At 27.7% G+C, this 56,077-nt stretch overlaps 3 protein-coding genes across 4 annotated transcripts; 1 reads left to right on the top strand and 2 right to left on the bottom strand.

Annotated features, from left to right (window-relative positions):
- Nucleotides 1-16,324: 16,324 nt before the first annotated feature.
- On the bottom strand, nt 16,325-25,044 carry LOC119678894 (multidrug resistance protein homolog 49-like). Of its 2 annotated transcripts, XM_038090975.1 has the most exons (11): nt 24,840-25,044; nt 22,449-22,509; nt 21,116-21,309; nt 20,892-21,036; nt 20,734-20,834; nt 19,143-20,665; nt 18,688-18,854; nt 18,362-18,628; nt 17,859-18,304; nt 17,641-17,803; nt 16,836-17,585 (listed from the first exon to the last, which is right to left on the bottom strand). In XM_038090975.1, exons 5-11 carry the CDS (start codon nt 20,784-20,786, stop codon nt 16,836-16,838), a joined length of 3,369 nt encoding a protein of 1,122 aa, XP_037946903.1. In that variant the 5' UTR covers nt 20,787-20,834; nt 20,892-21,036; nt 21,116-21,309; nt 22,449-22,509; nt 24,840-25,044. The 2 variants fall into 2 exon arrangements, with proteins under 2 accessions (XP_037946902.1, XP_037946903.1); XM_038090974.1 differs by lacking the exons at nt 22,449-22,509; nt 24,840-25,044 and having other exon boundaries at nt 16,325-17,585; nt 21,116-21,235.
- Nucleotides 25,045-31,249: 6,205 nt separating this feature from the next.
- LOC119678893 (THO complex subunit 4D-like) lies at nt 31,250-32,131 on the top strand. Its single transcript, XM_038090973.1, has 4 exons — nt 31,250-31,492; nt 31,585-31,720; nt 31,832-31,950; nt 32,028-32,131. The coding sequence occupies exons 1-3, from the start codon at nt 31,268-31,270 to the stop codon at nt 31,897-31,899; spliced, it is 429 nt and encodes a 142-aa protein (XP_037946901.1). The 5' UTR covers nt 31,250-31,267; the 3' UTR covers nt 31,900-31,950; nt 32,028-32,131.
- Nucleotides 32,132-32,578: 447 nt separating this feature from the next.
- On the bottom strand, nt 32,579-53,263 carry LOC119674689. Its single transcript, XM_038085844.1, has 22 exons — nt 52,965-53,263; nt 52,741-52,801; nt 51,635-51,828; nt 51,422-51,566; nt 49,505-49,605; nt 47,079-48,601; nt 46,766-46,935; nt 46,445-46,711; nt 45,940-46,385; nt 45,721-45,883; nt 44,918-45,666; nt 39,860-40,012; nt 38,345-38,405; nt 37,310-37,503; nt 37,089-37,233; nt 36,911-37,011; nt 35,324-36,846; nt 35,011-35,180; nt 34,690-34,956; nt 34,185-34,630; nt 33,965-34,127; nt 32,579-33,910 (listed from the first exon to the last, which is right to left on the bottom strand). The coding sequence occupies exons 1-22, from the start codon at nt 53,096-53,098 to the stop codon at nt 33,161-33,163; spliced, it is 7,926 nt and encodes a 2,641-aa protein (XP_037941772.1). The 5' UTR covers nt 53,099-53,263; the 3' UTR covers nt 32,579-33,160.
- Between the last annotated feature and the right edge of the window lie 2,814 nt (nt 53,264-56,077).

Genomic DNA, 56,077 nt, shown 5'->3' with positions numbered 1-56,077 from the left:
AGGTGCAGAAAAGACATACTATATATGGCTTAACATGTGGGCAGTTTTATGTTACCATATAATTTAATATGTTTATGGGATGTCATTTGGGTAAAAATTTTGATTTTTTGGGAATGAAAAATTTAGAATAGTTAGGAACAAAATTTTCTATTTTCTATTTTTTAATATTATTAATTTTATATTTTTTCTAATTTTGCTAAGCGACTAGGTTAATGGTAATAAACGTAAAAAATGAATAGTAAATAAAACATAGCTATGTTATATATTAATATATACAAATAATTTAATAATACTTACTAACTGAAAATATGAAAATTTTTTCTCTTTTGTTGATTTGTTTGAATTTGTTCCAAGTACACTAAAATATAAAAAAAAAATTAAATTAATTTGATTCTAAACTAAATTATTTACTTTTTTTATTATAACTTTAAACAATAAATATTTGTTAAGTTAAATATTTGTTAAATTAAGTATAACATAATTATATGAACACATGTTATATATAGCAAATAAATGGAACAATTCGTAATAATAATGTATTTGATAAGTATTCATAAGAGGCACACTAACATTTTAGCAGGCTTCGTTATTAGTAAAAAAATTGTTATAAATCAATAAGAGCCATCTTTCTTATTCGAAAGAAATCATTGAAAACGACTATAAAAACAATTTTCATCCACTTGTACTAGCAAATAATTCATTGTATTAAATCAATTTATACCCAAAACACTCTTGATATCACATACAGATGGCCTATCTTAGAAATTAATATAGTGGTATCTATAAATTTGGTAAAGATTAACTAGGATTTTAGAAATTGACTTAAACATAGTTTTTGATCAGGAAATATATTGCCCAATGCACGATTAAACCACATTAACTCGCTGCTGCATTTGACGACCCCCGGTCAAGTTTAATTGCATGAAATATTGTAGTTAGCGACTGTAGCTTGAGCGTACTTAAATAATCCATTCATTTAAGTTCATTTTTGACATTCATCTGCTACTGCAGCCAGCTATTGTAGGATATTGGGTATACTCTTAAAATAAAAGAATGATTTCATGAGTTTTATAGGAAGTCTGACCGTGGAAAATTATTTGCTATTAATTGGTATTCTAAATTTACTAATTGTTGTATAGAATCTGATTGCGTAGAACATTCCACTCAAGCAAATGAAACTGTTAATCTAGAACATAAGTATTTTTAAATTAAAACTTTAGCAGATAGCTGAAATAGTAATGATACCATTCGAATAAGCCTGGCATTTGCAGTTCAAACAAATTATATACGGACTATAAACTAATTAAATAAAATTCGATTATTTCCTAAGACCACTGATGAAGAGTACTTGGCAATACTCGAAACAGCATTATATGGTCAGCCAAATTTCAATAAAAATTAAAATAAATTTTTGTGTTTGTCCTTATTTCTTTCTTTGCTATTCGAAAAACTCTCTAAAAAATTCGGGATATATGTTATATGAATATTTGTCTATAAGATAGCTATCGACAAATAAAAGATTAAGATATAAGAACATTAAGAAGATTTTCTATATTTTCTATGTAATCATGGATGAAACGTGGCTTTATTATTATACTCTAAATTTCAACTGAAAGTAAACTAGAATAAATGTATACCAGAAAATGCAACCAGAAAAATTCAGTTAAAATTAAAAAAAATTTTTTTAAATGTAAAGTTCGTACAATTTAAAATCCAATCTAATCAGTATAGTTACAAGCGATGAAAAATATATTTTAAATAATTGTTATGTTATATATTACAAAATTTTTGATAAATAGTTGCCTCTTTCTCTTTGCTGTTGAAGAAATTTTATAATAGAGCACTTCATTGCGTATGAGCAACATTATATACAGGTGACATATGTATAAGTACGGCAATACTGCTTTGTTTGACAACAAAATAAATACGACAAAAGTGATAAAAAGGCGCTTAAATTTTTCCATTTCAATATAAATTTTATCTATTACGTACGATTACTATTACCTATATACAACATCATACATTACGAGTATTCCTAAAATATAATATAAATACCTTTCATTTGTATTGAGGAAATCATTTCTATCAGGCAATGTACTTGATTTCTTTCTGGAACTTCTCCAAGATATTTCTGTAGGCGTTGCTGCTATCGTAGGCGTTGTTGGTATACTAGAATTGCTGTGCGGCATGGTTTATGGTGTTAGCGATTCGTATTTGCCAAACTTGAGACTTGTTGATTTTGTCTAATTGAATTCTAAAAAGATAGTAAGTTGTTAATATACAACTTTGTATATTGAAAGTAATAATAATAATAATAAAGTTAGTAATAAAAATTAGTTTGAAATGCTTATCTTTAATGGAAACTTTTATTATAAATAATAAAGTAAAAAAAAAAAACAATTTAATAGCTTAATAATAATATATTCAATTTTTATTAAGAAGATAAAAAATAGTTTTGTTGAGATATTGTGCGTAATATTTATGTATATCGCATATAATTTTTTATTGTATTTGTAAAAAGTATTTAAGAATAAAATAAAGTATGTAGTCACATAATATACATATGGATGGCTAATTGGTTGCAGTGGCAGGTCATTAGATAACTTCCATGCACCTCAATTAGCGATTTTTTGCGGCAATTAGCGATTTTTTGCGGTTTTGCCACCACATTTCTCGCAAGAACCCCTAATATAGAAGAATAGAGACTAAATTTATCCCATCGAGTTTAGATAATTTAATAGATCTCTCATCTTCACCGATTAACAGTGTAATAAACTCTCAAAGAAGTATCTTCCTAAAGACCTGTTCTTAACGCTAAATCTGGGTATTCACAGTGAAAATGTAATACTGCTGGTTTTTTTCCACAACTTCTGCAGTGAGAATTATGAGGAATGCGCAGCTTATATGCGTGGGTTCCTATACCAGAAAGAACTGTAAAAAGTCTTGCAGTGTTCGCGCGGACTCTTTTCATAAGTTCCGAGGATCTAATTTTATATGTATACATATAATAAAAATTTAAAATAATCTGACAACAACATATGGAAAATGCTGGAAAAGTTTTGTATATAACATAGAAAAAAACATTTCTAAATTTTTCTGTTATTTATTTTTCGGTAATGCCCCAAGGTATTTCATTCTTCTAGACAGTAAATTGTTGTGTCCACAATATTTATCTTTTTCGTGTTTATTATCCCTTCATTTCCCGAAAAGTTATCATCTACCGAACAGTTTCCCCTTTAAGCTTTTAACAATATGAGCCATATGTGGCAAATAAAATGAATGGTTAATTACTCTTAGTGCTCTAATAAGTACTGATGGATTATGAGCCACTACATTGTTTTGAGGGAAAAAATTAAATTTTTTCAATAGTATTTCCCTATAGGGAGTCTGTTTTATTTAACAGTCTTTGCGTTCCTAAAAAAGAGTAGCTATAATTTTCTTGGTTGGCTGCACGATTTTTGCCGTCGTTATCTAGCATTTTGATTGTTCTTTGATCTGTTCAGTGTAGTGGTGATTCCATGTCATATTTAAGTTTCGTTGACGATTAACAGGGGTTTACATTATTGGGTAAGATCTTTGAATTTCTTTACTTCTATGACTTCATAAAATATATTTATTTCCTAAAAGCATAAGTCGGTCGATGAAAAATTTTTTAAAAATAATTTTGGTAAAAAGAACGGTATGGAAAATATATATTTGTTTATAGTGACTGTGTTATAATTATCATATGTTTAAATATTATAATAAAAATAATTTTAAGTTTAAATAACCTGTAGGTACACAACACAGGCTAAATTGGTTATTATATGGAGTACTTTGCAAAACTTAATTAAGTTTTCCACTATATCACTATTATATTATTATGCGACGATTGCATTAGGCAATCGGTAACATGTTCTTGTCTTTTCTACGCAAAAGCCATTCCACTAATGGTATGTGACACTGGGACCGTCGGGTCCATTATGTCAACGAAGCTAATATAGCTATATTTTTTTTTCAATTATTAGCCATTATTTCGGGAAAGCATTTTGAAATGATTGAGATACTAAAAGCTAAGCCAAAGATATCGAAGAACCATACAATTAACTTTAAAGAACTATTTTGAAGATTGAAAAATTCAGTATATATATATATATATATTGCTATATTTTGTTATTATAATGGTGTATAGAGAATCGAAAAATTCTCTCTTTTCAAGAGTATAGACTTGGAAATCTAAGTCTAATACTAAGTAATATTATTCTACTTTGGATATAGATTCATTGTTGCAATAGACAAAAATATTTTGAAGGAGAAAATGTACATTTTTATGAATAATATTGATTAATTACTACTTTCATTTTAGAATACATTTCAAATTATATTTGAAAATACGTTCCCATTTTATAACTTCATTTATAGATCGTAACATACAGTACAATGTCTTTTTTTTCTGAGATAATTTGTTTTCAATGAGATTAATTTTTGCGTCTACTGACGATTATGCGTAGTCAAAAAATACTATATAATATAGCACTTGTATATTTTTTTATAAGCACATCATGTTTTATGAGATTAACTTATGAGATTAAAATCATAAATTATTTAATTAAAACAAACCACGAATTTTAGAAATGAATATCTTTATTTTTAGGTATATTAATCTTCGTTAAAGATTCTCTTGTCGGATTTCTTCATATTTTAAAGCAAAAGAGTAATAAACGGTAGAAAAGATACATATGGCTTTAAAGATATATTTAGATAATCAATTAATTTGAAATCTTTATGGTATTAACATATTATTTAAATTTATTTAAAACAAATATCATTAACATTAGTAAAAAATTATAAAAATTAGTTTTATAGGCGCTTATTATTTTTACATGTCATTACTTTATTCTTTAATTTTTAGGTTTCTTATTATTGTTGTCAATATATCTATAATCATAATTTTCATTATTAGCGTCATAATCATTAAGAGATTCATTCCTGAAATGGAATGGAAAGTTTAAACAATAAAAAATTTTAAGCACAAACAATTAACAATTATATTTCATTTATAAGTTTACGGGGGCTATTTGGAAAGTCAGAGATAAATACATTTTCAAAACATCAAAAAATTATTTTATTTTACTATATTAAAAGTTAAGATGTGTATTATCTGTATCTAATCTGGGCCTTTTTTTATTACAGCAATTGTTGAATAAACAAAGGAACTTTGCAAAAAAATGAAAAAGATTAATTTTATGTATAAATTAAATATGTTTCTTTATTAGGCAAAAATTACTAAAATTTAAATAAATTTGTATAAACAAAATAGTAGCATTCTATATTCATATGGAATGATACTGTAATAATTTAAAAAATTGTGGTGTCTAGTAAAGATGCTAGGTATTGAGGAGGTCTGAATGAGGTAAAACTTGTTAACAAAATGTAAAAAAATTATAACTTATATTGAAAAATCACTGGAAAAATGTGATCTAGTTTATTGATTTAGTAAACTTTAAAATGAGCTTATAAAAAAATATTTTAAAATATTATTCACAAATCGAGCATTAGTAATATGGGTGTTAAGAGCCATTTTCCGTAAAATGGAACTGTGTAAAAACTGTCGTTACGATTAGGTGCTTTGGGGCCACTTCTTTAATACACTCAGCGATATCTCTAGTATTAGCATAGGCCAGACTCGCGTCTTTATAAATGCTTCTAGCTGATCTAGTTCGACCTTATTCTGCCCACTATTACGATGAATTGTAAATTCATAACGGCTTTTTTAGCTTATTGAGAATTATTCATTCCTCCCTCCACTTCAACTAACTAATTAATAACAGTCATTAGGTAGATTTGTTGTGGACATCACAAATGACATCAAAATTTCTAACGAATTTATGAAGCGCTTATAGCTACATTACTGAGACGTTTTCCAATTTCCAAAATTATGGAGATTCCGAGCATGGAGTCTGATTTCTGTCAGTTCAGCTACATTTTCTAGATACACCTTTTCTACATTACATTATTTGTGCGCAGCGAGAAAACTTAAGCGTTCTCATATCTTCGTCAATTTTATTCTGTAGATATTGAAGAGAATTTTTTTTATCATTTTCTTTCTTAAGTGTCAGCTGAATACCGTCATTGACAATAGCTTTTTTACTTTCCATTACTTTATGGTTACGTTATAAAGTATCATCATCATCATCAATTCCTATATCTTCCATTGGAGCATAGGACCTGAATAATGCACTTCAATGTAGTTCTATTTTTCGTCAAAATTTTCAGTTCGTTACATATTTTTCCGAACTTCTGAATTTCTTTTTGCAATGTTATTCTTCATGCGTTTTTAGGACGTCCCATCTTACGGTTGTCTCGACAAATTTCCGAGCCCTTGTTTCGCAGTATGTGGCCGCCGCGGCCAACCTTCCTATGGTTTTTTTGATGTTTAAAGTAGTTTTAAAGTTAAATGCTCATCAATCACAAGGCTTGGGCAATTGCTTTTTGCACTGCATTCCATTAGTTGTTTGAAATTTTTAAAATTTTTTTAATTGATGAAAATTTATATGAAATAATTTGTCTACTATATTTTTAAAAGAAATCGAGGAGTCCAGAAAGAGTTGAAGATTTTAGCGAAGCACAGAACCATATATATATACATATATATATATATATATATACATATATCTTAAATTAATTTTAAAACATTTTTAATAAACAATAATTTTATACATTATTATATATATAATAATAATAATAGATATAAAATAATTAAAATATACAGAATTTTAAGTTTTATTATTCAGATTATTTAAAAAAGGGAAAAATAATTACTGAGTTCTAAAAGTTAAAAAAAAAACAACAGTTATTATTAGCTTATACAGCAATTATTTATACTATATATAGTGCTAATATTATATATTATAGTAATATATATATATATAATGCTTTAACCATATTATTATTAACTCAAATATTACTAATTGAAATGTAAATTTATTAAGCAGTTGCATTTGAATAATCGCTTTCAATTAATACTATTTCTGTATTATATCCATATTACTATAATATTGTTTATTAAAAATATATTTTAAAATTCATTTAAGGCATATTATGTTCGCTTATAATACCAGCTGTAATTAATCAATGTATTTGCAAGTGAACTTAAACTAATTAAAATTAATGAGCGGTACTTATAAATTAAAGAAGGTGAAAATAAACAAATGAAAATGTGAATTAAACTTGTACGTGTTCTAAGTTAATAAATTAACTAATTGAATATAAACTAAACTGAGTAATCAAAACAATTAATAACAAATTTAATCCAATTTATTTGTATTTTTTTTGCATATTTACAACACTTTTGTTAAATTAATATACAAAATCACTTCTAACCTTATTATTAACATAATAATATCGTAATATCATAATAACAATAAGTTGTAAAAAGCATTGTTTAAAAAAGTTTGAATAAGTATAAATTTTCCAAACTTTTTTCAATCAAATAATAATATATTAATTAGGTAATAGATATTTAAATATATAGTTAATATATATTTGCTGGTTAATCATTAACTCTAAAGCGCTGATACACAGAAAAAATTACAATAATATATCGAAATACATTGACCCAATTGAAGAAATTATATATATTTTGCAATAGTTCATTCTCACAAAAAAACTAATGAAAAACTATTGAAGTCTTGAAAACTGGAATAAAAAAGTCACAGTTTCTGAAATACATTTAATATGAACAAAATTTATGAATAATATTTTGAATAAGTAATAGGATTCCTAACTAAAGAATTACCGCAAATATGTTAGTTACAATGAAGTATTCAGAAAATATCAATAGATATAAACATGATATATGTTCGTTTTCAAAGTGTCGAAAGTTTGAGAATTGTCGGCATAAGCCCATCCTCTTTGAAAAAAGTACTGGTGACGTACAGAAAAAACTGTTTAGTCTTATTTAGACCATATATCTTAAATTACAAAATGGAAAAAAATTACATTAATATGGATTTCATGACCAGAATTTATAGTTTGTATAACACTTTTGTGATTTTTAAATGAGTGTAGACCTATCCATTCTACAGAGCAAATATAATACCATACAGTGACTATTTGTGGAGGCAATGTACTAAATTTTTACACTGTTCAAACTTTCAGTGGTTGTAAGACGATCAATATCGTAAAATGGTTAAACATATGAGGCCATAGGTGACAGTTCCATTTGCCATATGAAACTGAATGGTATAAAATCAGGACCACCGAAGTGAAACAAATTTAATAGTTGATTGTTATGAAAATAAAAAAAATTATAAAGGTAAAATTTATTATTGATTTTTAAGAAAAATATACTGTACGTAAAGTATGAACCGTTTTGCATAAATGATATATGTTTTCATCTATTTCCATTGTGTGATTTATTGGAAATGACAAATTCTACGAAAAAAAACGCTTTTTTAAATAGAATAAGAGACAGTTCCAATTTTATATAAAGATATACAAAAGCAGTATATTATTAGATTTAGATAAGATTTAAAAAAACGGGTTGGGAACTTGTCACCATGTCACTGCATTCTTTGAGGATTATTGTGACTTATCATATATACTACATATAAATTTTTATATTCGATCTGTATATCAATTTCAATATATTTTTATTTCTATTAAGCATAAAAGACAAAAAAGCGTAACATAAAATTTTTGTATACCATCTCGTGTAATTCAACGATCCCAGATTTCTACTTAAAATTCTATCAAATAATTTGAGAGGACGATTTTCAATAAGTTAAGCTATCCATAACATATTGCAAGTCATCTAAATGTGAAATTAATTTTTTAATATAGGCTATATGTATATTGTATATTGCCCTCAAGTTTTATATTGCTGTATATTTAAGTGCATAATATATATGAGTATAAATTTATCAGTTTGTTTATTTGAAAATTCAGACATCAATTAAAATGCTCTTATACACAAGCATATAAAATTTTTTAATTGAAAGATAAGAAATTAATTATTCCACTTTGTAAATAATAAATTTAAACTGACAATAAACGCGAATTCTGTATTATGTGAAAAATTTAAATTCTTGTATAAATTTACAAACTAATATTATTTAATATATTTATACCTGTAGTCGTATATTGATTATTAGGAATTCAGTGTTGAAGTATTAGATGGAACGAAACTTGTCGCAAAACTAAAGTTAAAAAATATTGATTGATTACTAGAATAAGTAGTTCAGGCAACTCTCTATATTCAAGCCTTTAATATAATTGCATATAATAAATCAATAACAAAACTCAGTCATACAAACAACGGTATTCTGATACTGAAAAATTTTTCTGTCAGTAGGATATAATAGTCTTCTTTTTTCTAGAAAGTCTCTATATTTTTAAAATCCACTTTATATATTTTTTAAAGAGTAGGTGTTATAGTGTGAAAGTAAATCTGTCTGCGTTTTTGGTTCAAGACAAGCAAACAAGGTATATGCATATATAAAATTGATCATATATATATTCTGTCGTATACTATATTCACTGAGTCTATGAAGTTAGTGCTATTGGTGGTTACGGCGATCTCAAAAAGTAGATAGGATCTCCTTAAATTGAAACATCTTTTATAAAAGTAATGAATGCTGTAAAAGTGTATTTGGTATGGATTAAGAAACCATTTAAAGCTTTTAACAAAACCAAATAGTTTATTTGTAGTGCACTTGTATGTTTGCCTAGGGACGTAAAAAATTATACTATATAGTGAAGCTTTTAATTGAGATCAAAGATAGAAAATGTAATTTAAATATTAATTGCTTTTTTAAATACTCATTACTTTAAATGATCACAGTCATATGATTAAATTTGTTAAATTTGTTATTCATTATTATTTGTTTATAACTTTAAATTCAACTATGAAAAAGAGAACTTATTAAATTTTAGAACTTTTTTAATATGAATTTTTATTTATAAATATTATTATTAATTATGATATATGTAGTATTTTAAATTGAATATAATTGTAATATATTAAAATTAATTGTCTTTAAAAATTAATAGCTTATCATGTATTTTGTGCAAAATATTGTATGTATATATTTATGTGTTTATATATTTATATGTTCATATATTATATATATTTATATACGTATGTAATATTTTAAATTTAATATAATAATATACTAAAATAATAATGTAATAATGTAATACACCCAACTCTTTTTTTACACGGTTTCTTTTTACACGGATTTGAAGTTACACGGTTGAAAAAAAAAATTTTTTTGTAAAAAATTTTTAATCTAGTACGGTCTCAAAATCACTGTCTTGTTTGACACTTGGCATTTTTTTTACACGGGTTTTTTTTTACACGGATTTCTAAGGAACGTATCTACCGTGTAAAAAAAGAGTTGGGTGTATATTAAAACAAATAATATTTAAAAATAAATAATTTATCACGTACTTTGTGTAAACTATTGTATATATTATAGTATATATTATATATATATACTGTATACTATTGTATATATTAATATATATGTATATGATTTACATAATTTAATCATTTATAATTTATTTAAATTTTCTACCTAAATTTTAGGGTTTTTAGAACATCAATATACTATAACACATAGATTGAATTGGTTTGTAATCTAGTTAATTAATGGGAATGCATGGTATCAGAACATTATCTTCTTACGAATCTTCACTATTCAGTTTAAGTGGATTAATATTGCGTAAAAGAACATTGGCTATCCTACTTTAAGTGACATTTTATACTACGAAACCCCATATATATTTAAAGAATTTTTTAAAATCAATAAAATAATTTAAAATGTTATCAGGATTTATAAAACCGTTATTTGGTTAAACAGACCTGTCACTGTTTGAACATAATTTTATATTGGATCTTTTGTAGTAAGAATTTGAATTTTGTACCACTTAAAATCTATCGGACGTATCAAGTTTAAAAAAAATTTTATTTATATTTTTTTGATGCTAACCATACAAAATATTGATGCTAAATAAAATAATATATAAAAATGTTGAACTGTATTTTTTGCCTTTTCATATGGTGGTTATATAGTAAAAGTGTCACGCAGATCAATTTAGCAGTTAGGAAGAAAATTGAATTAGAACATTTTTTAGTATTATGACCACACTATGTTAAATATTGTCTGTAAATAAAAACACATATAGAGTATAGACTAATATTTCGTCACTATATATAGAGATTATGCAGTATAAATAATATGCAGATCAATTCAATGGTGTAAGACAAAATGGAATTTTAATATTTTTTTTTATTGTTGACTACCCTAAATATGACTCTAAGCCTTTATAAAGACATTGTGTAACAAAAATATAATGCGAACCCATTCAGCGCTTAAGTAGTCTATTGGGCACGAACAAAAAATAATGAAATTTTCATATCTATAATATATATATTTTTCTTTAAAAAATTGTAGGACTGACATATGCATTAATATTTGAATAAATTTATTTAAAAAAAATATAAAATTTAAATTTATATTTATGATGAAATTATTTCTTTGATTTCCATATTACTGGATAATTCTTAATTATTAATTCTCTATTAATAATGTAGACCATAAATATTTATTTCGTAATTAATAAATTTAACATACAACTTTATAAGTTTTTGTTCAATTTTATAACTATAATATAATTATTCTTTGTCGGGTATCGAATTGTTTATAAAATTATACTTAAATTAAAAATTTATAGCATTAATTATTTTGAATTTTGTTTTTTTTTTAAGTTTTTTTTATATTTTTTATTAATTTTTTTAAATTATAGACAAATACTGTAAGTCTTGAATTGAGAATAAAACTGGGGTAGAAATACATATACGATTTTATACTTCACATAATATTGAGTTAAATAAATATATTGTGTGACAAATATATATTTTTTGTTTAAATTTACGTTTTATTAATAAATATTTTACAAATAAATTATTTACTTAATAAGCTAATATTTAATAATATATGCTTCTTATTTGAAGTGAGAAATATCTGCTCTTAAATGAAATATAAAGTCCATATACATGAACCTATCAATCTTGTCATTTTTGCATTATTTTATTAAATTAGTCGATTTATTCATTGTAATCTAGAGATTTACTGTGCCCCCTATTTAAGTATATAACATAGTTAGTCTTTTTTTTCATCCGATATAAGATATCCATCTAGACATTTCTTTCGATTATGTTCATTGGTTTAAAGAATTCCATTGTTTTTAATATATTTATAGTACATTGGAATACATTGTTATAATTATTAAATAAATATATACAAATTTGGTACAGCACGAGTTCGATTCCTAGTACTTGCAGTCTCAAAAAATTATTTACGAATAATTAAATACAAAGATTATACTGGTGATGGGTATTTGGCAATACTCGAAACAGCCAAAAAATTTAATTAATTAAAATAATATAAAATAAATTTTTGTTGTGGTAATTCACTACTGTTTGAAAAACCTCTTTATAAATAAATAAAAAAATTTGTTTTTTAGCATTACTATATTATAATGTTAGGTACTTACATTTTTATAATTTTTAACTTATATATTTAAAACTTATAAAAAACAAAATTACTTTCAAACAATAGTTTTGTGTTAAATATTATGACATAATTAATATTTACCTTTTTTATATTGACACTAATTAATATTTTGTGTAAATGAATTATTTATTTTATTAAAGAGTCAGTTTATTAAAAAATAAATTGAATACTGAGTATAAATTGCTTTATTTTGTATATATATATATATAAATGCTATTAATACTATAATATCATATTTTAATATCACTTTACAGCAAAACATATACTTATATGTTATTGTTTTTTTATATTAAATGGTTCCGTCATATTAAACAATATTTAAAACAATGAATTTTTTATTTACATATACACTTACATTTGTGTATTATTGAAAATTTTATAAATTTTTTTTTTTTAAGTATCAGTTATCAAAAATCACTTTTTTGATTTGAGATTAGACAAAAATAATTTTTTTTATATTATTTTTAGTTAATTTGTTTTGCCACTTTTAAATTGTCTACAGTTTTAAATTTAAATAGAAAACTTTATATTATAAACCAAACTTAAGTCCTGTCTTATACATTTAAAAAGGAATGTGTAACATTTTTTAAATAAAATTTATTTCAATTAAAATTTTTTTCACCGTCTAAAAAATTTCCATCTAAATTTCGAAAACGTTCAACCAACACTGAAATGTCGATAAGAAATCGCACCGAAGATTGTGTGCCTCGAGCAAAATTGCAAATCTTTTTATACATTTCCTCCCCTGAAAAATTGTTGCTAATTGTTATTAAAATATGTAACACGACCGATCTCATTAAGTCGGCTACTAAATTACTTACCACATGTGTTATAGGAAAACTGTTATACTCTGTTCGAATTGACATCCGTTTATCTATGAAATCGATTTTTTTTATCGTCAGCAGTAATTTTACTTTATAATTCGACGCGAATCAACGCTTTTTTTTTATTAGCTGAACTCGAAGATTTGTTATCGGTTCTTATCATGTAATTTGCAACAGTATCTTTATTAAAATATTACATATGTATGTGTACATATAAAAACATAAACATATATATTAGATGTGTTATTTCTAATTTTTTAAATTGTGAAATTCTTAATCATATTATGAATGAAATAAGATAAAGAGTTTTATACAAAACAAAACAACATTTAAAAGAGAAAGTTATCGTATTAAATATACAATATATATATAAATTTTTTTAATTAATTAATATTTTTTTTTATATAAATATTAAAATTAAAATATTAAAAAAAAATACAAAAGCATATAATTTCTAGTCTATGGTATTGCAAGATTATGTTCAATTCTGATTATGCGGATATCCGATTTTAGGATGGATTTCCATGAAATGAGCTATTTTGTGCAATTTTTTTTAATACATTATATAGCGCACATTTTGAGATACCTAGGTTTATGTTTGTTAACTTTTTACTTAGATTACACTAACAAAAATTACAGACGCCATCTAGTGTTAACTAATATCTACAATATATAAAAATTTCTATCTACGAAAATTAAACTGAACTATACTGGTATATACCGTAATTAACGATGTTAAAAATTCTGTATCTTTTTATCTGATTAATACCATATTTTAATATATATTATTGATACACTCTATATAAGTTTTCCTGTTTTAAATTTGTATTTTTGCAAACATATCGAAAAATATTTAAGCATTTATATTAAACTAAGAAATATCTCGGACTATTAATTACGTATAACCTTTCCTACATCAAACATTTGACTTCTAAACTCTCCTTAGGTAAAAGTGCAATTAACTCGACATGGGCAAAGTATTTGTCTAATCCTAAACTAACTTTTAAAAATAAATTGAATATTTTCTACTCGGCACCACGTTTGATTGTACTTTACGGTGCCCAAGTTTGGGGATACAAACACTATGATCAAGTGGAAAAACTTTTTAGATTTTTTATAAAAAAGATACTATTTCTATCCACTAACACCTCCAACTATATGCTCCACTTAGAAACGGGTTTACCGACGCAGTTCTTAGACACAATACAAACACATTTCGCATATGTAAGAAAAATTCTTAATCTCCCCCCCACAAGGCTTCCTCGAATATTAGCGGAACTTATAATTAGTAAAGGTATATATTGGGCCAAAGATTGGGAAAATATGTGTTTAGAACTGGGTGTTTTAATAACCAGTTTTAGGAGAATGGACCTTAAACTATTGCACAAAAATATTATAACTTTATATGAACGGAGGGAACACGATTCTTTTGTAACTAATGCTACGTCGGGATCTCATGACATATACCCACAGCTACAATATGACATTATGCATAATTTTTATTTTGAAAACACTCAGCACATATCGAGCCTACTTTTTAAATGTAGAGGCGGTCTTTTTAATCTGAACGGTAGAGAGTTTAATACATCTGACCGTAATTGTTCTCTGTGTAATCGTCATGAAATAGAAAATATATGTCATATTATTGGTGTATGTCCAATTTTCAGAGAACATAGGCGTATTTTTTTTTGATAAAGCATTTCTGTCTGAAGAAGAAGTGAAAATCTTATTAAACGGTAGCAATATTTATAAACTGTATAAATTTATGAAAAGTGTTTTGAGTTACAGAAAATTAATTATTGAAGAATATATATAAACAATAATGTTAATATTATGCACCTTCTTTGGTATGTCAATCGGACACACAACAAATATGTTATTGTCAATTTAGATTTTAAGTAAAATCCTATAATTTTTGTAAGTGAGGTATAAATTTTTTTTTTTTTAGAATCAATAAATAATAATAATATTAAACTAAGAAATATTTAGTTATTTTTAGTTTATATTATAGATTTCAGGATTTTTATAATAATTTTTATAATGTATTTTTTCTAAACCGATGTCGTACTATGTCTCAACAAGGCGCCTTTGTAGTATTTTAGCGTCTAAACTAAATCAAGGTAACTCAAGTTATTTATTTGTATATGTATTTAATAAATTGATAAATAGTAAACAAGACCATTATTTTTAATTGCGTTATATCGCAGGATTTATATATTGCAGTTTTTCTTAGTCCCTTTTGTACTATGCCTCACATGGGCGCATAATATTTTATTTTAAATATTCACGATGTGACACTACCGACATAACAAAAACGTTTTCAGCGCTCGTATTTACTTAGAGAATGGTAACAAAGGTGGAAGCAAAGCACGCTGGACCAATCTACTTATTCTTAATAATAAAGAATGGGTAATATGGACTTCTATTTGTCCTAGATATTGAGCGGCCACAGACGTTGTAGAAAGCTCTAGACTGTCACAAAATAGATTTTCTGTAAACTATAAATCAAAAATAAGTAAGAATATTCATTTATTGCACAGAAATATATTGTATTTAAACTGCAGTAAATTTTAAATTTATTATATTCATTCGTACATAATGTATTTTTTTACAAGATTTGCTTAGTATTCTCTATTGCGAACTAAGAGACATTATTCTTTATTTCTTATTAAAGAATAATTATTTATTTATTTATCTTTTATATCTTTATCATTTGGAGGTTAAGAGTTAAGAGATGTTGTGGACTTTATTCCTGGTCTCTTTATAGGGGTTCGAGTTAGAAAGTAATCTGTATATAGTTATGAGATCCTTTTTATTTTGATTACAAGTATAATGAATACTTACAATAAATAAATATTGTGGAACTATAATTCTAAAAAATTATTAAATAAAAGTAATAGTGAAATAATAATTCGATAGGAAAGTTTGCATGGTATATTATGAACATAATTGAATTTCTTTTTGTAAGTTCTTTATAAAAATCTTTTATAAATATGAAATCTTGATTCAATTGGTATATACGAGACCTTACTAAGTAATGCCATGTAAAATAAACAAGTTCTAATACATATGACTTATAGATCTAACAGATGAGTGGTTTATAATCCAGGCATTAGTCCATAAATAGACTATCGATAAATCTATGTAACATGTTAACAATACTACAACAGTAGTAAGATAGTTAGAAAAGCATATCTCAAGCTTTAGAAGAACTGAGTTTATCGTTATAATACTCAGTTCATACTTTAAAGTGGATGTTTTAATAACTTATAATTAGTTATATTTTTTAATTTTTGAAAAAATAGTTTTTAACCTTAAATTAAAGAATAACGTATAATTTCTCAATCACATAAATTATCTATACAAACAATAACAGTCTGGGTAATTATACATAAAATTATATAAAAACTTGTAAGTCTGATTGGTACATCTGATAAATTAAAAACAATCACTATGAGACTTGTTGCATTATATAAAGTTTAGCATACATTCCATTGAGCATCATCAGTTCCTTATGTGTTCCTTTTTCTACTATTAAACCTTTTCTTAAAACATATATCATGTTTGCATCTCGTACTGTTGTAAGGCGGTGGGCTATTGTTATACAAGTTCTACCGCTTCGAGCAGCATCCAAAGCTTCCTGAACCACTTTTTCACTTTCCAAATCTAACGCAGATGTGGCTTCATCCAAAATAAGTGTCTTTGGATTTCTTAACAAAGCTCTTGCGATGGCAATGCGTTGCTTTTGACCACCGGATAATTGTGCGCCTTTACTGCCTAAGGAAGTACTATAACCTTGAGGTAAGGAAACAATGAAATTATGAATATTCGCTTTCTTCGCAGCTTCCATTATCTCAGCCATAGGCATGTCATCACGAAAGTTATTTCCATAAGCAATATTTTCTGCAATTGTTCGATCGAATAATACAGGTTCTTGAGATACTAGACCTAAGCTTGAACGCAAACTATCTATTGAATATTCTGTAGTTGGTATACCATTTATATTGATTGAACCACTATTTGGATCATAATAACGAAGTAAAAGTTGTACGCATGTCGATTTACCAGATCCAGAAGGTCCCACTAATGCTACAGTGGTTCCACTTTTAATATCCAAGTTAAGATTTTGTAATATTTGTAAACCTTTTTTTGTTGGATATTGAAAGTTAATATTTTCGTATGTAATATCACCATCTATTTTCTGTAAATTATATTTTAAAACATATTTTACAATTTTAATAATGAATATATCTTACCTCAGTTGCTTTAAGACTTTTGTTTGTTTCCATTTGCATTGCCGGAGGTCTCTTTAATAAAGTCAATAGTCTTCCAGCAGATAACATAGCGGCCCCTACATTTGGTGAGTATGCTAAAGCATGTCCCAACATCCACGAACTGAATACTAAAGCTTCTGTTACTCTAAATAGTATTACTGTCTAATTAATGTGTTATGTTTAGTAAACTGCTAACTTACTTTATAACGTCTTCATATGCCAAAACTTCATTAGCAACTAACAATCCTCCGTAATAAAGTGACACACCATATGCAAAGAAAGGTGATGCTTGTCCTAAACCATATACAATTCCTCGAAATCTAACCTTTCTGCGACAAACTACTTCGGCATGATCGATTTGCTCATTATAGCGACTCAGTGCATTTCTTTCCAATCCCAAACTGGCTACAGTACGTATGTTTGAAATCGCTTCAACTGCTACTTGTGAAGCATTTTCGATGGCAAGCTTTTCAGCAAGTGCACTTGATTCTATAAACCTTGCCTCAAAAAATACCGATAAACAAACAGCAGGCACGGTGAAGATTGTAACTAAAGTTAAATTCCATGAGTAAATAAAAGCTACAATAATACTGAGACTTAGTGTCGATAGTGCCTGAACGATCATTCCAATTCTTGCGCCAGTAGCCTAAGAAACATTAGTGACATCACTAACTTTATTGGTAATTAATAGTAATATACCTACACTTTGAATATTTGAACAATCACTTGATAATCGAGCACACAAAGCACCCACAGAATTTTTTTTATCATCAAAGTATGCAGTTTCTTGATTAATAATTGTCCTGAAAACTAGTTTACGAAGACGAGATGTCATCTTTACTCCCGCGATATTGAGCATATAATTTTGTATTAATATTCCTAATCCTGCAATTATGCCTATTATAATAAAGATGCATGAAATTACGTTAATTTGGGATTGTACGAAATCTGAATTCGTGTCGGACAAAACCTGTGAATTCAAATAATTTTGTAGATATAGGATTCAAATACATTGTATGATATACCCACTCCAAAATAGTCACCGAAAATTATAGCAAAAGCGGAAAAAGTAGATCCATGTATTATTGCTGCTATACATCCAGCCAGTAAAAAAGGCCATTCAGGTGCATTTAATTTCATTAATTCCGTGAAGGAAACTTTGTATTTTTCAAGCTCCTTTTCCTCAATTGATTTTCCTAAGAAGAAATATTGATGTATTATTAGAATTCTACATTTTCTATAAGATATCAATAGTATATTAGTACAGAAAAAAATTTTGTCCCAAATATTGTTTCCATATATTATTACCATTAGTCTTAAAACTACCAGGTAGGTGTGTATAAAGTTTTTTTTTAAACTAAATTATTAAGGTTCACTATCAATAAAATCAGTGACAGTCAGTTTTATATAAATATCAATAACTTATTCATATTAGTCTTAAGCACTATATTTATTAAATTCAATATCATATTTTGCTAACTTACTTTTACCACTTGTGGGTATGTCTTGTGGTAATTTCCCATTGCAACTGTTATAATTTTCAAAATCTTGCTCAGGAATTACTTTGTTTCCAGAATTTGAATTGATCATATTAGCTTCATTTGCGTCAGCTTCTACTTCTTCTTTCCTTTTATTTATATTTACAAGTTGAAAGTAAAATCCTTTTTTCTCCATCAGTTCTTGATGAGCTCCCTGTTCAACAACCGCACCATCCTTAACGAATATAATGAAATCGGCCTTAGTTATTGTAGATAATCGATGTGATACTATAAATGTGGTTCTATTTTTACTAGCATCTTCTAAAGCGTCCTGCACTTGTTTTTCAGATGAGGAATCTAATGCAGAAGTGGCTTCATCCAAAAGTAAAATTTTTGGATTACGTACTAGAGCACGTGCAATAGCAATACGTTGTTTCTGTCCACCGGACATTTGAGCACCTCTCTCTCCAACCAATGTGTCATAACCATTTGGTAATTTACTTATAAAATCATGACAATTTGCCATACGTGCAGCTTTTTGTATATCTTCTACACTTGCTGATAGATTTCCATAACGAATATTCTCCTCAATTGTTGTTGCAAACAGATCAGGTTCTTGTCCAACCACACCAATTTGGGAACGTAACCAACTCACATTTAAATCTTTAATATTTATACCATCTAATCGAACTGTTCCATTTAGGGGATCATAAAAACGTTGTATTAATTGTAATATGGTTGATTTGCCACAACCTGAAGCACCAACCAAAGCTACAGTTTGACCAGCTTTAATGTTTAATGAAAAACTGTTTAGAATTCCTACATCTCCACGTGCAGGGTAATGAAAATAAATTTTATCAAAAGAAATATTTCCAACGACATTGAAAGGTTTTAAACCACTTTCGTCTAGAAAATCTATAGCTGATTTACGTTGTATAGTTGAAAAAATATTTTGTGAAGCTCCTTTCGCTGCATTGAATGTCTCTAAATGCTGCGATGCAAAACCAAAATTTCGAGAACCCAATAATATGCTAAAAACAATAATGATTAAAACAGCTGGAGTGTAGTGTTTAATATCTTCATCACGTTCAGCAAGTATAAGCTTTGCACCATACCATAAAGAAAGAGCGTAAAGGCAATGAAAATTAAGCCACATTATTCCTGCACTTATACCAGAATACAGACCCTTTTTCCGGCCAATGTTCTCAGCGGGAATAAGTAATTTTTCGAACCTCTCAGATTCCTTTTGTTCACCACTGAAGGCGAATACAGTACGAATACCAGAGAATACTTCCTCAGCTATAGTTCCAGCTGTAGAATATGACTTTAATTCCTTTTTAGTGAGGGAACTTTGTATTTTGGTAAGCATAACTGTAGAGATTATGAGAAGAGGACAACAAATAATATCGACCAAAGTCATTTCCCAGCTATAGAAGAAGGAAGTGATAATACCACTAACAAATGTCATTATTAGAAATATAAAAATTCCAATCTTCTCTCCCATGCCATCTTTAATCTTATCCAGATCTCTGTGTGGGGAAAGAATTGGTTTGAATTAGAATCAAATAGTTTTTTTTTTAATATAGTTTAGACTTACTCTGTTAATTTACTCGCAAAATTATTTTCCGAGGTTGTATCATACCAAGACATATCTTGACGGAGGATTGATTCCAAAAAGAGTTTGCATATTTTCCCAATCTACGTAAAGATTTGTTTATGTGTGTGTTTATTTATACGTAAATTGTATTTGTTTACCTGTTTCAACGCAACATAATTAAATATATCAACTGCAACGGCTAAAAACAACCATTCCAATAAAGCTCCAATTAAACTAGCTATTCCAAATGCTAAAGCATCATCTCTAATAGCCTGTAGATTTTCTTCTCTAGAGGTGTTTGTTCTAAAAATGGCACAAGCATTTTTTTTGAAATATACAAGTATTTTAATAAATATTTTTGTGTAGTAACTTGATAACTTACAGTTTAGTACCGCCTCCAAAAAGTTGCAAAATCGTGGCAGGCGAGGAAGTACCAATTCCGACTGAACGATCTATTAGTAATGATGCAAATTCTGCATATATTATTATAGAATATGTTATGCATACTTAAGCTAACGAAGCGAATATTATGCCGGCAGCTACCAAGAAACGTTCGAAAGTCGTGGAATACTTAAACTGATTAAATAAGTAAAATTTAATAAGTAAATAAAAAGTGTACTTACATTAAGCGTTTTTTTATTAAATTAGTTAAATAATTTATAAATAGCTAATTGCAAATATATGAAAATGTATTAAATTAAACAAAAGCACAGGTTTTCTGTTTTAGCTTTGTTCGACAATAAATTCATTTTGATGTTTTATCATTTATAGATCAATTTGAGGTCTGCAATGCGTTTTTCGGTTAGTTTTCTGGCAAAATTGCCAAAAAAGTAAAGTTCAAAAATAGAGACTTTAAGGTGTTAACAACTTTTTTATTTTCAGTAATTAGCATTACATGTGAATTTAATTTGATTACATATTCAACATTTTACCTTGTGCAGCTTTTTTCAAACTCCCATCCTCTTTGCTTAAAGGGAGGAATTTTTCAAATATTTATTAAAATGATCAATTTTTAAAATATCCCAGAGATATGCCTTATTTTGAAAGGGAAGTTTGGTAAATTGGGGAAAGGACGTCTTAATGTTATTGCAAAGAATGATTTGTGGTTGAAAAGTTGAGATCAGTGCTTTTGATGCGATCGTGTAAGTCTTGTATAATTTAATTTATTTATGGATACTTATTAATATTTAAAAAATCAGTAATCGTTTGCATAAAGAAACCAATAATTTGTAAAATATTTAATATTTACTTTTCGTATTATAACTGAAAGCTTTGAAGATATGTTTATAGAAGGAACTTAGACCTTGGTTTATACAGATAGATAACAACCACAGATTGTTTGAACTGTGGTTGTCATAAATTCTCTAGCAACATGCCGCACGTTACGATTTGTACTCTGTATACACAATCATAAGGGAATAAAGTAGTTCAACTTATTTTTAATCAATATATTACAAAGAAACATATCCCTTAAGTCAAATTAGTAAGAAACCTATATCTGTATATTGCTAAACTCATATTTTTTTTTTGGCTTCTCTTCGGTTGTCGAATAAATCTTGCTAAACTCACACTTAGCAATAGCCCTTTTATAAAAATTTTCGAAGCAAAGATCGCTTTTTTTAGTCAGTACTTTATTATATTTTAATATATATAGAAACTGTTATATATACTTGTAGACTCGGAATAACATATAATATTATTTATTTAATACTTACTAATTGAAAATATGAAAACTGTTTCTCATTTGAGACTTTGGTTGTATTTTTTTCAACTGTGCTGAAATAAAAGAAAAGGATTAGTATACTCTTTTATATTAATATGTGGGTACGATAGGTAGGAAGTATATCGAGTTTACTGATACTATTATGGATATTAGTATAAAAAATTAGTAAAAAAAACAAAGTAATCTATTAATGAATGCTATGTGTTTTTTATTTTCCTTGTGGCTTTATTTTAAGGCAGATGAATACAACTTCTACATCGCCTGTAAAAGTAGTTTGAAATTTTTCATATTATTAAGTTTTGTATAAAATTATAAAATCAATAAATACAATTATATAATGAGAAAAACAAAACTTATTAATTCTGAAAAACTTTTTAAATTCCTGGACACTCCATGTCAGGTGATCTTATTAATTTAGAAAATTAATGAGGAGTAAATAAAAGATTAAATATATAAACTCAAAATAATAAAATTTTAAGAATATGATAAAATCGTCGTTCGGTTAATAAAAAATCTGTCCGAAATGAATATCCTTTCTGGGACTAATTTGTAATGACGTGCTTAAACTAGACTGTTCCAAACAAATAAACCAGATAATCTTGAACGTGCTCTATATTTATACTGCCCGAGCACCACTCTGACAGTTTTTTGTAAGGAACTTTACAAAATGCTTTCATCAAGATTGCATACCATATTTATAACTGATATGTTTACTTTAGCTTAGTTAAAATAGCAACTTTACATACAGCATGAGTTGCTGCTAATGATTCACCTCAAGCTACATCGTCATCTATTCAAAACGAACTACAAGGTATTGAGAGACGGTTTAATAAAAGCAAAGTAAAAGTTAATCCTGAAAAGTGCGTATAACATTTTCACTTTTTGATATACATATATATATATATATATATATATATATATATATATATATATATTCAGATAGATATATATGGTATATCAACTATATCAAATACCTGGTAATTTATTTAGATTGTAGACTAGAGTGAAAAACACATATAAAAGTAAAATAAAAATAATTTTACATCGCAGTAATGATCACGCATGCCTAATGGAGAAAAAATCGCAACTCAGCTTAGAAGACAAGTTAGGCTATACAAAATTACTTTAAGGCCCATTTAGATATTTTGCATTCAACTTTGGGGAACTTCGCTGTTCAACTTATACATTGAAATATTGTAACGAACTTTATAAAAATCTCAGAATTCTTTTTATCAATAATGAAATAAGTCAGCTCAGTTGTAGGTACTTTGATAAAGTAGAAATCCATTCAAATTCAAATCCATCCAAACTAGAATTCTATAGGGGTATTGCATATTATATCTATTTTGCATAAATTAAACCTAAAATGTCTGTTGAGTTATCAATCAAGTTCCCACAGCAAATTTTGATGATTGAAAACTGTTTACATCTCAAAGTTTTTAAACGTTAGAATCAGATTTTTTGAAATTCATTCAATAACGTTTTGAAAACCGGGCTAAGTTCATACGGGCTGAACGACAGCCATATACCGCTAAAATTAAAACTACACTAAAACTAAGGTTAGGTTATATCGGCGATCCCTAGTGGATCCACTTAGGTCTATTGGCCCATTATGTTATCATATATATAGAAAAAAACTATATAAATCCACCTAGAACCTTTGGTGAAGCCTAAAATGCTATTTAGTGTCAGGTCTTGTAATTGGTCAAGATCCTCAAGAAACGGGGTTCCTAAAGTATTGAATCGTCGCCGTGCATGAACTGGGCAAAAACATAGATGAAAGGCATTTTCCTCGTCTTCCCCACAGGTGAGACAGATTTGATTGAAAGGGAGACCTAATCTTCTAGAATGGTTCCCTAATTTACAGTGACCTTAAGTAAATCTACCAAAAAACTGATATCTTTACGGGGTATCTCAACGAGTATTTTGGATAATAGTAGTAAAAAATTTTTTAAATAGTTAGGTGCTTGGAGGAACATCAAATTCGAGTTCGAACATAAAATTAGATTGAGAATTTGACTTAGATTAATTTGTTTGATTCCTTAGAACTGATTATTAAAGTTTTTTTTAAGTAATAAGTAATATATTTTTAATATTTCAGCAATGAAATGGAGATTAAACTAAACAGTCTCAGTCAATTATATTGCCATTACAATATATTTGATATTATGTGATTGTATAGATGTTGAAAAATAAAAGTAATAACAACGAATTGTGCGGCCACCATTGCGTATGAGTGACATTTTATACAAGTGAGCATATAATTCAATCTGCTGTTAGTGCTGTAGATAATAATGTTTTTAATTAAAATTAAATATTTTGTTTAATTGTTTATTAGTAATATAAATTAAATAAATTACTTTTTAAATTCTTCTATACAAACTTTTCATTTATTGTCTGGAGATTATCTCTATCCGGTAAAGGTGTTGATTTCTCCTGAGAAGTTGTGCATGTTTTTTCTATAGGCAAAACTGATGTTCTCCGTTCTGTTGATTTGTTGAAACTACTGTTTGCCATGGTTTGTGTTATTATTAGCTTGATTAATTATTATTATTATTGTTTAAAATTAATATATGTTGATTTTATCTGATTGCGATTATGGCTTTATAAAGTTTAAGTTATTGTGAGTATAAGCAAAAGTATTTTCTTTGTAGTAAACCTCGATTACTGTGATTTTTTAAATTGTTTTAAAATAGAAGCTTTTATATGCATTTAGAAAAAGGACATCATTATAATCATTTTATAATTTTTCACATTGTTAAGATAGAAAAAAAATTTAATTTGATTAGAATTCAGCAAAATAGTTAATTACATACTAATAAAAAATTTTTTGTATCAATATGCATTAACATATTTAAAATTTTTTAATATTTCATGACTGAAGTGATAATTACTTCTTCTTATAACAATTCAACAGTTGTTGAGGTGTTCTGTATAGAACTAAAATCTTTCAGCGAAAATTCAAATATATTCTAGAAGTGACATAGACAAGATTGATTATATTTCTTCTTGCTGTATTTTTGAAATATATGTAGATTATATTGTCAAGGAGAGAGAGGGTCTATTCGTTGATCTCCCATAAATACATCACTGCATTCTAGTGTTTCAATTACGATAGAACTAGTATTATAATACTGAAAGTACAACACTACGTTTTATTGCAGTAGAATGAATGATTTAAAGAAGCTGCTTAGTGCAGATGCTAAATTGCTAATTTTAGCCATTTGCTAATTTCATATTAATAATATTAAATTATAAAATTTATTATTAATTATTGCTCAAAAATTACAGTTTATTGATACTTTTAAAAAGGATTATCTATTTTATGGTCCAGATTTACTAATTATGATATAGTAATATATTTCCTACGAAACTACCGTCTAAGAGATTATAAGTATAGCGTAAAGCTTGCCATTTTATAATAATAACCAATTAATATGCAAAAATTGTAGAACTTACTACAAAACTGTATTTGATTTCTTACATCAAAATACATCCTTAAAAAGTCACTGTATGGTGTGATACAAGGTTAATTTCTGATCGGTGAAGTCATATAATAATGTTTTTTTGGCATAAAATTAAAGAGATGAATTTTGAAAGATTTGTGATCTCAAGCGAACTGTGGTTACAAACCACCAGCACTTCCTGAATGGGATCTGTTAGGCGAAATGTGTATAATTTTACGTTTTTACAAAGATCTCATTGACGATGATATTTAAAATGCTTATTATTTGATTAATTTTTAAACTTTTGACATTTTCAAAGCAAACATCCATTAAGTTATGGTCAGCTATGTGCTGACAAGTCATCGAAACCTATCTAAAAGGATCCAGTACTGTAACATGCCCTATGAAGTACATTTGAATGATCAAAGAAATTATTAAAATAAAAATTTGATCAAATTTACAATCAATGTTGTTGATGTTTACATTTCGAATCACAAAATGGATAACCCTGTATATAAAGCTGCATTATGTATTACAGGAGTTCATGGCAATAATGTATTAAAATCAAATCAATTTTCATTTAAAGTAAACTAGGGATTTTCTTTTTAGTATTTTTTTGTTATGTATGTAATATTATAATAACTAATCTTTTGTTTTTTTAAAAAATTTTGATTTTTTTAAGTTTTAAATTTCATTTAACCAAATTTTGAAGCGGAAAAAATTTGTGACAGCTCCATTAGCACTTGTCCAGGTCAACGCAATTTTTAATTTGCAATTTTATACCAAATTCTTAATTTTAAATTAAATCACAAACACTTTTATTTATTTTTATACGTTTTATTTAACTAAAAAAAATATCTTTCTCTGTACCGAGTTTTTAGTTGTCGTGTGAATTTCCGAAATGCTTAACTAATACTGTCTTCAATACATCGCACCGATAATTGTGCGACTTGAGGGTACTTCTAAATCTCTTTATACAATATTTCTGCTGAAAAAGTGTATAAATATTAATTATTATTATTTACATTAAATTGACTTTCTGTTCAAATAAAAAAATTATATATGAATAATTAATGAGAAAACTGTTATAGTGTACGCAGTTGTATCACTTTGCGTATAAAATCAAAACGTAAACGTAATTATATATAGTATTGTGTAGTCATTGTTGATACGGTAGTTTAATTATATAATATAAAAACATCTACCTCATGAAAAAATTAATATTTAACACTTCATTTAAAACCAGTATGTTTTATAATCATTCAAAGGGATACGTATTCAAAAATTTATTGGGTAAAAATAATCTTACAAATAATACAGTTAACAATTTTTGATTTAGACTTTCTTTAGGATGTCATAGTGTGCTTTGCTCCATTCTTAAAAAAGATGATCTTACAAATTATGGTGGAATCAGTCTTTTGAATATTGCATATAAGGTTGTGTTAAGTATACTATGTAATAGATTGAAGACAATCGTCAACCAACTGATTGAATATTATCAGTTTGGCTTCGGACCTGGCAAATCCATTCAAAGTGCGTCCAATCTTAGAGAAGACTCAAGAAAAACAAATCGATCCACATCACATTTTAGCCGACTTTAAATTCTCTTTCGACACTACGACTAGAAGCGCTGTTCTGAAATTGGTATACCATCAAAACTTATACAAATGACGTTGAAGAGCATAGACAGCTTCGTTAGAATCGGGAAGAACCTCTCCGAGTCGTTTGACATCAAACGAAATTTCAAATAGGGTGACTTCTAGTTGTGTGTCCATTTTAACGTAATATTAAAAACGATAATCCGAGCAGCAGATTTAAACTACATTAACACAATATTCTACAAAGTTTATGCCGCCGATATTGATATTATTCGCTTAAATACTCCCACTGTTAATGCATCTTTTTCCAACTTAAAAAGTAAGCGCAGCAAATTAGTCTTACGGTAAATGAGGATGTAATAAAGTAATTTTTGTTAGCAAACAAATCTTCTGAAGATCTTGGGACACATGTTACTCTTAACAATGATAAGTTCGTTGTTGTTAAAGGCTTTATTTATTTTGGAACCAGTGTAAACACCAAAAATGTCGTCAGTCGTCAGAGATTTAACGAAGAATCACTCTTGCTTTACTAACTATTAACAGATGTTACTTCGGGATAAGTACGCAATTGAGAAATAAAAACCTTTCTCAACAAACAAAACCCATGCTATACAACTCTTTTTTCATACCTGTCTTGCTGTCTGGTATAGAAGTTTACAAATAAACTCAAAAGTCTCTTTTCACTGACAGTCTTGCTGTATGGTGCTAAAGTTTAGACAACTACCCATAGTAATGAGAAGGCGTTAGATGTATTTGAGAGAAATATTCTTCGGAAGATCTATAATCCCTTACGCTTTGGCAACGAGTATCGAAGTAGATGGAACGATAAGCTCTATGAAGTATGCAGTGACATTGACATAGTTAAGCGCATCGTTAGCTTCGTTAGCTTGGTCATGTTGTGGAAATGGAAGAAAGTGCTTCTGCTAGAAAGGTGTATAATTCGGTACCCGCAGGTAGAGAACGTCCAAATATTTCATGGAAAGATCAGGTGAGTAAGGATTCGGGGCCACTGATTTCGTTGGCTGGTGGTTCAATTCAATTCTTTTAATAGGTAGTGTAATAGGTAGTAAAATAAAATTTGGTGTACAAAATATTTGTATTAAACTTGTATTGGGTTTTAAAACTTTTGTGATATTCTGTTTACTATAACACTGTCAAAAATTTTTAATATTTAAAGAATATTTTATTATAATGTTTTTACTAGCTTAGATAATGCCAATAGTCTTATTTTAATTCTGCTGCACTTTTTTCATTTTCAAAAAGTACAGGCCGTTCATATTTCTATATAATGGCTTTTTGTGGATGCAATAGTGTTGTAGATTTTCATTATCCCAGATTTAATAAGTTTAATCATTAATCATTGCGAAAAAGTTGATGTGAGAAAACGCTATCACTATTGTTATAATTTTTCACAATTTTATTATATTTAGCAGTTATTAACCGATCTGTATTATGAAATCGTAAATCTTCAACTAAATATAGAATGCCTACAATGAAAATATTATTTGGTATATAATACTGAAATAAGTCTGTCAAATTAACAGCACGAAATGGATAACGCTTTGTTAAAAAGTTATTTTCAGAAAATCAAAACTGTTTCCCAGTATTAGTAAATTTTTATTTATTTTAAATAAAGTTTTTTAATTGTAATTGTAAATATTTTTCTTTAATGTTAAATAATAAAATAAATTATATGGTTTAATTACCCAGTTACTTTATTATTTGCCTCTTCGCAGTTATTAATCAGAATCGTAAATATATTGTGGTCAACTTTATAATGCAAGTTTTTTTTTCTATTAAGTTTGCATTTTAAAATCTTTAAATTTTTCACATGCCTATTTTACATGAGAAAACCTTAAATATAATAATTAATCGCGATTTGATTAAATAATTAATTAAGTAACGCGATAACAATTATATATCCATAGCTAATCATATTCTTCTCAATTAAGATAAAAAAACTTTGATACATAGCTGGCTGTTCTAGAAATCCCGAATCAGTATGATGACTAGACGTATTATGATCATTACCAAACTATGGATTACTACAAAATTGATAATATGTGATCAGAGCTCTTTGAATGTAATATGGTTCAGTTCAAAGCTCACTAACTTCAATACCAGCGTATTATAATTATAATAAAAAGTCAAGGGTTACGGTTCAAAACCAGTCTAGTGCAGAACCGGTAAACCGGTATAGAGTTTTGCTAGTTCTTTATTTAGTATAAGTATTTAGCAAATGTCAACCAGTGAAATGCTTACAGTCTCGACATATAATAAACATTTGAAGTTCTTTTCCGATGTGTTTGTCATCACTTAGGTTTTGACTGTCCGCAACAGAAATCATCAACAAAGCTGTTATAATCAAGTTTCAAGTCAAGTGAAGTCGCTCATATTTAACATTTACTGTTGCATATTATACTTTAGAATATTTATAAATTTTATCATATATAGATTTATTGGGTATGGTATATTGCAATATAATTTTATTAGAGCTGAAAAATGAATTTTAAATATTCATTTTATAAGACAACTACAACAACTACAGTCAATCGAGTTTATTACTTCTGTCAAATGAGTAAAATTAAAAACAAGAGGGTGTCGTTTCAGAAAGTATACAAAGACAGATACACAGTTCTATCGCTATATCTATGAGCTGAGCTTATCAAACTGACAAATTAAACAAATGGGACAGATTTTGACAGAAATTGACTTCATTACCTGCGATTCGATTAATTTTTTTATGTTTTTCCGTTAAAATAAAAAGACGTGTATTTGAAGAAATATTTTTAAATTTGATTTCTCCAGATTAATGAATCCATATTAAATGCTGAAACAATCAGTTGCATTTAATATGAATTCCGGGGGATGCTGGCATCTAAGGCAATGAAATGGCAGACAAACTTGCAAGAAGAAGCGCGGCTTCAATAATGATAAACCTAGAACTTTCTGTGGTCTAGGCAAAGGAGCTCTATTGATTCTTGTGAATGACATAGAGGAAAAAGAAAGAGAACTCTATTGGGAAAGGCTACCAAGACTATCACAATCTAAAATGCTTTTAGGGACTTACAACCTAAAACGCTTAAAAGATTGCATAAATCAATTAAAAAATAACCTAATCACCTAATGAAGTTAGAAATTTAATACAACTCAGACTGCAGATAGAGAAGTGAGAGTGGTTGGGGAGTGCCCAGTACTGATGCACAAGCGAAAGAAACACCTAGAAGGGTATTTCATGGAACATAAGGATTCAAGACTAGAAAAGGTAGGCTCTATACTGCCTTTCATTAATAAAATCGGACTTGAAGAAACACTCTAATCCGATTAAGGGGCACAATAGATCTATTAGGTCACAGTGCAATATCCCTTTTCTTAATAGTAATAATAATAATAATAATAATAATAATAATAATAACATAATAATAATAATAATAATAATAATAATAATAATAATAATAATAATAATAATAATAATAATAATAATAATAATAATAATAATAATTTTTACAGGTGCTGATGAGGTTTCAAACATTTTTATTTTAGACTAATTTTTGATTGGACATTTTCAGGCTCAGTAAATTATAGAGATTTAAAGTTAATAACATTTTAAAGATTATTGATAAAACATCTTAGGGTCATATTAATTTTTTTAGAATTCGAATATTTTAGTAGACAATGATTTATATTTTATCCAAAAATTTGTTCCATACGATTAATCAATTAAAAATTTTACAAATCTTAAAAAAAAAAATAATTTTAATAAATACATGATGGACTTCAATAAATCATTGGATGAACTAATCGCTGAAAATAAGGAGCGTGAAAGGCACAATGAACGATTCAATTTATTTAAATTCGATTACAATAAAAGTTTAGATGATATAATCGCAGATAAAAAAAATCATCAACAAAAACGCTGGAAACTCCGTCGTAATATCTCTCGAAAAAATTGGATTTATAAAAATCGTGCCAAATTTACTTTTAAGCAAGGGGTTTGTTTTTTGACATTAAAATGGTTTTATCCATTTCTAGCTTTATATATTATATATTATTAATTTTTATATTCTTAAATATTTGTTTGTAGGTTCAAAATTATGCTATGGTAATGATTTATAATGTTAACAAATATGTAACCAATGATGATCTACATACTCTCTTCGAAGATTTTGGAGTTATAATTGATTTGAGCGTGCATTACAACAATGATGGTCAATCTTTAGGTAATTATATCTGAAGGAATATAATATTACGGATAAATGTGAATTTATATACATATTATAAATATGTAACATTTAGAATGAATCAAAATTTATTGAGATATATGGTTTTAGGTATAGCACATATTTTGTATAAAATAGGAAGGATGCTTTTTCAGCTATTAAGGCTTACAATGGAATAAACCTAGATGGAATTCCAATGCTAATAAAATTATGTAGTTTGGTAGATATACGTAAGTTTTGTATTTATATTAATAAAATGTTAGTATTAAATTTTTATGATATACAATATTGTATTCTTTATTTACAGGTTTTTGCAGATTATATGGAAATCGTTAAGTAAAATTTCATAACACAAGAAGAAGAAGTTAAGGCAATGACTATTTTAATTAATTTACTTAATAGAATTTTGAAATGCATATTTTTTACTCTTTCATATGAATATTCTATTCTCATAAAAAAAATAACATTTATTTATTAACATTAATTTAAATGAGAATTATGTTAATTTTTTTGTAGTTTTTTTTTGCGTTAAAATCATTCAAACGTAATAAAATTTTGTTATTACTAAACCGTGTATGTATGACCTAAACTCTTCCAATGTAATACCCGACTATATATTGTATATAAAAGAAGATAATGTTTTCTAAATTATTTATATATTTTATAGTGATATTTGAGAGTTATAATTTAATTTCCAAACTATCTGTTAAGATATAAAGTTAAACTTTAACCTAAGATTCTTCCTTTCTTCGACGTTTGATTACTCAAAGTCCTACCTGTAGTTGAATTAAAACACAAAATTTTGTCCAATATTCTTAATTTCATATGTTTACAAAAGAAAGTTTTTATTGATGTTCAAAAATATAAGCAATAAAAATATAAAAAAATGTATGAATATGGTACACATATCTCAGATATGATCATATTGTGTATGTTTAATAAATGCCCTAATGGAATGTTTAGATAAAATTTTATATGATGTCAAACAGGGCTACATATGTCATATATATATAAATACAATAATAAATATAATACAATATAAATTAATTGATAAGCCAGCTTTGAGTAGTAGCAACACTAAGTGAAGAATAAGGCGCCATTGTGGTGAAGTTTACATGCAGACTCATTAAAGAGTTCTCCGAACACAAAATTTATTTTAAAAACATTAATGCTTTATAGTATATATAGAATTTAGTCATAATTCAATTTTTTGATTTAGTATTTGTCAAAAGTCTATCAATTCCTTGATTAACAGTAATATTAATATTACTATTCAATGCAGTTAACTAATTCAAAACAATTTGTTGTACTTGTATTTCTGATTTAAATTATTTGTTTAACAACGGCAGCTATATCATAATAACTGGGGGCGAATAGTATAGATTTGTCGACACTTGAAAAGTATAATGATATGTAATGATATATAATATTTAAAATATGCTATGAGACCTGTTGCAATGCATAAAGTTTGGCATAGACAACATTCAACGCCATAAGTTCATCATGTGTTCCTTTTTCTATTACCAGTCCTTTATTTAAAACATATATCATGTTTGCATCTCGTACTGTTGTCAGACGATGTGCTATAGTAATACAAGTCCTACCACTGCGTGCAGCATCCAAAGCTTCTTGAACCATTCTTTCACTTTCTAAATCTAAAGCAGATGTGGCTTCATCCAAAATAAGTATTTTTGGATTTCTTAACAAAGCTCTTGCAATGGCAATTCGTTGTTTTTGACCACCAGATAATTGTGTGCCCTTACTGCCCAAGGAAGTACTATAACCTTGAGGTAAGGAAACAATGAAATTATGTATATTTGCTTTCTTCGCAGCTTCCATTATCTCAGTCATAGGAATATCATCACGGAAGTTATTTCCATAAGCAATATTCTCTGCAATTGTTCTATCGAATAATACAGGTTCTTGTGATACTAGACCTAAACTTGAACGCAAAGTATTCATTGAAAATTCTGTAGTTGGTATACCATTTATATTGATTGAACCACTATTTGGATCATAATAACGAAGTAAAAGTTGTATGCATGTCGATTTACCAGATCCAGATGATCCTACCAATGCTACCGTGGTCCCACGTTTAATATCCAAGTTGAGATTTTGTAATATTTGTATGCCTTTTCTTGTGGGATATTGAAAGTTAATGTCTTTGTATATAATATCACCATCTGTTTTCTATAAGTTACATATTATAATAAAAGCTTTAATATATTAATCAATATGTCTTACCTCAGTTGCGTTAAAAGTTTGGTATTTTAATATTTGTGTTGCAGGCGATCTGTTAAATAGTTTCAATATGTTTTCTGCAGATAGAATACCTGCACTTACGTTTGGTGAATATGCTAAGGCATATCCCAACATCCATGAACCGAATAGTAATGCTTCTGATACTCTGTTAAGTAATTAAAATTTTTTATTTATGTTTAACTTACAGATCTGATATACATACTTAATAACGTTTTCATATTGTAAGCCTTCATTAGCAACTAACAATCCTCCGTAATATAATGATACTCCATAAGCTAAAAAAGGTGATGCTTGTCCCATACCAAATAATGTACCCCGAAATCTAACTTTATTGCGACAAAGTGCACCAGCACGATCGATTTGTTCATTGTAACAATGCATCACATTTCTTTCCAATCCCAAACTGGCGACAGTACGTATATTTGAAATCGCTTCAACTGCTACTTGTGAAGCATTTTCGATGGCAAGTTTTTCAGCAAGAGCATATGATTCCATGAAACGTGACTCAAAAACAATTGACAAGCAAACAACAGGTACGGTAAAGATTGTGACTAAAGTTAAGTTCCATGAGTAAAATAAAGATACAATAACACTGATAGTGAGAGTTGATAGTGCTTGAACGATAATTCCAATTCTTGCTCCAGTAGCCTAAGAAACATTAGTGACATTAATTAATATTTATTGGGAATTAATAGTAATATACCTACACCTTGAATATTTGAACAATCACTTGCTAATCGAGCACACAATGCACCCACAGAATTACTTTGATCATCGAAGTATGCAGTTTCTTGACTAATAATTGTTTTGAAAGCGGTTTTGCGAAGACGAGATGTCATCTTTACTCCCGCGATATTGAACATGTAAGTTTGTATTAATATTCCCAAACCCGCAATTATGCCAAGCAAAATAAACTTATAAGAAAGTTGAAAAATTTGGGATTGAACTATATCTGAATCTTCTTTGGATATAATCTGTGTAGACAAATAGTTTTCTGAATGAATGCTTTAAAAACTTAAGGAACTCACTCCAAAAAATTCACCAAAAAGTATTCCCCAATATGGAAAAGTAGCTCCATGCATAATTGCTCCTGCACTGCCGGTCAATAGAAAACTCCATTCCGGTGCATTAAGTTTCATTATTTGTTTGAACGAAATTCCGCTCTTTTCAACCGGTTCCGTTTTCAATTTTGACGTCTCTAAAAAGCATATTAAAATACTTTAAAAATATTTTGACCCACTCATTAGTTGTAATGGTTTGGTAAAATTTTTAATATTATCTATTATATACCAACATATGCTATACCATATATGTAGAAATACATGAACTGTACGAACTTACTTTTTGCTCTCGACACGTTATTTGGTTCAGATTCCTCATTCAAGTTGTTTTCATTTTTGTTCTCTGCTACCGCAATTAATTGCTTCGCTGGAATTAAATGCGTCATAGTAGAATCTGTTGAGCCAGATTCTAATTCCTCTTTCCGTTTAGTTATATTTACAAGTTGAAAGTAATATCCTTTTCTCTTCATCAGATTCTCGTGCGTTCCCTGTTCGACAACAACACCACCCTTAATAAATACAATAAGATTGGTCTTAGTAATTGTCGATAAACGATGTGATACTATTAATGTGGTTCGATTTTTACTAGCTACTTCTAAAGCATCCTGAACTTTTTTTTCAGATGAGGAATCAAGTGCTGAAGTGGCTTCATCCAAAAGTAAAATTTTTGGATTACGTACAAGAGCACGTGCAATAGCAATACGTTGTTTTTGTCCACCAGACAATTGAGCACCTTTCTCTCCAACCATTGTATCATAACCATTTGGTAATTTACTTATAAAATCATGACAATTTGCCATACGAGCAGCTTTCTGTATATCTTCTACGCTTGCGGATAGATTACCATAACGAATATTCTCCTCAATTGTTGTTGCAAATAGAACAGGTTCTTGACCAACCACACCAATTTGGGAACGTAACCAACCCACATTTAAATCTTTTATATTTATACCATCTAATCGAACTGTTCCATTTAGGGGATCATAAAAACGTTGTATTAATTGTAATACAGTTGATTTGCCACATCCTGAAGTTCCAACCAATGCAACAGTTTGACCAGCTTTAATGTCTAATGAAAAGCTTTTTAGAACCTCCATATCTTGACGTGCGGGGTAACGAAAACTAATGTTATCAAATGATATGTTTCCAACAATATTTGAAGGCCTTAAACATTTTTCGTCTAAAAAATCTATAGCTGATCTACGTTCCATAGTTGAGAAAATATTTTGTGCAGATTCTTTGGCTGCAATGAAAGTCTCTAGATGTTGTGAGGCGATTCCAAAATATCGAGAACCTTCTAATGTGTTAAAAACAATAATAACCAAGATACCAGGAGTGTAGTGTTTAATTTGTTCATCACGTTCAGCAAGTATAAGTTTTGCACCATACCAGAAAGAAAGAGCGTAAAAGCAATGAAAATTAAGCCACATTATTCCTGCACTTATACCAGAATAGAGACCCTTTTTATGACCTATGATCTCAGCAGGAATAAGTAATTTACTAAACCGTTGAGTTTCTTTTTGTTCACCACTAAAGGCCAATACAGTACGAATACCAGAGAATACTTCTTCAGCTACGCTTCCAGCCGCAGAATATGATTTTATTTCCTTTTTTGTGATAGAACTTTGAATTATGGTGACCATAACTGTGGAGATTATTAGAAGAGGACTGCAACTTAAAACGACTAAAGTCATTTCCCAGCCATAGAAGAAGGAAGTGATAATTCCAGTTATAAAAGTCATCATTAGAAAAATAAAAATACCAATCTTCTCACCCATGCCTTCTCTCATCTTATCTAGATCTCTATTCGAAAACATTTGGTTTTAGTTTAAATTAAAGAGTTATTTTTTGTATAACTTAAACTTACTCTGTTAATTTGCTTGCAAAATTGTTTCCCGAGCTTGTGTCATACCAAGACATATCTTGACGAAGCATTGAATCCAAAAAGAGTTTACGTATTTTAGTGATCTACTTGTGAACAGAAATTAGTTTTATTATTATTGTTTATATACGTATATATTGTGATCTATATTATACTTATTTACTTGTTTTAAAGCTACGTGATTGAAGAGATCAACTGCAACAGCTAGAAGTAACCATTGTAATAAAGCTCCAACCAAGCTAGCTAATCCAAATGCTAAAGCATCATCTCTAATAGCCTGTAGATTTTCTTCTCTAGTGGCATTTGTTCTAAAGCGAACAGATAATAATTTTAATAAATGTTAATAAATATTTTGTTATTACAGCTTTATAACAGATTACTCACAATTTAGTACCGCCTCCAAAAAGTTGCAGAAATATGGTAGGGGAGGAAGTACCAATTCCGACTGAACGATCTATTAGTAATGATGTCAATTCTCCATATATTACTAAACAAAATAATACGCATATTGAAGCGAGTGAAGCAGAGACCACGCCGCCGGCTACCAAGAAGCGTTCAAAAGTCGTTGAATACTTAAACTAAATTATTAAAAAAAAGTTAATACTTGTTTACAGATTAATCAAATCGTTTATTATAATATATAGTAATCAATTGGAAAATTAAAAAAACCTGCAAATATTTTATTTAATTAGAAAATGATAAATTATGCATTAAAATGGTTTCATCTTAAAGAATATGGATATCTTTTAAAGTTAAGGAAAACTATTTAAGTTGTTTTGGCATCTAAAATAACTATAACATTCTAGTCTTGAAAAACTGTAATATTTTATCAACATACTGAAGAAATCAGGACATGAATAAATTTATTTGAGTTTATTACAAATTACGAGTATCATCAACGGTTCTTTGGAGAATGATTTTACAAACCTTTTAATCCCATTTATATAATTTATTTCTTTTATGTCCCCTGGTAACAAACTTTGGACTGATGTTAACAAAAGTAAAAAAGTAAGTGAGCACAGCAAAAATAAGAGGTCCGCTTCATAGGGACAATACAGGTCGATCGCTATCGAACTTCATGTTGGTCGTTATGGTATTGATGATAATAATTTTAATTGTTTAGAAATCTTTAGTCCACAGGTACAAAAAGGATTACATTTTCATGCAAGCAATTTTAAGTTCAAATTTAATTTTTTTTTACATTAAATTATATAATTTTATTCTCTATTTCATCCTCTATTTTTATGTAAAAATTTTGGGTACTCACATATCTTAACCTAAGAATGGCTAATGTCTTAAATAACTTATATTAATATAATTTTTGTGCAAAAAATCAAATATCATTACTTTTTGTTTGGAAATAAATTAATTTATGTTCTTATATTATATTCTTGTGTACAACATATTAAATATACTTACTAATTGTAAGTATGAAAACTGTTTTTCATGTGGAACCTTAGTTGTATTTTTTTCAACGATGCTGAAATAATAGAAATTAACTTCATTACTATATCTGTTATCATTTAATTATTTATAACGGTTTTTATAAATTTTTTTATCCGGCTATAGGGCATTTTTTGTTCAATGATTCAACGCTTGTTTAATATTTTTTGATATGTTCTATATTTCGACTATCCTTGAGAATCATCATCAGGATCACGATCAAATATAATTTAATATTAATAAAACTATATCTACGTCATTCTCTTTATTCTATTGTCTATAGTGCAATATACATAATATAGACAATAGAATAAAGAGGATGACTCACATATAGTTTCATCAACATTAATTTATGTTAGATCGTGATCCTGACGATGACTTTAAAGGAGATTCGAAATATAGAATATATTAAAATATAATAAAAAATAAATTATTTAACAAAAAGTTACCAATAGTCGGATAAAAAATATTTCAAAAAACCATTATAAAAAAATAGGTCGATAAATAAATTCAAAATTTTAATTATTTATTTTTTACTATATTGAAAATATTTGTTATATGAACTTTAATTTATTATAATCTATATATGTACACATTAAAACATTTTAAGTGTATGTGTATGTATACTAATGAAATTCTTTTAATTTCTGTGTAACATTTATTTGGAAGTGTATATATTACAGATATGAGATAGGAAAGCAAAAGCTTAATTCTATTATGGATGTTCTTAAAAATAATTGGATGTTCTTAAAAAAAACTCTACGAACATTATTGTAGTAATGACATGGTATCGGAGTTGACTTGCAACTTAATGTTTGAGTAAAGAATCTTAACTTTATTGAACTTTGATATTGATTACAGAAAGGTTATAACATAGTAGGGGACTTGATGCCCGAATGTTGAACATCAGATGCTTCAAGGTGGAAAAGGAAACGAAAAAATTTCGAAACCATTAGCCCAGTTTTTCGAAAATCTTTCGTAGAATAAATATAAATAATAAATAATGTTGTGCAATAAAATTCAGTAATTAAAACTTTTTGGTTTGGTTAATACTTCTACATTTTTATACATTTTAATATTTCAGTTAAAAAATGAAGATTGAACAAAATTTAAACTTAGTCACTTTTACTACAATTACAAAATATGTAAATAATATTATATGACTGCACAAGTTTTAGTATATATAGATACAGTGTGTGTATTTAAAATATGAGGTAATATTTTAATAATATATATAAATGAGAATGTGAGTGATTATAATTAAACACATCATTGGGTATGAGTTAGATGAGACATGTGCTGGTTTAAGCCGTAGAGACGTAATATACCGATGAACTATTGTTTCTATTTTGCATAGTAATAAGATGAAGTCAGCTATATGTGAGCTAACATTTTCGATATAAATTTTATAATTTCTTCTACTATTTATTAAAAATATAAAATAATTAAAGTATATGCTGTGTATTATTTTAAATATTTTTTTATACGAACTTTTTATTTGTTGTGTGCAAATTAGTACTGTTTTGCAGAGTACTAGGTTTCTCCCGCGAACTTCTGTTGTTTTTTTCTGTGGGGGAGAGAATTATATCAGGTTCCGTTGGTATATTGGAGTTATTGTGTGCCATGATTTTTAAGTTTTTTCTAATTTATTTTATTAATTCATTTTAAAGTCAGTTTATTGATTTATTAATTTTATTTATTTGAGATGATGGCTGCAATGAGTTTGGCTTATTGAGGTGATTAGTAATTAAGTGGTTTTATTTACACTATAAATATTCTAAATATTACTAAACAAAGAGTTATAACATAATTTCAGAAATATCGCATTGAAATACTTTTTAATTATGCACTTTGAATCATACAAACACTTGTGATATATAATCTGAATCTCAAAATTCTTTTAATTTCTTTTACTTTGGAACTAAAAATGTAAAACTTTGTCACAGGTAAGTAATATTTTATTTCCAATTAGAAGATATGTTGAAAAGGTGACGTATTTATATATATTTCAGATATTCACTAATCCACTGATTTTATAAAAATTTTGCTGCACGAAAATTCTTTAATGGAAGGCATAAAATGAAATAATTGTTTAAAACTTCTAAACTGTTTTTAAATTATAAAAATAATTTAATTTGAAAAAATTGAAAAGCAGAAAATAATAAATCAATTGCTTTAGTATGTGACGAATTCACCGGTGTTTAAAACTCGTAAAATTTTCACCAAATCACAAATGTTCTTATCTATTTTTACACATTTAACATATTTTTGTTTCGAGTTTTAAGTTTTCGCGTGAATTTCTGAAATGTGATTGTGACCTGAGGGTGTTTGTAAGTCATTTTATACATTTTTCTGGTGGAAAATTAAAATATTTTTCTAATATTAAATATTAATATTCATATATAACGAATTCTCTTATTAATGTGAATTGCATTATTAATGGGAAAAATATTATAGTGTGTGAATTTGTATCCTTTGTCTATGAAGTCAAATCTAAATGTATATACATTCTGTTTAGTCATTATTAGCAATGTAGATTTAATGAATAATTTCAATGCATTTTTTATTTATCTTAGTTTTAACAAACAGTTACAACTCAGTAATTTATGTGAAAGGGGTAAATAGTCTTGGGTAATTGGGTGAATATAATATAACTTTACAAATAAAAAATTTAACAGTTCATTGATAAGTTAAGGTATTATTTTGTATTATTCGAATGAAATCTTGATAGTGTTTTTTAAAAACCAAGACTTTTACTATATAAATTAAATAGAAAAGTGATATATATATTTTAATTTGTTCAATTATTCTATAGCTGGTTTATGATTTTGTTCACAGTAAATTAACAAAACTCCAGAGAAATGTGCGAACATTAAAGTCAAGTTCGGCTTTGGGTCAGCTAGCTAATGAACGCTAACTTTGAGCTTCAAATTTGGCAGGGCATGAGTTAAATCCCTGGTATTTGCAGTTTCAAAAAAAAAATTATTTTCGAGTAATTAAATACAAGAATTATTTTCAAGACCACTGCTGATGGGTATTTGGCAATACTCGAAACAACTGCATGGTCTGCCAAAAACTGAATATGAAAATTGATTAAAAGTAATATACAAAAATGTTTGTTTTTGTAGTTCACTACTTTTCAAAAACTTCTTAATATATATTTATATATATATATATATATGAAAATAATATTAAACTTCCATCTTATATATATATTTTATATCTAAATGCTTATTGTTATAACTTATTAATAACTTGTCTATCTTTGGTAATGTCGCTCTTTAATCGTATATCCCCATTATATAGAAAATTTTCTCCCTCTCTACTAACAAATTGAAATCAGCAAAAAAAAAAAATAGTCGTACGCCTCATTATTAGAAATGCAAGCTATGGGCAAACCAAATTAACTGTCATGTATCACTTGTTCGTTTTGTACAAATTTGTGCAAAATATTAATTTTGAATAATTTATTTGGAATAGATAGTTTATAATTTTGCGTTGTTCACATAAATGAATTTGGTATTTACAAGCACACTTCCATTATGCACAATATATTTTTCTTAATGGAAGTCAGTTTTGTTTTTTGTACTAAGATTGTGCATTTGAGTATTAGGAAGCAGCAATGTACTTGTGTTTCTTATCGAAATCAGTTCTCAACTTAACTCAAATGTATGTTTATATTACAGATTGGAAAAATAGGAAAAACAAAATAAAATAGGAATTCAATAAACACTGGCAGCAAAATGAAAATTGACGAATAAGAGTGCAGTTGGCATTTGAAATTGAAATTGAAGAGAACCGCCAAATAAACAATTTCAATGTTTAGAACATAATTTAATATAAAATTCGAAATTGTATATAAATATATTTTAATTGTAAATCTATAGAATTATGAAAATAACATATATCTGATGGATAAGTAACTTTCTTTTTTGTTAGCAATAGATGATAGAATTTCTTAAACAGCATACACGTACAATTGTAATAAATAACATGATATACAATTTATTTTGCATGATACACAATTTATTGCATGATACATAATTTATTGCATGATATACAAATATTGTATGCCATTGAATATTGTGTAAACGTTTCGGATATTGACTTGAAAATAAGTTCTTTCCGACTAATTTGATACAGTGATTCCCCAAAGAAGTGAATGGAATAATGTGAACTTGATATAGAACCTTAAAGTGTGAAACTTTAACAAATTGAATCTGGCGACCATGGTTATGAAATCTATTCAACTATTCTAATATGGAATAGTTTAAACCCTTTGAAATTTGTGTTGTACTATTGTTTGCTAAAAAAAGATTAAACGACATTAATAAAACAATTTCGAAAAAATAATTCATAATTTTGATTCTACTTTTATCTTCGGTGTGCTGTGTTAGATTCATGTTTCAACAATATTCTTAAAAGTTATAAAAAAAGTTTATTACTACTATGTTCTTTGTAGAGTGTTCAAAACAACTTTTAAAACTGTTTATCCGAATACGTTTTTCGTCCAATGCCAGGAAACGCAAAAACTCTCGCCGAGACCCTATAACTATTACATTAGGGAATTTTATACTTCGATAGAGAGGTCTATTACATCGCTTTTGTTGATATAGAATGTTTGTTTGAATCAATTTTCACAATAAATTGAAATATTAACCTGTTATGCAGAGCTTTATTATTTTCATCTCATTTAAGATGTCCATCTAGGTATTTCTTTCGTTTATATATTAGTGGCAGGAAAGTTTTTGCCCAAGATAATTACTGTTTTTATATTTTTAAACAGATTTTTCTGAATGTATTACAGCGGAATTCCAATAGTTTCAATAACCCACCCCAAATTCTATAAGATAATAGTTTTATAACACAAAGTATCATTCTTGAATGTTTAATCTACAGTTGTTGGTCGTTCAATGCAATATTCATCAAAAAAATTCTCTGGATTATGTTTTCATCTGATCATTCTATTAATTTACTGTTTTTGCTGTGACAAATGATAGAGTGGAGATCTTGTAATAAAATACGAATTTAAGTTTTTACAGCGTATTCAGTAAATTACTATTATTATTGTAAAAAATACAAATCCGAATGTGCAATTTATGTAATAGCTATGGGATATAGTCCATTGAATTTTATCCTTCCAATAAACGTGAAATATATATATATATACAGAGGAATTCAACATATTTGAAAATGTTAAAAAAGTTTTTGTTGCCTAAAATATTATTATCTATTATTAATTTTTGTATATTTTAAATGATTGTTTTGTAGATTTACAATTTTGTTCTAAAGAAGGAAGAAGGATGCTCTAACGGCACAATAATATTACTTATTGTCCTAATGGTAATTAAGAATTTAGATGGAATACGTAAGTAAAAATATATTATGTTCAATGAAAACTAATTAATGAAATCATGAATTCATTCATAATAAATACTGAGTGTATAGTTCAGGTATACACATAGCAGAAAAAGTCTACGGACATCCACAAAATTTTCCAAACTAGCTAATTCCTTTATATCCAGATATAAAAGAATAAAATGATTAAGCTTTGCAAGAAAGCATGTAAATAAACCAATTGAGTTTTGATAATGAGTTATTTTCACCGATGAGAGTTAATTTTGCGTATTTGGAATCAAAGGTAACAAACTTGTGTTGAGAAAATTATGTACCTACAGCCTATGATAATTAATATTTAATTTCACCAGTGAAATATGGTGCTGAAGGTGTAGTTATTTGGAGGTGTATAGCAAGTAATGATGCTGGCAAACTGGAATTTTTTCCAACACACAATGGATAAATTTGAGTATCTAAATATACTAAAAACAAGTTTCAAAAAAAATGACAGAATGTTAGGGCTTGAGGGAACTATTTTGTTTCAGCAGGAGAACGACTCTAAGCTTACAGCAGCGATCGAACGGATTTGGATGCTAAACCACGCTTCCAAGCAACTTTAAGCACTACCAGAATCACCAGACCTTAGTCCCATAGAACATCTGTGGGATTATTTGGAAAATAAGATTCACCAGCACACAATTTTCAGCAAGGATGTGTTAAGAAACGTCATTAAGGAAGAATGTTGAAAAATAAAGGCACAGAATACTGCAAAGCTGTTTAAGTCCATGCAAAGACGCCTAAAAGAGGTTATTAAACGAAGAATTTATTCCACAGGCTATTAAATTTAAGATTTGTGTCAGTTTTAATTTAAATATTAAGAAGTATCAGTAAACATTTTCTGATTAAAAAATTGTGTTTGCATTTAATTGTGTTTAATATAAATCAGATAATAAAAATCAATTTGAGTAAAAATTAAAAATGTTATGCGAAATTGAAGAAAAATTTTGTGGGAGTCCATAGATATTTTTGCTACGTGTATCTAAAAGTTATTCCTACTTAATTTTAATATTGAAGTAAGGTTTTAAAAGAAAGATTTTTACTCGTTATTTACTTTATTTAATTATATATTTACTTCAATAATAACAAAACATAAAAAACAATTGAAGGAAAATAAGTTTAATTCATTACATGTACCATTATAAATCAATGCACTATGAAACCTGTTGCATTACATAAAGTTTGGCATAGACACCATTCAAGGCCATAAGTTCGTTATGTGTTCCTTTTTCTACTACCAGTCCTTTATTTAAAACATATATCATGTTTGCATCTCGTATTGTTGTCAGACGATGTGCTATAGTAATACAAGTCCTACCACTGCATGCAGCATCCAAAGCTTCCTGAACCATTCTTTCACTTTCTAAATCTAAAGCAGATGTGGCTTCATCCAAAATAAGTATTTTTGGATTTCTTAATAAAGCTCTTGCAATGGCAATTCGTTGTTTTTGACCACCAGATAATTGTGTGCCTTTACTACCTAAGGAAGTGCTATAACCTTGAGGTAAGGAAACAATGAAATTATGTATATTTGCTTTCTTCGCAACTTCCATTATCTCAGTCATAGGAATATCATCACGAAAGTTATTTCCATAAGCAATATTTTCTGCAATTGTTCGATCGAATAATACAGGTTCTTGTGATACTAGACCTAAGCTTGAACGCAAAGTATCCATTGAAAATTCTGTAGTTGGTATACCATTTATATTGACTGAACCACTATTTGGATCATAATAACGAAGTAAAAGTTGTACGCATGTCGATTTACCAGATCCAGAAGGTCCTACTAATGCTACTGTGGTCCCACGTTTAATATCCAAGTTGAGATTTTGCAATATTTGTATATCTTTTCTTGTTGGATATTGAAAGTTAATGTCTTTGTATGTAATATCACCATCTGTTTTCTGTAAGGTACATATTATAATAAAAGCTTTAACATTTTAATCAAGATATCTTACTTCAGTGGCGTTAATAGTTTGTTTTTCTACGATTTGTATTGCCGGCGATCTGTTAAATAGTTTCAATATGTTTTCTGCAGATAGAATACCTGCACTTACGTTTGGTGAATATGCTAAAGCATATCCTAAAATCCACAAACCGAATAGTAACGCTTCTGAGACTCTGTTACGTAACTAAAATTAATTATATCTGTTTTGCGCATAAATCTAAATACATACTTAATAACATTTTCATATTGTAAGCCTTTATTAGCAACTAACAATCCTCCGTAATACAATGATACTCCATAAGCTAAATATGGTGATGCTTGCCCCATACCAAATAACATACCTCGAAATCTAAATTTTTTGCGATAAACTATAGCAGCATGATCAATTTGTTCATTGTAACGACTCAGTACATTTCTTTCCAATCCTAAACTGGCGACAGTACGTATATTTGAAACAGCTTCCACTGCTACTTGTGAAGCATTTTCGATGGCAAGTTTTTCAGCAAGAGCATATGATTCCATGAAACGTGACTCAAAAACAATTGACAAGCAAACAACAGGTACGGTAAAGATTGTGACTAAAGTTAAGTTCCATGAGTAAAATAAAGATACAATAACACTGATACTGAGAGTTGATAGTGCTTGAACGATAATTCCAATTCTTGCTCCAGTAGCCTAAGAAACATTAGTGACATCAATTAATATTTATTGGGAATTAATAGTAATATACCTACACCTTGAATATTTGAACAATCACTTGCTAATCGAGCACACAATGCACCCACAGAATTACTTTGATCATCGAAGTATGCAGTTTCTTGACTAATAATTGTTTTGAAAGCGGTTTTACGAAGACGAGATGTCATCTTTACTCCCGCGATATTGAACATGTAATTTTGTATTAATATTCCTAGACCCGCAATTATGCCAAGCACAATGAACTTATAAGAAAGTTGAAGAATTTGGGATTGCACAAAATCTGAATCCTCTTTGGATATAATCTGTGCACACGAATAGTTTTTTAAATTAATCTTTCAATAATATTAGAAACTCACTCCAAAAAATTCACCAAAAAGTAGACCCCAACATGGAAGAGAAGCTCCATGCATAATTGCTCCTGCACTGCCGGTCAATAGAAAACGCCATTCCGGTGCATTAAGTTTCATTATTTGTTTGAACGAAATTCCGCTCTTTTCAACCGGTTCCGTTTTCAATTTTGACGTCTCTAAAAAGCATATTAAAATACTTTAAAAATATTTTGACCCACTCATTAGTTGTAATGGTTTGGTAAAATTTTTAATATTATCTATTATATACCAACATATGCTATACCATATATGTAGAAATACATGAACTGTACGAACTTACTTTTTGCTCTCGACACGTTATTTGGTTCAGATTCCTCATTCAAGTTGTTTTCATTTTTGTTCTCTGCTACCGCAATTAATTGCTTCGCTGGAATTAAATGCGTCATAGTAGAATCTGTTGAGCCAGATTCTAATTCCTCTTTCCGTTTAGTTATATTTACAAGTTGAAAGTAATATCCTTTTCTCTTCATCAGATTCTCGTGCGTTCCCTGTTCGACAACAACACCACCCTTAATAAATACAATAAGATTGGCCTTAGTAATTGTCGATAAACGATGTGATACTATTAATGTCGTTCGATTTTTACTAGCTACTTCTAAAGCATCCTGAACTTTTTTTTCAGATGAGGAATCAAGTGCTGAAGTGGCTTCATCCAAAAGTAAAATTTTTGGATTACGTACAAGAGCACGTGCAATAGCAATACGTTGTTTTTGTCCACCAGACAATTGAGCACCTTTCTCTCCAACCATTGTATCATAACCATTTGGTAATTTACTTATAAAATCATGACAATTTGCCATACGAGCAGCTTTCTGTATATCTTCTACGCTTGCGGATAGATTACCATAACGAATATTCTCCTCAATTGTTGTTGCAAATAGAACAGGTTCTTGACCAACCACACCAATTTGGGAACGTAACCAACCCACATTTAAATCTTTTATATTTATACCATCTAATCGAACTGTTCCATTTAGGGGATCATAAAAACGTTGTATTAATTGTAATACAGTTGATTTGCCACATCCTGAAGTTCCAACCAATGCAACAGTTTGACCGGCTTTAATGTCTAATGAGAAACTGTTTAGAATTTCCACATCTTGACGTGCGGGGTAACGAAAACAAATGTTGTCAAAAGAAATATTTCCAACAATATTTGAAGGCGTTGCTCCGTTCTCATTTAGAGAATCTATGGATGATTTGCTTTTTATAGTTGCGAATATATTTTGTGCAGATTCTTTGGCTGCAATGAAAGTCTCTAAATGATGTGAAGCGATTCCAAAATATCGAGAACCTTCTAATATGTTAAAAACAATAATAACCAAGATACCCGGAGTGTAGTGGTCAACTTCTTCATCACGTTCAGTAAGTATAAGTTTTGCACCATACCATAAAGAAAGAGCGTAACAGCAATGAAAATTAAGCCACATTATTCCTGCACTTATACCGAAATAAAGGCCCTTTTTACGTCCTATGATCTCAGCAGGAATAAGTAATTTACTAAACCGTTGAGTTTCTTTTTGTTCACCACTAAAGGCCAATACAGTACGAATACCAGAGAACACTTCCTCAGCTATGCTTCCAGCAGCAGAATATGATTTTATTTCCTTTTTTGTGAGAGAACTTTGAATTATGGTAACCATAACGATGGAGATTATTAGAAGAGGACTGCAACTTAAAACGACTAAAGTCATTTCCCAGCCATAGAAGAAGGAAGTGATAATTCCAGTTATAAAAGTCATCATTAGAAAAATAAAAATGCCAATCTTCTCTCCCATGCCTTCTCTCATCTTATCCAGATCTCTGTACGAGGAAACATTTGGTTTGAGTTAAAATCGAAGAGTTTAACATATTGTGACGCCGTTATTTACTACAGCTGTCCGAATAAAATAATTTGTTAAAATAATATTTTTCAAATAAATTTATGTAAATTTACCAATTATGTTTTTAGGTGTAAAAAAATTTTGTTTATAAAACTATATATTCAATTTTTGTCAAAAAAATTTTTTTTTTAACTTTTATGCGTAAGCAAAGCAACAAAATGCATAGTAGGAACCGTTCAAAAATTTTTCTGGCAAACAAATGTCCTGAGCACATGGGGACACTGCGCGATCACTTGTCGAGTTATTGCAATTGAATAGCAACAACATTAAATTTCACAAACAATAGAATGGTTTGGTAAGCAATAACAAATCCAAGATCAACTACACACCATACGAACTATAAGTGAAACTCCCGTAAGCAGATTGGCATATAAAAGAACACGAAAACTTAACTGAAGATCACACCGTGGCGGTTACAAGAAAAGACAGCATCGATAAGTTCATGGTAAAGCAAACGCATTCCAATGAGATATTTAGATTAATTTTCCAGTGTACAAACGTGACCTAGTCGGTATCGTTGACTAGTTCCCAGTGGCCTTGTCGGTAACGTTGATTAGTTCCCATTACACAATCGTGGCCTAGTTGGTAACGTTATTAGTTCTTCTAATTTTAGAAATTTTAATATTTTTAATTTCTTTTTAATATAATTTTTAATAAGTATTTAGTATAAGTAATAATAAAATAAAGAAATTAAAAAGAACCAGTCTTTTTATTTATATTACGAGAAGATTCAGGGTTATAAAAAAATGTATTTTTTAACAAATTGGGAAGCGTAAGTTATCCCAAGATAGTGAATAGACTAATTACAATATTTTTAACTTACTCTGTTAATTTACTTGCAAAATTATTTCCCGAGCTTGTGTCATACCAAGACATATCTTGACTGAGGATAGCTTCCAAAAAGAGTTTACGTATTTTAGTAATCTACATGAGAAAAAAATTAGTTTTATTACTATTATATTTATGTAATATATATACAGTTTGTCAAGAAAGTGTTTTGACAAAGCAAAAAATTTGTATTTTTTGTTTTTATTTCCGAAAATATTAGTTATTATTTTTTATTTCGATCTTTTTTTTACACATTATGCTTACGCAACACATTTAATCTTAAAATACGACAAAAAACTTATTCATTTAATGTTACAACAACAATAAAAATAACGAAAATAAAAAAAACTTAAAAATACTAGTGTCAAGAAAGTGTTTTTACATTATTTATTTCTTCCTAATTCGAACTAAGAAATGCATTTACCGTTATTCAAATGATGCTGACGTATGTTTAATGCATTTGTTTGTTCAAATAGCAATTAAAAATAGTAATTTAGTTGCGTTTAATCTTCGTGGGTGGTAGGTAAATTGTGCTTATTGAAATTATTAAGATGCCAGGTAAAAGAGTTTCGTTTAATATAGTACAGATGGTCTATTACAACTATTATGATGGAAAAACCATTAGTGAGCTATCCGAAATGTTTTGTTTAAGTCGACAAACCATTTATAATATCATAAAATGTGCAGAAGATGAAGGAAGATTGCAACCAAATGAAGTAACTGGCCGTCCTCGAAAGTTATCAGATCGAAATATTCGATCTTTATTAAGAAAAGTAGATGAAAATCCACGAATTTCGATCAGAACCCTTGCGCATGAACTTAAGGAAGAAAGTGGTGTTACTGTTTCTCATGAAACAATGCGGCAAGTTCTGAAAAAAAATGATTATACATCAAGAGTAGCACGTAAAAAACCACTGCTATCGACAGAAAATATTAAAAAACGCTTGTCTTTCTCAATATTGCATATAAGTAAGCCAAATGATTATTGGGATGACGTCATATTTTGTGACGAAACTAAAATGATGCTATATTATAATGATGGACCTAGTAGAGTATGGAGAAAGCCATTAAAAGCGCTGGAAAACAGAAATATAGTTCCTACTGTAAAATTTGGCAAACTTTCAATTATGATTTGGGGATGTATTTCCACCAAGGGCGTTGGAGATCTTGTATTTATTGAAAATACAATGGATGCAAAAGGATATTTAAATATATTGCACAATCATTTAATCAGCAGCGCAAATAAATTTGGCTTCATTCAAGGCAATAAGCCAAAGTTTAAATTTTATCAAGACAATGATCCCAAACATAAGGCGCATATGGTGAAGATGTGGCTACTATTTAACTGCAACAAAGTCATCGATACGCCTGCTCAGAGCCCAGATCTAAACCCCATTGAAAATTTGTGGGCTTATTTAAAAAAAAAAGTAGCTAAACAACACCCAAAAACTCTATCACAGCTAAAGGCAGCTATTTTACAGGAGTGGTCTAAAATACCCATTAATTATGATGTGCCCAAGCTGATAAATTCAATGAATAGAAGACTGCAAGCCGTAATAGACTCAAAAGGAGGTCCAACAAAATATTAATTTATATAAATATACTTATTTAATATCACTGTAAAGTGAAAACAACCGTTTATTTCATTTATAAAAACACTTTCTTGACACTAGTATTTTTAAGTTTTTTTTATTTTCGTTATTTTTATTGTTGTTGTAACATTAAATGAATAAGTTTTTTGTCTTATTTTAAGATTAAATATGTTGCGTAAGCATAATGTGTAAAAAAAAGATCGAAATAAAAAATAATAACTAATATTTTCGGAAATAAAAACAAAAAATACAAATTTTTTGCTTTGTCAAAACACTTTCTTGACAAACTGTATATCATATCATAAATTAAAACTATTTACTTGTTTCAAAGCTACATGATTGAAAAGATCAACTGCAACAGCTAGAAGCAACCATTCTGATAACGCTCCAATCAAGCTAGCTATTCCAAATGCTAAAGCATCATCTTTAATGACTTGTAGGTTTTCTTCTCTGGTGGCATTTGTTCTAGATATGTTACGAAATAGTTTTAATATATTTTGATAAATATTTCTTTGTAACAACTGATGACTCACAATTTGGTGCCGCCTCCAAAAACTTGTAAAAAAATAGTTGAGGACGAGGAACCATTTCCGACTGAACGATCTATTAGTAATGATGTGAATTCTCCATATATTACTAAACAATATAATACAGATATTGAAGCAAGTGAAGCGAACACAATGGCAATAGCTAGCAAAAAACGTTCAAAAGTCGTTGAATACTTGAACTAAATAATTAAATAAAAGTTAATACTTGTTTATAGAATAATCAAATCACTTACATAATATGTAGTAATTAATTATAAAATTAAATAAAGGTACAAATATTTACCTTTAGTGAGTCATAATAATTAATAATTTAAATATAAGTAGAAATAATATAATACTATAAAAATCAATCTTGAAGAATATAGAAACCTTTTAGTATTAATTAAGAGAAATTATTCGTTGCTTTGTCAACTAAAATAACTATAAGATTCTAGTCTTAAAAAACTATATTACCCTTACAAATGGTTCATTGAAGGATGACTTTATAAATCCTTTCATTCCATTGACTTAATGATTTGTTAAGAAAAGTTTGGATTGTGACTAACATGACTTATTATAATATATCTGAAACACACTTTTGCATACATCGTGATTTGGGTAAGTAAATTAATTTTTTAAGAAAGTTTAAGAATTACAATATTTAGGAAATATAGTAGACACAAAAGTAAGTCCATACATATATATGCAAAAAGCTGGCAACGCAATTAATTGAAAATGGTAGAAGGTTGGGAATTCGGTTGTAGAGGTAAGGCAGTAGAAAAGTAGTCAGCTGAAGAAGCAGTTTGGTTTGGTTGTGGTCGGTTGCGGTAGTTCATGTCGATTTTTATATTTATTTATTTATTATTTTATATTTGTATTTATCATAATTACATAAGTAATTACATTTTTGACAGTAATAATAATATAATAAAATGAATTAATCGTCTTATTCTTTCATCACCTGTATTTTAATCTGCAAAATTTATGTCTTATTCTAAGAATAAATAATGTCTAATTAATAACTAATTTATTATTATTTCTTTTTACTTAAAATTAGAATTATTTATATTCTTATATTGTATTCTTGTAGAAAAAATTTTAAATATACTTACTAATTGTAAATATGAAAACTGATTTTCATATGAGACCTTAGCTGTATTTCTTGCAACGGTGCTAAAATTATAGGAAATTATTTTAATTATTGTAATTTCAGTAATTATTTAATTATTTATTTTGCATAGTAATAACATAATAACATGAGCGAACATATTTATTAAAAATATAAAATAATTAAAGTATATGTTGTGCATTATTTTAAATATTTTTTTATACGAACTTTTTATTTGTTATGTGCAAATTAGTACTGTTTTGCAGAGTATCAGGCTTCTCTTGTGAACTTCTGTTGTTTTTTTCTGTGGGGGAGAGAATTATATCAGGTTCCGTTGGTATATTGGAGTTATTGTGTGCCATGATTTTTAAGTTTTTTTTAATTTATTTTATTAATTCATTTTAAAGTCAGTTTATTGATTTATTAATTTTATTTATTTGAGATGATGGCTGCACTGAGTTTGGCTTATTGAGGTGATAAGTAATTAAGTAGTTTTATTTACACTATACATATTCTAAATAAAATATAATTTCAAAAATATCGCATTGAAATACTTTTTAATTGTGCACTTTGAATCATACAAACACTTGTGATATATAATCTGAATCTCAAAACTCTTTTAATTTCGTTTACTTTGGAACTAAAAATGTAAAACTTTGTCACAGGTAAGTAATATTTTATTTCCAACTAAAAGATATGTTGAAAAACTGACGTATTTATATATATATCACATATTCACTAATCTACTGTTTTCACACAAATTTTGCTGCACCTGCATGAAAATTCTTTAACGGAAGGTAATGAGAAATAATTGTTGAAATAATTGTTTAAAACTTTCTCAACTTTATAACTTTATAAAAATAATTTAATTTGAAAAAATTGAAAAGCAGAAAATAATTAATCAATTGCTTTAGTATGTGACGAATCCTTCGGTGTTTAAAACTCGTAAAATTTTCACCAAATCACAAATGCTCTTATCTATTTTTACACATTTAACATATTTTAGAATATATATATATTTTTGTTGCGAGTTTTAAGTTTTCGCGTGAATTTCTGAAATGTCATTGTGACTTGAGGGTGCTTGTAAGTCGTTTTATACATTTCTTCTGAAAAAAAATAAAAATATTTTATTAATATTAATTATTAATACTCATATATAATTAATTCTCTTATTAAGTAAGTTAATGTGTATTGATTGCATTATTAATGAGAAAAATGTTGTAGTGCTTGAATTTGCATCCTTTATGAAATGCTAATACATTCTGTACAGTCATTATTGCGTATGCAGTCAATTATAATCTACATTATAATCATTATTGATGTAGATGTAATGAATAATTTTAATGCTTTTTTATTGACATTATTTTATCAAACAGTTACCATTTAGTAGTTTATGTTAAAGAGATATTATTAGGAAGTTAAGATATTGTTTTGTATAATTAATGAAACCTTGATAGTTTTTTTTAAACCCATAATAATAATTGTTTATAATCTAAACAAATTACTGGTTATATATATATTTTATATTTATATTTGAACATGTTTTTTATATAAATGTATAAAAATAATTTTAAATCTAAATTGTATATATATTTAAGCCATAATGTACTTGCGTTTCTTATTATTGTCTACAACAATTCTATCCTGAGTTGATTCGCCCATCAATGCCATCATTCTATTTTATAAAAAGTTTTTTTCCTTTTCTACATATATATTAAAATTACCAAAAAAAAAGTCATATGTCATTACATAAGGAAGGTAAAGCCAAACGAATTTAGGTACCACGTGTCACTTGTTTGTTATACCATTCAAACAAATATGGTAGTATATTGCTAATATATACAAAAGTTCAATTTTAAACAATTTATTTACAACAGATAGTTTATAATATTGCATTTGAGTAGTAATAAGTAACGCAATTAGTTCTCAACTGATTGCAAATGTATTTTTATATAAAACAGATTGGTGAAAAAGAAAAAAACAAAATATAATAAAAATTAAATAAAAACTCAAAAAAACTCAAAAAGAGTTCTTTTCCCTATTTTGATACAGTGATTTCCAAAAAGAAGTGAATGAAATAATGCGAAATTGATATAGAACCTTAAAGTGTGAAACTTTAACAAATTGAATCTGCCCATCATGGATATAAAATCTATGCAACTATTCTAATATGGAATGGTTTAAAGACTTTGAAATTTGTGTTGTACTATTGTTTGCTAAGAAAAGATTAAACGACATTAATACTACAACTTCGGAAAAATAACCAACCATAATATATGGAATACTATAGAATATAGCTATATTCTATAACTATGAAATATGTTTAATCCAATTTAATGCGGATTAACAAAAACTCAAATTTGAATTGAATGATACTGAATAAAGCTTATACTGGATAGCTTGCCATAGAGGATTCTACAGTATTGAAATAACTGATGAGATTTGTAAAGGGGCATAAATTAACTTCATTCATAGAACCATAAAAACATCAATTATAAATTTTTTGCGAAGTTAACAACTGTCAACAACTGGGATCTTGAGTCACTTTCGTGTTTTTCTTTTTTAATTAGAAAAGCATTATTAGAAAAAATCCAAATTGTGGGAGTTTCTGTTAAGTGCCGTACATATTTAATATTTTTAGTAGGATAGTTTCTAGAATTTATTGTATATGGTTAAATATGCGATAGCGTTTTTAATAAAATTGAGATTGGGTTATCTATTGCAGCTGGAATAAATCTTCACATTTAACTTCACTAAACAAATGAGTATTCTTTGTAGTTTATATTGTAAATGAAATTTTGCACAAGTTATGGATATTATTTTTCAATGTAAAACAATACTATAAATAAAATCTTTTCGGTTTCCAATCTGTGCAATCTCCTACCTATTTGCAGTTATCCGTTAAAGTCATGATGATATATTAGCAAATGCTTTTTATTTATTTGAATTTTGAAATCTTTCATTTTCCCATGTGAAATAATACAATTGCTTTATTAATATATAAATTACTGCTCTTCAATTATTATAAAATAGCTGCCAAATGTTTAACAAGAACAAGGTACTTTCGATTTAATTCGTAATAAATTATAAAATTAATCTTCAAACCTTACTGCCAATTACAATAACGTATACTGCAATTTTGCTTATTGGCGTAGTTATTTAATTAAAAATAAGCTTCATTAATAAACAAAATTCTGCTCCAAAAACTTCAAGAACAGATTTATTTTTTTTTGAAGTAAATTTTTTATAATTTGAAAGGATTGTTCTAGTGTTAAATAATTCATGATGAATTGCCAAACCTTACTGTACAGAAATGTCAACCATAGTTATCAATATCCATA

The sequence above is a fragment of the Teleopsis dalmanni genome, chromosome 2 (genome assembly GCF_002237135.1).
Source record: "Teleopsis dalmanni isolate 2A chromosome 2, ASM223713v2, whole genome shotgun sequence".
Lineage (NCBI taxonomy): Eukaryota > Metazoa > Arthropoda > Insecta > Diptera > Diopsidae > Teleopsis > Teleopsis dalmanni.
Note: the sequence above shows the minus strand (reverse complement) of the source record. Positions and strands in the feature narration are given on the sequence as shown.

What these genes read in the sequence shown, in the direction of transcription:
- LOC119678894 (XM_038090975.1), bottom strand. Translation starts at nt 20,786, where the DNA reads ATGTCTTGGTATGATACAACCTCGGAAAATAATTTTGCGAGTAAATTA. An exon ending in CATACCCACAAGTGGTAAAA is followed by an intron (nt 18,855 to 19,142) that starts GTAAGTTAGCAA and finishes ATTTCTTCTTAG; the next exon opens with GAAAATCAATTGAGGAAAAG. An exon ending in ATTGTTCAAATATTCAAAGT is followed by an intron (nt 18,305 to 18,361) that starts GTAGGTATATTA and finishes AATGTTTCTTAG; the next exon opens with GCTACTGGCGCAAGAATTGG.
- LOC119674689 (XM_038085844.1), bottom strand. Translation starts at nt 53,098, where the DNA reads ATGGCACACAATAACTCCAATATACCAACGGAACCTGATATAATTCTC. An exon ending in AGTTTTCATATTTACAATTA is followed by an intron (nt 51,829 to 52,740) that starts GTAAGTATATTT and finishes TTAATTATTTAG; the next exon opens with TTCAAGTATTCAACGACTTT. An exon ending in ATTGTTCAAATATTCAAGGT is followed by an intron (nt 34,631 to 34,689) that starts GTAGGTATATTA and finishes AATGTTTCTTAG; the next exon opens with GCTACTGGAGCAAGAATTGG.
- LOC119678893 (XM_038090973.1), top strand. Translation starts at nt 31,268, where the DNA reads ATGATGGACTTCAATAAATCATTGGATGAACTAATCGCTGAAAATAAG. An exon ending in AATTTACTTTTAAGCAAGGG is followed by an intron (nt 31,493 to 31,584) that starts GTTTGTTTTTTG and finishes ATTTGTTTGTAG; the next exon opens with GTTCAAAATTATGCTATGGT. An exon ending in CAATGATGGTCAATCTTTAG is followed by an intron (nt 31,721 to 31,831) that starts GTAATTATATCT and finishes ATATGGTTTTAG; the next exon opens with GTATAGCACATATTTTGTAT.